The 69,983-nt window shown below is 42.3% G+C and overlaps 6 protein-coding genes across 7 annotated transcripts; 2 read left to right on the forward strand and 4 right to left on the reverse strand.

Annotated features, from left to right (window-relative positions):
* Positions 1-181: 181 nt before the first annotated feature.
* On the reverse strand, positions 182-2,979 carry LOC132709967 (proton-coupled zinc antiporter SLC30A1-like). The gene is made up of 2 exons (XM_060685076.2): positions 2,306-2,979; positions 182-976 (listed from the first exon to the last, which is right to left on the reverse strand). The coding sequence occupies exons 1-2, from the start codon at positions 2,838-2,840 to the stop codon at positions 258-260; spliced, it is 1,254 nt and encodes a 417-aa protein (XP_060541059.2). The 5' UTR covers positions 2,841-2,979; the 3' UTR covers positions 182-257.
* A 9,003-nt stretch (positions 2,980-11,982) lies between these two features.
* On the forward strand, positions 11,983-21,973 carry UBXN1 (UBX domain protein 1). The gene is made up of 10 exons (XM_087881090.1): positions 11,983-12,121; positions 13,056-13,148; positions 15,317-15,370; positions 15,486-15,607; positions 16,151-16,217; positions 17,362-17,553; positions 18,113-18,164; positions 19,118-19,237; positions 19,776-19,959; positions 21,650-21,973. Exons 2-10 carry the CDS (start codon positions 13,090-13,092, stop codon positions 21,697-21,699), a joined length of 900 nt encoding a protein of 299 aa, XP_087737216.1. The 5' UTR covers positions 11,983-12,121; positions 13,056-13,089; the 3' UTR covers positions 21,700-21,973.
* Positions 21,974-22,701: 728 nt separating this feature from the next.
* Positions 22,702-25,388, reverse strand: DMAC1 (distal membrane arm assembly component 1). Its single transcript, XM_060685047.2, has 2 exons — positions 25,109-25,388; positions 22,702-23,132 (listed from the first exon to the last, which is right to left on the reverse strand). The coding sequence occupies exons 1-2, from the start codon at positions 25,320-25,322 to the stop codon at positions 23,080-23,082; spliced, it is 267 nt and encodes an 88-aa protein (XP_060541030.2). The 5' UTR covers positions 25,323-25,388; the 3' UTR covers positions 22,702-23,079.
* Positions 25,389-26,834: 1,446 nt separating this feature from the next.
* Positions 26,835-29,245, reverse strand: LOC148111519 (uncharacterized). Its single transcript, XM_087881094.1, has 2 exons — positions 28,892-29,245; positions 26,835-27,121 (listed from the first exon to the last, which is right to left on the reverse strand). The coding sequence occupies exons 1-2, from the start codon at positions 29,228-29,230 to the stop codon at positions 26,993-26,995; spliced, it is 468 nt and encodes a 155-aa protein (XP_087737220.1). The 5' UTR covers positions 29,231-29,245; the 3' UTR covers positions 26,835-26,992.
* Positions 29,246-30,532: 1,287 nt separating this feature from the next.
* Positions 30,533-35,652, forward strand: LOC148111520 (uncharacterized). The gene is made up of 4 exons (XM_087881093.1): positions 30,533-30,675; positions 32,571-32,767; positions 33,464-33,809; positions 35,467-35,652. The coding sequence occupies exons 2-4, from the start codon at positions 32,579-32,581 to the stop codon at positions 35,508-35,510; spliced, it is 579 nt and encodes a 192-aa protein (XP_087737219.1). The 5' UTR covers positions 30,533-30,675; positions 32,571-32,578; the 3' UTR covers positions 35,511-35,652.
* A 442-nt stretch (positions 35,653-36,094) lies between these two features.
* On the reverse strand, positions 36,095-40,247 carry CSKMT (citrate synthase lysine methyltransferase). 2 transcript variants are annotated; one of them, XM_060689575.2, is made up of 2 exons: positions 39,988-40,247; positions 36,095-37,734 (listed from the first exon to the last, which is right to left on the reverse strand). In XM_060689575.2, exons 1-2 carry the CDS (start codon positions 40,100-40,102, stop codon positions 37,082-37,084), a joined length of 768 nt encoding a protein of 255 aa, XP_060545558.2. In that variant the 5' UTR covers positions 40,103-40,247; the 3' UTR covers positions 36,095-37,081. The 2 variants fall into 2 exon arrangements, with proteins under 2 accessions (XP_060545558.2, XP_060545559.2); XM_060689576.2 differs by having other exon boundaries at positions 36,095-37,731; positions 39,988-40,178.
* Positions 40,248-69,983: the final 29,736 nt, after the last annotated feature.

A 69,983-nucleotide genomic window follows, 5' to 3' on the forward strand; every position in this document is an offset into this window, starting at 1 on the left:
TGAATCTCAGTTAACACAATTGTGAGTCTGAAAGTACAACTCTCTCGCTAAGAAATTAGGGAAGATCCCATCTGGGCTTTTTTCATTTTTCATTCATTCATTTATTCATTCATTCATTCGACTTCTTAACTGTTTATCTACGGTAGTAGACGGTTGTACACGATTCTCTTCTCTTCTCTTCTCTTCTCTTCTCTTCTCTTCTCTTCTCTCCTCTCCTCTCCTCTCCTCTCCTCTCCTCTCCTCTCCCCTCCCCTCTTTCATACACAGGTCTCAAACTCCAGCATCTCTGCAGGATTTGGACACAGCTGCCTCTTATGCGGTCCCTGGCCGGACTCTTCCCGCCGTTCCTTATTTGGGCCCATCCCCAAGTTCGGTTCCACCGTGACGGCGTGGATGCCGTGTTCACAGAACACTTGCTTGACCCTCTGAATCACCGGCTCAAAAGACGCCATGTCGAGACAGACCACATGGGCCGTGGCCACCAAACGGCTACAGCCATCCAGCTGCCAGACCCGGAGCTCCCGCACGGCGGCCACCCCTTCCGTGGCGTGGAGGTGTCTCTCCAGGAGCCACAGATCCAGATCTTCCGGCATGGCTTGGAGGAGGACCAGGGCTGAGGCCCGCAAGGTAGGCCAGATCAAACCCAGGAAGGCCACGGCGACCAGCATAGCCAGCCCGGGATCCAAGTAGAGCAGCCAACAATCCACAGACAGCGGTGGCAGGACGTCAGACGTTCCCCAGGATTGACAGGGGTTCTTTGGGCAGGGATCGAGACACGTCGCGTCGTGTCCCAGGCATGGAGTCCACCAGAGGTGGATCGTGAGAGAATGCAGGAAAACCGCCACAGGTCCAAAACAAGCCACCATCCATCCGAGATAAAGAGTCCGCCACGGTCCTGCAGCCGACGCAGTATTTCCCTCCTTCTCTTTGACCAACCAAGGTTGACTGTTGGTTGACGATCCGTGGCCCAGAAGATCTATTTGAGGAAGAGAATCAAGATTGAAGCCAGCCTGGGAGAATTTCATGCAGGGCCAAGATGATAAAATCCTGAATTTAAGTCCCCGATCGCACACGTCCTGGGCCACGATCCCCTCTCAGGCTGGTGAACGCGACAGGCCGTCCTCGACTTACAACTACAATTGATCCCAGCGTTTCTGTTGCTAAGCGAGACGGTTGTCGAGGGAGTTTTGCCTCGTTTTACGACCTTCCTTGACACGTGGCTTAAATTAAGCCACGCGGTTGCGTAACGAGTTGGGATTCCCCGCTGACTTCGCTTGTCGGAAGGTCACAAAAAGGGGATCATGCGACCATCACGAATCTGAGTCGCCTGCCAAGGATCTGAATTCGGATCCCCTGACCACGGGGACGCTGCTTACGACGATCCATTTAGTGACCGTTCGGTGTTACAACGGCAGAACAAAAGGGAATTACGACCGTGCTTCTCACTGAACAACCGTCGGCCCACATGGGAAGAGTCACCGAACAGCCGTGTTCCTGCAGTGACTCCCTTAACAACGGTGGCCAGGACGGTCGTAACATGGGGTAAAACCAGGGGTGAAATCCAGCAGGTTCTGGAGAACCGGTAGCGGAAATTTTGAGTAGTTCAGAAAACTGGCAAATGCCACCTCAGGCTGGCCCCAGGAGTGGGGAGGGAATGGGAATTTTGTAATATCCTTCCCCCAGGAGTGGGGAGGGAATGGGGATTTTGCAGTATCCTTCCCCTGCCACGCCCACCAAGCCACACCCACAGAACCAGTAGTAAAAAAAAATTGAATTTCACCACTGGGCAAAACTCACTTAGCACCACAAAGAAGCCTTGGCAGTACAGTGGTCTAAAGCACCCTGTTATTAAGACCAGCTGCCTGCAATTACTGCAGGTTCGAATCTCGCCAGGCTCAAGGTTGACTCAGCCTTCCATCCTTTCTAAGGTAGGTAAATTGAGGACCCGGATTGTGGGGGCAATAAGATGACTTTGTATAAAATATACAAAAGTATGAAGGCTATTGCTTAACGCATTGTAAGCCGCCCCGAGTCTCCGGAGAAGGGCGGCATATAAATCAAATTTAAAAAAAAAAAAAAAAAATTGGGGCTCAACTGTGCCTGTAAAATCTGGAATTAAATGCAATTTTTCCACTGAGCCAAAAAAGAGTTAATCCTTCTACCGCCAATCCCCCCAATTTAAAATTAAACTTTTAGTCTTCGCAGGGCATCTGTTAAGAGCATCACAATTTAGTATTTTTAAAAAAAAAAACATTAAAGACACATCTGGGCATACTTCGTCTCTTGCACACCGATGCCAACTTACCTTCCGTTTCCTGCTTTGCCGTTGGCACCGGCCTGTGTCTGCTACAGCAGGGACCGACGTCCATCTTAGCGGGCGCTTTCCAGGGCAAACCTTCCCTAGCCAGATGGATGGGGATGGCCAGCGCCCCCATGCCCATCAGCGCCAGCGGGTGCTGGGTAAGCTGGGGCTCTGCCAATCTCCGAAGACCCTCGGCCACCAGAGCCACGCACAACGCGCTGAGCAACACGCCGCTGACCAGAGTCCCGGCGACGGGGGCTCGCGACCACCCGAAGGTATTCTTCCAGCTGGCGTAAGTGCCTTCCGTGCCAAGCCGGGCATCCATCACGCGGACCGCCAAGGCCAGGGCGCCTTCCAAGGTGTGGAAAGCACAGGTCTGCAGAAGAAGCGAGGCCGTCACGCGGCTACCCACCATCTCCGCCAGGAAGAGAGCGACCAACAGGTAGAGCTGACCCATCGGGAAGTCTGGGCTGCCCACCAGCCACGAAGGCAGGAAGGCGAGCGGCGTCCCCGATGCCTTTCTCAAGAGGGGTGCCATCTGCAAACTTCGGCCAGGCCAATTTCGCGCCCCGCCAGCCTAGCTCTTGTCTCTCCACAGCAATGCCAGGTTTTCAACCTTGATGCCCAGCCATTGAGTTCCTCCTGGGCCTTTCCTGCCCCCTTCTTATCAACGCCTGTGGGCCTCTTGGCTCTGCTGTGGGTCTCTCCCCCACCGCCCCCCCACCCCCGGCGGCTGATTCCCAGGAGGATTTCATCGGCAGCTGTCGGGGGAGTTTGGCAGAAGCCGTGAGCCATGGCACGCCGCCTGGGCCTTCCAAAGAGGCCATTCTTTTCGATTTCCCCCTCTTTTTCTTGGACCCATGCCCGGTCGTCCACCAGCTGCAGAAGGACAGCCAAGGTTATAAGTATGCATGGGAGTCTTGCTAGGAAAGGAACGGGGAGCTCCAACGCGATGGGGCGGGGAGGGGGGGCAGTTGCTAGTCGATTACGGCATCCAGTTTTTGGGTGTATAGCATCTACACATTTCAGGCGGTCGCCGAGACACCAACGTTAACAACAGGAAAAACAAGAGCTGGAAGGGACCTTGGAGGTCATCTAGTCCGGCCCCCTGCTTAGGCAGGAAACCCTACACCACTTCAGACAAAGGATTATCCAACATCTTCTTAAAAACTTCCAGTGTTGGAGCATTTCACAACTCCTGGAGGCAAGTTGTTCCGCCGGTGAATTGTTCTCACTGTCAGGAATTTTTCTCCTTAGTTCCAGGTTGCTTCTCTCCTTGATTAGTTTCCATCCGTTGCTTCTTGTCTTCTGGTAAATAGGTGGACCCCCCCGCCCACTTTGTGGCAGTTCCTTAGATACCGGATATCTAATATGTAATAAAACTCATTATACTCAGGTTACCGGTGGCACAGTACTGGAAGAAGGACGATCCACCCGCCATTGAGGAATGGACATTGAAAGTTGTGCATCTGGCTGAGATGGCAAAAATTTCATCGTATCTTAAAGATCATTCGAATGGAAGATGCATATCAGAATGGAGAAGATGGATTGACGATATGCAAAAAAAATGTATCCAAACAAGAAGATTCATATAGCTTATGAATGAAATATTTTTAAGTAGTTTATGTTTATAGCTCTTGAGTTATAAGGAGTTAAAGATTTAGGGAGAATATGAAGGCAATAATTTGTTAGCATATCTTTTTTTATATATATATAATTTTTATTAATATATTCTATACACTAATACACAAATAAAATATACAATCCTGCCACCATGGTATAATATGATTACATTGTCCATAAGTATAAAATCATTCCTTTATACATACATATTTGCCACCATATATATATATACATCATCATATATCTATTCTATCCCAGCTTTTCTGGACCCAATCGTACCATACTTTCCAACTGTTATAAAATTCTGAATCTTTTTTACCATTGATCAATCTATCTGATTCCGCACACTCATTAATTTTATATATTATTTTCAAATCTATCGGTAAGTATGCAAAAAAAGTATCCGAACAAGAAGATTCATATAGCTTATGAATGAAATATTTTTAAGTAGTTTATGTTTATAGCTCTTGAGTTATAAGGAGTTAAAGATTTAGGGAGAATATGAAGGCAATAATTTGTTAGCATATCTTTTTTTTTTTTAATATATATAATTTTTATTAATATATTCTATACACTAATACACAAATAAAATATACAATCCTGCCACCATGGTATAATATGATTACATTGTCCATAAGTATAAAATCATTCCTTTATACATACATATTTGCCACCATATATATATATACATCATCATATATCTATTCTATCCCAGCTTTTCTGGACCCAATCGTACCATACTTTCCAACTGTTATAAAATTCTGCATCTTTTTTTACCATTGATCAATCTATCTGATTCCGCACACTCATTAATTTTATATATTATTTTCAAATCTATCGGTAAGTATGCAAAAAAAGTATCCGAACAAGAAGATTCATATAGCTTATGAATGAAATATTTTTAAGTAGTTTATGTTTATAGCTCTTGAGTTATAAGGAGTTAAAGATTTAGGGAGAATATGAAGGCAATAATTTGTTAGCATATCTTAGCTTTTATGTTTGTGAATGCTATACCCTGTGCCTGTTCTGGGAAGTCTAGGGAGGGGGGGGGAAAGGGGGGGAGGGGGAAAGGGTGGGGTGGGGAAAATGTTTGTATTTCTTATAAAACTTTTTAATTCAAAAAAAAAAAACCACATTATACGTAAAAAAACACATATACATTTCAATAAAACGTCTGTCTGTCTATATCAGGGGACGGCAACCTTAAGCACTCAAAGAGCCGCAAAAGTTCTAACCGGAAGCTCCCCCCGTTCAATTCTGGAGCTGAGAGGAAGTCCAGTTCCCCCACCATAAGAGTCTCCTCCTAGCGTGGCATCCTTTTTCCTCTACCTGTCCTAACCAAAAGCCCTATCAACTGTGGAGCTGACCAGCGACAGGGAACTGCAGCAGAGGGATGAAAGAGCCACATGCGGCTCCAGAGCTGCGGGTTGCCGACTCCTTGTCTATATCTACCTATCTCTCTCCATCCATCCATCCCAGTGGTAGGATTCAACGGGTGTAATAACCGGTTTGCTGATCAACGGCACTGACCAAAGGGAATTATGACCGTGTTTCTCACTGAACGACCGTTTTTATTTATTTATTTATTTATTTTTTAATTTGATTTATATGCCGCCCTTCTCCGGAGACTCAGGGCGGCTTACAATGCGCTCAGCAATAGCCTTCATCCTTTTGTATATTTATACAAAGTCAGCTTATTGCCCCCCACAAACCGGGTCCTCAATTTACCTACCTTAGAAAGGATGGAAGGCTGAGTCAACCTTGAGCCTTGGCGAGATTCGAACCCTGCAGTAATTGCAGGCAGCTGGTCTTAATAACCAGCTTAATAACAGGGTGCCTTAGACCACTGTACTACCAAGGCAGAGTCGTCGACCAACTATGTTTCTGCAGTGACTCCCTTAACAACGGTGGCCAGGAGGGTCGTAAAACGGAGCGCGGTCCATTAGAAGCAGTGTTAAAAGCATTAAAAACTGCGGAGGCGCGGCAATCCGCTCTGCCGCGCCTATCGGCTGGGCTTTAAATGAACGAAATAAAGGTAGATAAAGCTCAGAGGCGGGCGGGCCAGCCCAGCAGGCAGTTGCAGCGAACCGGTTCGTTCGAACTGGACCGAATAGGCTGAATCCCATCCCTGATCCATCCATCCGTCTATGTATCTATCTAATCTATCATCTACCTATCTTTCTATCGACATCTCTCTCTCTTTATCTCTCTCTCTCTCTCTCTTTCTCTCCCCCGTTTTCCTCAAAATAAGACATCCCCTGATAAGAAGCCCAATCAGGCTTTTGAGCACACGTACTAAAATAAGCTTCCCCCTCTGAAAATAAGCCCTCCCCGAAAATATTTAAATGCAGAGCTGGAAATCGGGTAAGACGGCAAGAGAAGCCCCATCTTGCTCCACGCACCCCAAAATAATAAGACCTCCCCGAAAATAAGGCTGAGCGCTTCTTTCGGGGTTCAAAAAAATATAAGACAGGGTCTTATTTTCGGGGAAACACGGTATCTATCTATCTATCTACCTATCTATCTGTCAATCTATCATCTAATCTAATCTATCTAACTATCTATCTATCTATCTATCACCTAATCTAATCTATCTATCTATCTCTCTCTCTATCTATCTATCTACATCTACATCTGTCTTCTGTGTATGTCTGTCTGTCTGTCTATCTATCTATCATCTATTAAGTATGTTGACTATACAATATCTATCTATCTATCTATCTATCTATCTATCTATCTATCTACATCTACATCTGTCTCCTGTGTGTGTCTGTCTATGTCTGTTTGTCTGTTTATCTATCATCTATTAAGTATGTTGACTATACAATATCTATCTTTCTATCTACATCTACATCTGTCTTCTGTTTGTGTCTGGCTGTCTATCTATCTATCATCTATTAAGTATGTTGACTATACAATATCTATCTTATCTATTCTTTCTATCTATCTATGTATCTATGTATCTATCTACATCTACAACTGTCTTCTGTGTGTGTCTGTCTATGTCTGTTTGTCTGTCTATCTATCATCTATTAAGTATGTTGACTATACAATATCTATCTTTCTATGTATCTATCTTTCTATCTATCTACATCTGTCTTCTGTGTGTGTGTGTCTGTCTGTCTATGTCTGTTTGTCTGTCTAGCTATCATCTATTAAGTATGTTGACTATACAATATCTATCTATCTATCTATCTATCTATCTATCTATCTATCTATCTATCTACATCTACATCTGTCTCCTGTGTGTGTCTGTCTATGTCTGTTTGTCTGTTTATCTATCTATCATCTATTAAGTATGTTGACTATACAATATCTATCTTTCTATCTACATCTACATCTGTCTTCTGTTTGTGTCTGGCTGTCTATCTATCTATCATCTATTAAGTATGTTGACTATACAATATCTATCTTATCTATTCTTTCTATCTATCTATGTATCTATGTATCTATCTACATCTACATCTGTCTTCTGTGTATGTCTGTCTGTCTGTCTATCTATCTATCATCTATTAAGTATGTTGACTATACAATATCTATCTATCTATCTATCTATCTATCTATCTATCTATCTATCTATCTACATCTACATCTGTCTCCTGTGTGTGTCTGTCTATGTCTGTTTGTCTGTTTATCTATCATCTATTAAGTATGTTGACTATACAATATCTATCTTTCTATCTACATCTACATCTGTCTTCTGTTTGTGTCTGGCTGTCTATCTATCTATCATCTATTAAGTATGTTGACTATACAATATCTATCTTATCTATTCTTTCTATCTATCTATGTATCTATGTATCTATCTACATCTACATCTGTCTTCTGTGTATGTCTGTCTGTCTGTCTATCTATCTATCATCTATTAAGTATGTTGACTATACAATATCTATCTATCTATCTATCTATCTATCTATCTATCTATCTATCTATCTATCTACATCTACATCTGTCTCCTGTGTGTGTCTGTCTATGTCTGTTTGTCTGTTTATCTATCATCTATTAAGTATGTTGACTATACAATATCTATCTTTCTATCTACATCTACATCTGTCTTCTGTTTGTGTCTGGCTGTCTATCTATCTATCATCTATTAAGTATGTTGACTATACAATATCTATCTTATCTATTCTTTCTATCTATCTATGTATCTATGTATCTATCTACATCTACAACTGTCTTCTGTGTGTGTCTGTCTATGTCTGTTTGTCTGTCTATCTATCATCTATTAAGTATGTTGACTATACAATATCTATCTTTCTATGTATCTATCTTTCTATCTATCTACATCTGTCTTCTGTGTGTGTGTGTCTGTCTGTCTATGTCTGTTTGTCTGTCTAGCTATCATCTATTAAGTATGTTGACTATACAATATCTATCTATCTATCTATCTATCTATCTATCTATCTATCTATCTACATCTACATCTGTCTCCTGTGTGTGTCTGTCTATGTCTGTTTGTCTGTTTATCTATCTATCATCTATTAAGTATGTTGACTATACAATATCTATCTTTCTATCTACATCTACATCTGTCTTCTGTGTGTGTGTGTCTGTCTGTCTATGTCTGTTTGTCTGTCTAGCTATCATCTATTAAGTATGTTGACTATACAATATCTATCTATCTATCTATCTATCTATCTATCTATCTATCTATCTATCTACATCTACATCTGTCTCCTGTGTGTGTCTGTCTATGTCTGTTTGTCTGTTTATCTATCTATCATCTATTAAGTATGTTGACTATACAATATCTATCTTTCTATCTACATCTACATCTGTCTTCTGTTTGTGTCTGGCTGTCTATCTATCTATCATCTATTAAGTATGTTGACTATACAATATCTATCTTATCTATTCTTTCTATCTATCTATGTATCTATGTATCTATCTACATCTACAACTGTCTTCTGTGTGTGTCTGTCTATGTCTGTTTGTCTGTTTGTCTGTCTATCTATCATCTATTAAGTATGTTGACTATACAATATCTATCTTTCTATGTATCTATCTATCTTTCTATCTATCTACATCTGTCTTCTGTGTGTGTGTGTCTGTCTGTCTATGTCTGTTTGTCTGTCTATCTATCATCTATTAAGTATGTTGACTATACAATATCTATCTATCTATCTATCTATCTATCTCTATCTTTCTTTCTATGTATTTATCTATCTTTCTATCTACATTACATCTGTCTCCTGTGTGTGTCTTGTCTATGTCTGTTTGTCTGTCTGTCTATCTATCATCTATTAAGTATGTTGACTATACAATATCTATCTTTCTATGTATCTATCTATCTTTCTATCTATCTACATCTGTCTTCTGTGTGTGTGTGTCTGTCTGTCTATGTCTGTTTGTCTGTCTAGCTATCATCTATTAAGTATGTTGACTATACAATATCTATCTATCTATCTATCTCTATCTTTCTTTCTATGTATTTATCTATCTTTCTATCTACATTACATCTGTCTCCTGTGTGTGTCTTGTCTATGTCTGTTTGTCTGTCTGTCTGTCTATCTATCATCTATTAAGTATGTTGACTATACAATATCTATCTATCTATCTATCTATCTATCTATCTATCTATCTATCTATCTATCTATCTTTCTATCTACACCTACATCTGTCTTCTGTGTGTGTGTGTCTGTCTGTCTATCTATCTATCAATCATCTATTAAGTATGTTGACTATATAATATACGTGTATCGTGGTGGTAATCCGGACAGACAATAAACCAGATAAAATTTAAAATAAGAGTTCAAATACATTTACAAAACAAGCTCCAATCTGTGAGTGAGATCCAAGGTTCAGCCTGTCATAAATGATCGGGCCGACACGCTAAAATCCCACTAAATAAGACAACCTCCGAAAGCCAACGCATCTAAGACTATTAAGATGTAGAGTTAAGGGATAAGTGGCCCATCAGGATTCATGGATCTTCTTTGGACCAGACCAGTCCGTGTCAAAAGGCAGCCTGTGTGGGGGGTTTTGTGTGTGTGTGTGTATGTTGTGTATGTGTTTGTGTGTGCCAGGCCAGGGAGGAGGAGCTGGGCAAAGGGCCAGGGGGGCCCTAAAGAGCTGGGAAAGGCTGGAGCAGCTGAACTGGAAGGGATTTGCTGGCCCCGAATTCACCTTTTCACAATCAAAGACTCCAATTGTTTATTTGGATGAGTCAGACATGTACCAGGGCTGGACAGAGAACAGCTGAGCAACCTCCATTCAAGGACACGGAAAAATTTAACTCTTTGCTGGGGCGACACCACAAGTAGCAATTGAACAGCATTTGCCAAAAAGGCATTAAGAGTTGTTAACCTAATCTTGCGAAGCTTCTTCTCGGGTAACGTTGTCCTGCAAACGAGGGCCTGCAAAACCTTTGCCAGACCAATTCTTGAATACAGCGCGTCTGTACGATTGAGCGAGCCCAGAGGTATTTCACGAGAAGAGTCCTCCACTCCTCTGCTTACAACAGAATACCTAAGGCCACCAGGCTTGAAATTTTGCCAGATTCTATTCTATTCTATTCTATTCTATTCTATTCTATTCTATTCTATTCTATTCTATTCTATTCTATTCTATTCTATTCTATTCTATTCTTCCTCTCCTCCTCCTCCTCCTTCTTCTTCTCCTCCTCCTCCTCGTCCTCCCTTCTTCCCCTTCCCCGCCCCCAGAAGTGGTCCCACTGGGAAAAATTTGTCACACCCAACACAAGGGGATGAACTCAGCAGTGCTGCAACTGAGAAGGGGAATAGTGTAAGGTTTTTGGTTCCACGGGCAGCTTCTTTTTGAGCCATAATTATTATTATTGCTGTTGTTGTTGTTTCTTCTTCTTCTTCTTCTTCTTCTTCTTCTTCTTCTTCTTCTTCTTCTTCTTCTTCTTCTTCTTCTTCTTCTTCTTCTTCTTCTTCTTCTCCTCCTCCTCCTCCTCCTCCTCCTCCTCCTCCTCCTCCTCCTCCTCCTCCTGATTCTTATTCCTCCTCCTCCTCTTCTTCTTGTTTTTCTTGTCCTCTTCCTCCTCCCCTTCTTCTTCTTCTTCTCCTCCTCCTGATTATTTCTCTTCCTCCTCCTTTTTTCTTCTTCTTGTCCTCCTCCTCTTCCTGATTCTTATTCCTCCTCCTCCCACCTTCTTCTTCTTCTTCTCCTCCTGATTCTTATTCCTCCTCCTCCTCCTCCTTCTTCTTCTTCTTGTCCTCCTCCTGATTCTTATTCCTCCTCCTCCTCCTGATTCTTATTCCTCCTCCTCCTCCCCCTTATTCTTCTTCTCCTCCTCCTGATTATTTCTCTTCCTCCTCCTCTTCTTCTTCTTGTCCTCCTCCTGATTCTTATTCCTCCTCCTCCTCCTGATTCTTATTCCTCCTCCCCCCTTCTTCTTCTTCTTCTTGTACTCCTCCTCCTGATTCTTCTTCCTCCTCCTCCTGATTATTTCTCTTCCTCTTCCTCCTCCTCCTCTTCTTCTTCTTCTTGTACTCCTCCTCCTGATTCTTCTTCATCCTCCTCCTGATTATTTCTCCTCCTCCTCCTCCTCCTCCTCCTCCTCCTCCTCCTCCTCCTCCTCCTCTTCTTCTTCTTCTTCTTCTTCTCCTCCTCCTGATTCTTCTTCCTCCTCCTCCTGATTATTTCTCCTCCTCCTCCTCCTCCTCCTCCTCCTCCTCCTCCTTTCTATTTCTATTATTATTATTATTAATTTCCAGAATCCCCCAGCCAGCCCGCTTTCACATGAGTGGACGTCAACTCCCCATCAGAATTCCCCTTCCTAGCTGGGGAATCCTGGCAGTCGAAGAGCTCCAACCCATCTTTACCATGGCTGAAGATGAGAAAACAAACCCCAAATCTAGGGCGTGCTGCTGCTGCGCTCCCACAAATCCCCCCCCCAATTCAGCCAATCGTAGCTTGTTGCGCGTCGTGCAAAAAAAAAAAATAAAAGTTTCCTTTAAACTTTAAAGGCGAAAAGCGAGCGACCTCCAGCAGCCACGAGGGGGCAGCAAAGAGACCGCGAAAGCTCGGAGGGCGGGGCGGGGCGGAGCGAGGAGGAAGAAAGAAACACTCCCCCGCCCTCCTTTGGCCCTCCGCGGCCACCGTCCGCTCTTCCGGCATCCGGCCCACGTGACCCAAACAGCGGCCTCGCGCTTCCGGTTTTGCCCGCCTGCCTTTCCTCCCTCTTTTCCTCGCCCGCCGCTTCCCGCTTCTTCGCCGGAGCCGCCGGTGAGGGCTCCCCTTCCGCCTGGGGGGGTGGCAGGCTGGGCTCGCGTGGGCCCCGGGTGTGGGTGTTGGTGTTTGCGGGGGGGGGCTCTCCTCGAAGGCCCGGACTACAAGGCCCATCATCCCCCGCCGCGGCTCTGTGTGGGGTTTTTTTGGTCCATTCCCGACCCATAATCCCCCGCCCAGCTCTCCTTCCACGTGGGGTGGGACGACGGTCTTTGCCTTCCCTCTCCCCCCTCCATCCTTCAAACATTGGGATGGACTACAAAGCCCATCACCCCCAATCTGCAGCCCCCACCCCCATCCCTGGGCTGGATAAACCCCACCACCACCCCTCCCAGGCGTCTTGGTTTTCACACCCCCACCCTCCTCTCCCATTGGGCTGTGGATCACAAGGCCCATCCTCCCCCGCCGCGGCTGGGGGGGGTGCCTGACCAGACCCATAATCCCCTGCCCAGGCGGGCTCATCCCACCTCCCTCCTTCCACGTGGGGTGGGACGACGGTCTTGCCTTCCCCACCCCCACAATCCTCCAAAAATTGGGATGGACTACAAAGCCCATCACCCCCAATCTGCAGCCCCCACCCCTTCCTATCTATTATCCCCCATTGGGCTGGATAAACTCCCCCCCCACACCCCTCCCAGGCGTCTTGGTTCTCCCCCCCATCCCATTGGGCTGTGGATCACAAGGCCCATCCTCCCCCGCCGCACCTGGGGGCCAACCCATAATCCCCTGCCCAGGCGGGTTCATCCCACCTCCCTCCTTCCACGTGGGGTGGGACGACGGTCTTGCCTTCCCTCCCCCCCTCCTTCAAAAATCGGACTACAAAGCCCATCACCCCCAATTATTATTATTATTATTATTATTATTATTATTAAATACAATCCGAAGGATAAACATCCGCTAAAGGCCGGCTAATCTCTCTCTTATTTTGCAGAATTTGCTGGCCGCGACGGTGCGAAAAAGGCAGCATGATGGAAAACACGGCCCTGGAAAGTTTGATCGAGATGGGCTTCCCGCAGAACCGAGCGTAGGTCTCCATCCCGGGAAAAATGTGGGGTTTCTGTGGGAGGGGACAACCCCGCCTTAACGGGTTCCGAAAATGCGCGCCTGTCGCGTGGGAGGTTTTTTTATTTATGAATTATTTCATTTTATTAAATTTCTATACCGCCCTTCTCCCGAAGGACTCAGGGCGGTGAACAGCCGGAAGCTAAAACACAGGAAATGCAAAATCTAAAATAAATTAAAACAAATCGAATAATTTAGGCTGAATTTTAAAATACCCCCATGATTAAACAGATTAAAAATTTATGTTTAAAATTTAAATTTAAAAGAGGTTTTGGGTTTACAAGGGAAGGAACACAGCTGCATTTTAACCGAAGCTTTTCTGGGCTGTGAGACGTGGAGGAAACGTGGGGAAAAAACAACAACGGAGCAGTGCTTCTCTCTCAGCTTGGCGGTTTTCCTGCAGACGTCTCATGACCCAGCTGGGTAACATCATCAGCGCTGTAGAAGGGAGAAGGGTTTGCTCCCTAGTCGGGGTTGACTCGGGTGTTCTTGGTGCTTGGTTAGACTGTTGTTTCTTGAGTTGTCAACTGACAACACTAAAGGCGAGCTACTCGTGGGTAAATAAAAAGTAAACCTCCCCATCCTTGCAGCACGGATGACGTTCCCTAGTTGGGTCATGAGACGTCTGCAAGAAAACCACCAAGCTCAGAGAGCACCAAGGACCCCACAGTAGTCCTCCTCCTCCTCCTCCCTTTTAGCACTGATGATGCTCCCTAGTTGGGTCAAGAAACGTCTCCAACCAAGCTCAGAGAGCACCAAGGGCCACAGTTCTCCTCCTCCTCCTCCCTTCTAGCACTGATGATGTTAGGCAGCTGGGTCATGAAACGTCTCCAAGAAAAAAACCAAGCTCAGAGAGCACCAAGGGCCCCACAGTTTTTCTCCTCCTCCTCCTCCTCCCTTCTAGCACTGATGATGTTCTCTAGTTGGGTCATGAAACGTCTCCGAGAATACCACCAAGCTCAGAGAGCACCAAGGGCCCCACAGTTTTTCTCCTCCTCCTCCCTTCTAGCACTGACGACGTTACCCAGTCGGGTCCTGAAACGTCCAAGAACCCCCCCCCACAGCTCAAGAGAGCACCGAGGACCCCCCCTCCCCAGTTCAACCCCGAGCTACGATACTAAGTCACTTCCGTCCTCTTAAACTCCCATCGCGGCGTGAATTCTCCTCGTCCGTTTCTCTGTTCCTCCAGAAGGTGTCAGAGCAGTAGAATCGTCGTAATTCGGGAGAGGGCCGGAAAACGGGAGGGGAGGGGCGAAAACCCTTGGGTTTCCCCCCGGCGGGGGAGGGGGGCTCCTTACACACGGTCACTCATGCCCTCGTCACCTCCCGCCTGGACTATTGTAACGCTCTCTACATGGGGCTCCCCTTGAGGAGCACCCGGAGGCTCCAGCTGGCGCAGAGTGCGGCCGCACGGGTGGTGACGGGAGCGACATGGCGCTCCCATGTAACGCCCCTCCTGCGCGAGCTGCACTGGCTCCCGGTGGTCTTCCGGGTGCGCTTCAAGGTCTTGGTTACCACCTTTAAAGCGCTCCATGGCTCAGGACCTGGGTACTTGCGGGACCGCCTACTACCACCAATAGCCCCCCACCGGCCGGTACGCTCTCATAGAGAGGGGCTCCTCCGGGTGCCGTCGGCCAAACAATGTCGACCGGCAGCCCCTAGGGGGAGAGCCTTCTCTATGGGGGCACCCACTATCTGGAACGAGCTCCCCCCGGAGATACGGATCTGCACACCTTCCGTCGCGTGCTTAAGACATTTTTATTTGGCCTAACTTTCTCCCTCTTTTTAAACAATTTTAATAATTTTAATATTTTTAATCCTCAAAGTTTCAATTTGTTTTAAATTGATTGGGGTTTTCATCTGTCTGGGCCAAAACTATTGAATTCGATTTTATTTCTGCTTTTTAAAATTTTTGTATGTATGTATTTTATTGTTGGCTGTTCACCGCCCTGAGTCCTTCGGGAGTAGGGCGGTATACAAATATGAAAAATAAATAAATAAATAAATAAATAAATAAATAAATAAATAAATAAATAAATAAATAAATAAATAAATAAATAAATAAATATCAAATAAAAGTAAAGTAAGTAAAAGAATGCCATGTTTTGCTTTCCTCCCCCCCCCCTCCAGAGAGAAGGCGCTCGCTCTGACCGGCAATCAGGGTATCGAACAAGCCATGGATTGGTAGGTATGCTCTCCTACCTTCCCCACTTCTTTACGAAATCCTCCCCCCTCCGTCTCCCTCCTCCCCTCCTCCCCTTCTGAATGGCCGTCGTTGTCGTCTCTCTTTTGGACCCAGGTTGGTGGAACATGAGAACGATCCCAATCTGGATGAACCCTTCGCCGCCCCTCAAGGCCCCGTTCCGGATGCCGAGGAATCCCCCAAAGGACCGACGCCGGATTCGGAGCAAGGGGGATCAGGTCAGAGAGCAGATCTTGGCGGGCGTGCCGGCGGAGTGCCCCACAGGTGGTCCTCGACTTAACGAACATTCCAAATTAACAACGGCGCTAAGGGGGAAAAAAAAAGCGACTTAGGAGCGTTTTTCACACTTAACGACCGTTGCGGCATCTCCGTTCACCCTTAACGACCGTTGCGGTCACGGGATCAGAATTCAGACGGTTGGCAGCTGACTCGCATGGATGACGGGGGTGGTGTGATCCCCCTTTTGCGAACCTTCGGACAAGCCGAGTCAACGGGGGAAGCCGAATTCACTTAACGACCGGGTGACTGATTTAACAAGTGCCATGGGTCACTTAACAACGGTGGCCAGAAAAGTCGCACAACGGGGCGAAATTCACTTTGACGGATGACTCGCTTAGCAACAAATCCCGGGCTCCGTGGTGGTCCTACGTTGAGGGCTACCTGTAGAGGGTTGCACATCCTTTGATCATGACTCGGCAGTGGATTATGGTTTTCATTTGCCCGGTCCCTTGAAAAGGTGTAAACAAAGTTTCTTCCCGTAGGAGAGGTGGCTGAAGGAGAGACACAGCGTCCCCTGACGGAAGAGGAAAAGCAGGAACAGACGAAAAGGTTAGGCCTACTCTTCATCCCTTCCCTACTCTCCTCCCTTCCCTACTCTCCTTCATCCCTCCCCTACTCTCCTCCCTTCCCTACTCTCCTTCATCCCTCCCTCCCCTACTCTTCTTCCTCCCTTCCCTACTCTCCTCCCTTCCCTACTCTCCTTCATCCCCTACCCTTCATCCCTCCCCTGCTCTCCTCCCTTCCCTACTCTCCTTCATCCCTCCCTCCCCTACTCTTCTTCCTCCCTTCCCTACTCTCCTTCATCCCCTACCCTTCATCCCTTCCCTACTCTCCTTCATCCCTCCCTCCCCTACTCTTCTTCCTCCCTTCCCTACTCTCCTTCATCCCTCCCTCCCCTACTCTTCTTCCTCCCTTCCCTACTCTCCTCCCTTCCCTACTCTCCTTCATCCCCTACCCTTCATCCCTTCCCTACTCTCCTCCCTTCCCTACTCTCCTTCATCCCTCCCTCCCCTACTCTTCTTCCTCCCTTCCCTACTCTCCTTCATCCCCTACCCTTCATCCCTTCCCTACTCTCCTTCATCCCTCCCTCCCCTACTCTTCTTCCTCCCTTCCCTACTCTCCTTCATCCCCTACCCTTCATCCCTTCCCTACTCTCCTTCATCCCTCCCTCCCCTACTCTTCTTCATCCCTCCCCTACTCTCCTTCATCCCCTACCCTTCATCCCTTCCCTACTCTCCTTCATCCCTCCCTCCCCTACTCTTCTTCATCCCTCCCCAACTCTCCTCCCTTCCCTACTCTCCTTCATCCCTTCCCTACTCCCCTCCCTCCCCTATTCTCCATCCCTTCCCTACTCTCCTTCATCCTCTACCCTTCATCCCTTCCCTACTCTCCTCCCTCCCCTATTCTTCATCCTCTACCCTTCATCTCTTCTCTTCCCTACTCCCTCCCCTACTCTTCATCCCTTCTCTGCTCTCCTTCATCCCTCCCTCCACTACTCTTCTTCATCCCTTCCCTACTCTCCTCCCTTCCCTACTCTCCTTCATCCCCTACCCTTCATCCCTTCCCTATTCTCCTTCATCCCTCCCTTCCCTGCTCCCCTACTCTCCTTCCTCCTTCCCTCCCCGGGCTGAGGGCCAGCTGTGCCTCCTAAGCGCCTCCAGCGGTTCCTTTCGCCCTCCCGTCCCCCCCCCAGGATGATGGAGCTGATCTACCAGAAGCAGAAGGAGCGCGAAGAGCGGGAGAAGCGGGAGACGATCGAGCGGGAGAAGCAGCGCCGGAAACAAGGCCAGGAGCTGCTGCTCATCCGCCAGAAGCTGCAGGAGGACGAGATGAAGAAGCTGGCCGAGGAGAGGCGGAGGGAGAAGCTGGAGGAGAAGCTGGCCAAGTGAGGGACCCTCTGTCTGTGTGTGTGTGTGTGTCTGTATGTGGTGTGTGTGTGAGAGAGAGAGTGTGAGTGTGTAAACCTGTAGGAATCCAGGGGGAAAATTGCATTTCCGGCTGGGGCGGAGCAGCCCGGATTCCCTCTAAACCTGCCTCCTTCCGCCTTTACGACTTCAAGATGGCTGGACTTTCACTCCCAGAATTCCCCAGCTAAAGGGGCGGGGACTTCCGCTCGCTGTCTTGAGGAATTCTGGGAGTGGAAGTCCAGCCTCCTCAAAAGTGTCCAAACCCTGCTTAAAACAGGAGGATCTTGGACTACATCTCCCAGCATCCCCCGGGAACGGGATCCCCTATTTGGCAGGGGATGCTGGGAAACTTCATTTCGGCTCCATCGAGGGCCTGTGGGGAGGGTGGAGGGGGGGCTGAAGCATTGCATTCTGGGTAAAGGGAGTCCGTCTGCTTTTGTCCGCCACCATGTTCGTCACCCCCCAAACTGGAGCGAGGAAGGGCATCCTTCCACCATTAACCCCCCCTCCCTCCCCCCCCCCGGTTCCTTTTTTCAGGCAGCGAGTGCGGGAGAAGATTGAACGCGACAAGGCCGAGCGAGCCAAGAAGGTGAGAAAGTAAAAAGGGGTTTAATTTTTATCATTTAGACTAAGGTTGCCCTTCGTGTTTTCTTTCTTCAGCCATCTTCTCTTCTCTTCTCTCTTTCCTTCCTTCCTTCCTCTGTCAGTCCTTCCTATCTCTCTTTTCTTCCCCCTTCCTTCCTTCTTCCTTCCTCCCCTCCCTCCCTCCCTCATCCTCTCCTCCTTTCTTCATTCCTCTCTCAATCCTTCCTTTTTTCCCCCCTTCCTTCCTTCCCTCATCCTCTCCTCCTTCCTTTCCTCTCCCTCCATCCTTCCCTCTTCCTTCCTTTCTCCCTCCCTCCCTTCTCCTCTTCCTTTCCTTTCTTCTATCTTCTTTTCCTTTCTTTCCTTTTCTTTCCTTTCTTCTTTCCTTTCCTTTCCTTTCTTCTTTCTTTCGCTTCCCTTCCTTCTATCTTCCTTTCCTTTCTTCTATCTTCTTTTCCTTTCTTTCCTTTTCTTTCCTTTTTTCTTTCCTTTCCTTTCTCCTTCCCTTCTTTCTGTCTTCCTTTCTTTTCTTCTATCTTCTTTTCCTTTCTTTCCTTTTCTTTCCTTTTTTCTTTCCTTTCCTTTCTCCTTTCCTTCCCTTCCCTTCCTCCTATCTTCCTTTCCTTTCTTCTATCTTCCGTTCCTTCTTTCCTTTTCTTTCTTTCCTTTCCTTTTTCCTTTCTTTCTTCTATCTTCCTTCCCTTCCCTTCCCTTCTTCTATCTTCCTTTCCTTCTTTCCTTTCCTTCCCTTCCCTTTCTTTTCCTTTCCTTCCCTTCCCTTCCCTTCTTTCCTATCCTATCTTATCCTATCCCTCCCTCCCTCATCCTAGCTGGGGAATTCTGGCAGTTGAAGTCCACCCATCTCAAAAGTTACCGAGCATGAGAAACGCTGGTTTAATACGCATTGCACAGCTTGGCGGGCGACTTTTGCTCACCTTCCTGGTTTTTGCCCCCTAGTTCGGCTGCAGTAGCGCCACCCAGGCCTCCCCCCTGCCCGACCAGATGGAGCCCGTGCTAATCTCCTCCCCCAGCCAGGAGTTCCCCGTCAAGCGAGAATACGACCAGTGCAAGATTCAGGTAAGGCGCTAGTAAGTTTGACGGCGTGAAAAACCTCCTGCGTTGAACTCCTTTGGGCAGACCAGCTCTTAGTTGCGATGCAGTAAAATCTGGAATGGAGAACAAGGAAAAGCTGGCTTTTGTAAGTCCTCAACTTACAACCGTTCGCTTAGTGACTGCTTGAAGCTACAACGGCACCGGAAAAAATATTAAATATGGCTTGTTTCTCACACGATGGTTGCAGCATCTCACAGTCACATGATCCAAAAATTCAGTCACTTGGCAACTGACTTGTATTTACGATAGTTGCAGTCTCTCTTTTGCGACCTTCTGACCAGCTAAGTTAATGGGGAAGCCGGATTCGCTTAACGGCCGCATGACTAACTTAACAACTGCGGTGATTCCCTTAACAACTGTCTGGCGAGGACGGTCGTAAAAAAAAAGGGGGCTCAAAACTCACTTAACCCCCCTCTCGCTTAGCAACAGAAACGTTTGCCTCAATTTTGGTCGTTAAGTCGAGGACCACCTGTCAATGAGGATTTGATTTTGCTCCGGGTAGGTGAGACTCCTGGATGGCACCTCTCTGACTCACACCTTCAAAGCCAAGGAGCAACTGGCAGCCGTGCGGCTGTACGTGGAGCTGAACCGCAAAGATGGCGGCGAAGATCCTTTTCACCTCCTGACGAGTTTCCCCCGGCGGGTTTTCACTGAGGAAGACATGGAAAAGCCCCTGCAGGAGTTGGGTGAGTTTGGGGGTCGAAGTGGAGCGGGGGGGGGCCTCCAATGCTTTTGCCTCGTTCCTAAATGCCAGGAATCTCAAAGCATAACGATGTTTTAAGAGAGGCGTTGTAACAAAGTGCATCCCTGTCTGGCTTGGTGGCAGCAGTGCCTCAGATAGAAAGTCCCTACAGAGAGTGGTGAGGACAGTGGAGATCATAGGAAGCTTGCTTCCCTTTATTCGGGATCCTGCTTATAAGAGCAATGTGCTTAGAGACTCCACACACCCCACTTTACGGCCTCGTTCTGTTGCTCCCCTCTGGGAGGAGATTTCAAAGTCTCTCTAGCACGACCACCCGATTCCGTAAGAGCTTTGTCCCCCTAGGCCAACCGTCTGGTAAACTCGCAAGATTCGTTTTTCTTGCCATAAACACGGATATACATCCGAACTAGACGGTTTCTCTGTCTCATATGATATATGTGGGTATATACATAATTTTGCATTTATTTATCTTGTCATGTTTATGTAGTGTAAAATTGGAGGTTGTGACCCTTTAAGAGCTGTATGCAACAAGCTGTGTGTCATTTTTAATATATGCCAATTAGTGTACATTCAAAGCAACAATAAAGTTATTATTCTATTCTCTGTTCTGTTCTAATTCTATAAATTCTTTCTATTCTTATTCTGTTCTATTTCTATTTTAATTCTATTTCTATTCTATTAATTCTATTTCTATTCTTATATTATTTATAATATTATAAGAATAGAATAAATACCGTGTTTCCCCAAAAATAAGACCCCGTCTTATATTTTTTTAATATTACTCTATTCCATTATTCTATTTCTATTCGTATTTTATTTCTGTTTCTTCTTCTATTCCTATTCTATTAATTCTTTCTATTCTTATTCTTCTCTTTCTATTTTAATTCTATTTTCTCCCTCTTTTATAAAATAATTTCTAATTTTTAATATTTTTTTAGTATTTTATATATTCAAATTTTAAAATTGGTTTTAAATTGATTGGGGTTTTAATTTGTCTGGGCCAAAACTATTTAATTTGATTTTAATTCTGCTTTTATGGATTTTATTGTTGGCTGTTCACCGCCCTGAGTCCTTCGGGAGTAGGGCGGTATAGAAATCAAATAAAATAAATAAAAAATAAATAAATTTCTCTTATTCTATTAATTCTATTTCTATTCTTATTTTATTTATAATATTATAAGAATGCAACGTTTTCCCAAAAATAAGACCCTCTTATATTTTTTTGAACCCCGAAATAAGCGCGTGGACTTTTTGCCATGCCCTCAAAAGCCCAATTGGGCTTATTATCAGGGGATAATGTCTTATTTTGGGGGGGAAACGGTATTAGTAATATTATTCTATTTCATTCTTTTTCTATTCGTATTTTATTTCTATTTCTTCTTCTATTCCTATTCTATTAATTCTTTCTATTCTTATTCTTCTATTCTATTTTAATTCTTATTCTATTAATTCTATTTCTATTCTTATATTCTTCTACTGTTATTCTATTCATTATTTATTCTATTCTGAGCAAACCTGGATTCGCAACCTCCTCAGCATTCCATCCGAGGAGGGGGATTCTGGGAATTAAAGTCCATCGAAACGTTGCCAAGATTGAGAAATTCTGCTTTCTTCCGTTCATTTTTTTTTCTCTCTCTCTCTCTCCACCCCCCCTTCCCCCCCTCTTTCTCCAGGCTTGGTGCCTTCCGCGGTGTTGATAGTGGCCAAGAAGGGGAACAGCTGAGTGGCGCTCTCTTCGCTTGTGGACGGTCGGTTGTGGCTTTCCCTCCTTCGCGCCGGTTGTTGGAGGCTGACCTAGCCCTGTAGTTACTGGGTGCCACCCTAGCGCACCAGCTCCCCCCTCCTTCCCTCCCCCCAGAGACTCTGAAACAGCAGCCCTTTAACCCAGGGGTACCAAAACAAGACATTATGTGGGTAGAAGAATTGGAGAGGAGCCAGCGTTCGCAACTGGATACCCCCCGAAGGCCAGCCCCGAATAAAACCTCTTCACCCTGGTGTGCCATTTGTGGTTTTATTTCTCGCCGGAGGAAACGAGCGCAGGATCTGGTCAGCCCAGCGGGACAGTCCCTCCCTCCAGCAATCCAGCATTGTGAGCAGGGTGGATAAAAATCAATGATTTTTTTTAAAAAAAATAAAAAAAATCAGATTTTTTTTTGATTTAAATCGGATTTTTTTGATTTAAATCGAATTTATTTTAATAAAAAACTTTTGGGGTAAAAATCTATCGTAAGATAGCTTTCTATTTAAGATACATAATTTAGTTTATTCAGCATGAAATTGAGCTTAGTTATGTAGCATGAGGCTGTCTATTCTGCAACACTAGGACTATTGGTGAGTCAACAGTGGGTCAAAGGAGTAGCAGAGATGACAGTTACTCTTTAAAAATTATGATTTAAATCGAGTTGATTTAAATCAAGCCTTTTTACTAGTCATTTAAATCATGATTTAAATCGTGATTTAAATCAACTCGATTTAAATCAAATCCACCCTGATTGTGAGGTAGACTGCCTCGGAAGGAGGAGACTGGATTGTAACTGAAAATGTGCAGAATCCGGATGTGCCCAAATGATGTTTTCCCGTAACACACAATATCCCCGGGGAGTTGAAATTGCAAATTATCCACGGAGGAAATTTGGGGTTCACAGCTAGCGACCGTGTTTTTTAAGTGAGGATCAGTTTTACGGGACCGAGCAAGGAGAGAAAAGAGACAGAAAACACACACAGCAAAATTAAGAGGGATTTTTTTTTCTCCCCCCTTCACCCAACAAGCATGATTTTAACTACAACGTAATTGGCAAGGTAGCTTATTCCGTTTACCAAACGCAATCAGGTCCACGTTCCTTACTTAAGAGACGATCGTCCCAAAGTGTCGTCATCGTAACTGACTTGTTTTGACACGGGGGGAAAAAACTCGCGCAACGACAGCAGCCATTTTGCGCGGAAGATCGAAAGCCTCAACGTTTCTGTCCTGTCTTAATGGATCGCAGGACATTCCCCCAATCTTCAAAATGAAAGATTTCATCCCCCCCATCCCTGCCGCACTCTGGGTTGCCTCCAGGTAGAACTTGGGAAGCCTCCGCCGATGAAGGATGTCTTCCTCGTCCTACTTCGGCTGGACGGGATCCAGGATGACTACGATCGCCCCCGAGTAAAGGCCTGGAAAGAGACAAAAAAAATCGTAGTTGGCAAAGGCACAACCAAGTTCTTCTGTGTGAGACTGCAGAAGGCAAAAAGAATCAAATGAATAAAATAGAAATAGAAGAATTAGAATTAGAATGACTTCTATACCGCTTCACAGTGCTTTTACAGCCCTCTCTAAGCAATTTACAGAGTCAGCCTCTTGCCCCCCCCCAACCGGGTCCTCATTTTAATGACCTCAGAAGGACGGAAGACTGAGTCAACCTTGAGCTGGTCAGGATCGAACTTCCTGGCTGTGGGCAGAGTTAGCTGGCAATGCTGCATTCTAACAGGAAGGAAGATAGCAAGAGACTTCACAGTACTTTACAGCCCTCTAAACGGTTTACAGAGTCAGCCTCTTGCCCTCCAACAATCTGGGTCCTCATTTTACCGACCTCGGAAGGCTGAGTTAACCTTGAGGCTGGTGAGATTCGAACCGCCAAATTGCAGGGAGCTGGCAGTCAGCAGAAATAGCCTGCAGGACTGCATTCTTAACCACTGCGCCACCGCAGCTCCTATAGAAATAATAAAGACTAGAATGGAATAGAATAGAAATAAAGACTAGAATGGAATAGAATAGAATTAATAGAATAATTTATTTATTTATTTATTATATTTCTATACCGCCTGTACAGTCAAGAAAAATATAGACACAAACATCATAAAATTGCTAATTAAAATTATTACTTAGTTTGGTCAATTAAATAAAACCCAGAATTAGATAACATTAAAAAAAAAGAATAGAATTCCAAAAATGGAGGATTATTAGGGCTGCCCAGAGTGGCTTGATAGTACAAATCCAATCCAATAATATATTAATAAATATAGATAATATATTTGAAACGATTAAAGGCCAGGTTGATTAGTGGCGAAGGTACCAAGCTGGAAATCAGAAAACCAGTTCTAGTCCCAGTTTAGGCATGAAAGCCAATTGGGTGACTGGGCCAGAGGTGAAATCCAGCTGGTTCTGACAGGTTCTGGAGAACCGGTAGCGGAAATTTTGAGTAGTTCGGAGAACCGGCAAATACCACCTCTGGCTGGTCCCAAAGTGGGGTGGGAATGGGGATTTTGCAGTATCCTTCCCCTGCCACGCCCACAGAACCGATAGTAAAAAAATTTGAATTTCACCACTGGACTGGGCCAATCACCAGGAGACGGTGAGTTCTAGTTCCACCTTAGCTTTGAAAGCCAGCTGCATGATTCTGCACCAAACACTAGGAGACGGCGAGTTCTAGTCCTGCACCTTGGTCCAGAAAGCCGGCTGGGTGACTTATGGACCGATCCCCCAGGAGCTGGTAAATTCTAGTGCCATTTTAGGCATGGAAAAAAACATCTGGGTGATTTGGGGAAAATCCTTCCCTCTCGGCCCAGCCCCACCTCGCAGGGTTGTTATGAAGGCCAAAGAGCAGGAGAAAAGAAGCGTGAAGTACGTTTGCCGCCTGGAGTCCCTTATAAAGTAATAAAGCAGGGATAAAAAAACAAAAAAACAAAATCAAAACCAATAAATAACAATAGCTTGGTATTTCTGAATGCAGTCTCATTTAAAGGCGCTAGTCCTCGTGATTCAGACACTTAGGCTCTCTGATAAGACGCATTTTCCTATTCACAGCACTAAGAAAATCGATATAAATCAATAAAATTATTTTTTTTTAAAAAAAACCATTAATTTTTTTTAAAAAAAACCATTAATTTTTTTTTAAAAAAAACCATTAATTTTTTTTTTAAAAAAAAAACCATTCTTTTAATACATTCTTGCTCAGGATTGGGAGGGGAAATGCTGCCCTCCGGTGGCCCAGCTGCGTCATTGCACCCCCCCGAAAAACTCCCCAGCGCGCGCGGGGGGAGGAAAAAATGACCTCCACTCTGCAAGGCACATGCAATACACGTGTCTAACCTTGCACGTCCGAATCTACACCCCTCCCCCCACTGGGAAATACCCCTCCCCCACCATTTACCGATGGCGAAAACTATCCGAAAGATGTCATAGAGGTTCCCGGGCCTGGAACCTCTCAAGGACTGGCGGGCTCCCAGGTGGACCCAGAGCCCGGCGGCCAACAGCCCGCTGCCGGCCACCATTCGGCAGCTGAAGCAGGACCAGAAGGAGGACTTTTTGGGGGGCGCCGCGGAAGACCCCGCCACCACGCCGCCTCCGGAGGGCTGGGTCGCCATCTTCCCGCCGAGAAAAGATGGCCGCCTCCGCGCCGGAAGCCGCTCTTGCCGGGCCGCCGGAAGCGCGGAAAGGTCGCCATAGAGAGGAAAAGGGAAGGGGAAAAAAAAAAGAGACGTCCGACTTCTATAAACGTCCGGCGGGGGCACCAAGGTTCCTTATGCTTAGGTTCCGCTTGGGGGGGAAATAAAAGAGGAAACAAAACGAGGCCGTTTTGCAATATTTTGTGTTATTTTCCTTGGATGATAAAAAAAAATAATCTTTAAATTCCTGCGTTTCTTTCCCACCGGTGATCAATGGCTGCATCTTCCAGATTTCATTGGTCTTTTGTTCTAAATCTACCTCCTAAAATATGGGCTTCTTAAAAGTTCCCCCGAGGTGAAATCATCTCTTTATTTTTTCATCTTTTGCTTCCTTTTCCCCATGTTCTTTCCTTCCTTCTCTCCCTTTTCCTTTTCTTCCTTCTCTCCCTTTCTCCCATGTTTTCCTTCCTGTCTTCCTCTCCCTTTTCCTCCTTGTTCCTTTCTTCTCTCCCTCTTTTCCTTTCCTTCCTTCTCTCCCTTTCTCCCATCTTTTCCTTCCTTTCTTCCTTTTTTCTTCCTTGCTCCTTCCTTCCTTCTCTTTTCCTCTCCTTCCTTCTCTCCCTTTCTCCCATCTTTTCCTTCCTTTTTTCTTTTCTTCCTTGCTCCTTCCTTCTCCCTTTTCCTTTCCTTCCTTCTCTCCCTCCTCTTCCTTTCCTTCTTTCTCTCCCTTTTCCCCATCTTTTCCTTCCTTTCTTCTCCCCTTCCCTTCCTCTCTTCTCCTTCCCCTTTCTCCCATCTCTTTTCCTTCCTTCCCTTCCCTCCTTTCCTTTCCTTTCCTCTCCTCTTGCCCTTTCTTCTCCTTTCCCTCTCCCTTCCTTCCTTCCTATCCACCTATCTAACCATCTTCCTTCCTTCCCATATATGTATATTAGCAGTGTTAGTTATTAAACTGCATTTAAAATAATTAACCAGCTAAGCCACATATCAATAACTATATATTTATAAATATATAAATAAGTTACTACAGCACAGCTTGTGACAATTAACTTGGTAAGTGCCTTACATAAAAACACGAGCCACTATATATTTATAAATACACAGTCAAACTGCAGCTAGCAAATGCCTTCCAAAGTTTTTCCACCATAAACTTCTTTTGCACTTTTGTTCTTGAGCATCTCTCTACCAGTTTCCAGGCCAACTGATGTTAATATTTAATATCTCTTCATATTTTATCTTGTTGCTTTTACTTGTTTTACTTAAGCTGTCTAGAGACACCTTCTAGGCGACATATAAATTTTAATAAAATAAAAATTTTCAGGACGAACCAGACACTTAAGCTAGCAGCAGGCAAACCGTTTTTTCTTGCGGCATGATGTGTGAATTCAAAGACAAACGCACAACGATGGCCACGTTGGGCTGCCCTAAGGACGTGCGTTTTTCTAAGGTCCGTTTTTAAATTTTGCCAGGTGTGAAACACACAGAACAACACTCCAAAGTGCCACTTTTTCATTTATGAAGACAGCTTACCAAGCAAGCCATAGACGGACCCTGAGGAATAAATGGGTCGAAGGGAAAAAACAAAAAGCGATTTTCATTACAGAGTCACGACACTTCTGCAGTCCAAGGCCTCTTTCGAGTCACAGCCGTTGCTACTTTTTGGAAGAGAAAGATTTCCGAGCCCAATTCTCATCTGTCGTGGCGGCCTCTTTAAGGACTTCCATTATCAAAGCGTTCTGTCGTTGTGAGTCCGAATAATTCTGACTGGATTCCCGGAATTCCTGCATGGAGAACAAAGACGTGAGGAAGGCAAAACAAGGTTTTCAGGCATCCCCGTTTTTGTGGATCTGAGTATCACCTGAGGTGGAAAAAAAACCTACTTGTCCTTTGTGATCTGAGCCACATCTCTTCTCCTAAGACCTAACCAGTCAGAAAAGATTCTAGTCCTCATGGGTCTGAAATATGATCTTCTTTGAGAGGCTAAGCCTTGTGGTTCTGCATGGGCTATGTTATTTAAGGTGTTTTGGAGTAGAATCCTATTTAAGATGCTAGTCCTTGTGATCTAAAATGACAAGTTTAGTGTAGTGGTGAAGGTACCGGCCTAGACTCTTGAATCCTAGTTTTGCCAGGATCATGAAAGATTCATTTAATCATGAAAGCCGTCTGGGTTACGTTGAGCTAGTCACCCGCTCAGTCCAACCCACCTCACAGGGTTGTCGTGGGGAAAACAGGAGGAAGGAGTAATCAGCTAGGCTTGCCATCTTGAGTTATATATATAACTCAAAAAACAGGAGGTTAAAAAAAATCTAAATTTCATTTATTACGCACACCGAGCATGAGACTTATACAAGCAAAGAGCTGGATACAAGATACGGATTTACTACATAAAAATCAAACAAACAAATGAAATCAGAATCTAATAATAAGCGAAGCAAACAAATCTTAACGAATGAAATAAAAAGTCTAATCAATACATAAACAAATAAAAGGCTGGTATTTCTGAGTGCGTATTTAAGGCACTGGTAGTCCTCATGATTCACAACTGGGCCTTACACAAGGCACTGATCTGCGTGATTCTGCACAGGGTCTATATGCAAGGTGCTAGTCCTCATTATTCAGGCTAATCTTTATGCAAGGCGCTAGTCCTCATGATTCATGTCTTATGTAAGGCGCTAATCCTCATAATTCAGAACAAGGTTTTATGCAAGGCGCTAGTCCTCATCATTCAGAACAAGGCCCTCATGATTCAGTGTAGTCTTTATGCAAGGCGCTAGTCCTCATGATTCAGGTCTTATGTAAGGCGCTAGTCCTCATGAGGACTTTATGCAAGGCGCTAGTCCTCATGAGGACTTTCTGCAAGGCGCTAGTCCTCATTATTCGGAGTAGGCTCTTTATGCAAGGCGCTAGTCCTCATGATTCATGTCTTATGTAAGGCGCTAATCCTCATAATTCAGAACAAGGTTTTATGTAAGGCGCTAGTCCTCATCATTCAGAACAAGGCCCTCATGATTCAGTGTAGTCTTTATGCAGGGCGCTAGTCCTCATGATTCAGGTCTTATGAAAGGCGCTAGTCCTCATGAGGACTTATGCAAGGCGCTAGTCCTCATGAGGACTTTATGCAAGGCGCTAGTCCTCATTATTCGGAGTAGGCTCTTTATGCAAGGCGCTAGTCCTCATGATTCATGTCTTATGTAAGGCGCTAATCCTCATAATTCAGAACAAGGTTTTATGCAAGGCGCTAGTCCTCATCATTCAGAACAAGGCCCTCATGATTCAGTGTAGTCTTTATGCAGGGCGCTAGTCCTCATGATTCAGGTCTTATGCAAGGCGCTAGTCCTCATGAGGACTTTCTGCAAGGCGCTAGTCCTCATTATTCGGAGTAGGCTCTTTATGCAAGGCGCTAGTCCTCATGATTCAGGTCTTATGCAAGGCGCTAGTCCTCATGAGGACTTTATGCAAGGCGCTAGTCCTCATGAGGACTTTATGCAAGGCGCTAGTCCTCATGTTTTAAAGCGGCAACGGCAGGAAGCGGCCTGGGGCTATTTCCTCACCTTGCTGATCTTCGCCGAGCGCATCTCGTCGGACGGCCAGACCTGGAAGACCAACAGCGCCCCGACGAAGATGCCCACCCCGGTGCCCACCGCCTTAGCGACGCGCCCCTGGATGGCCATGGCAGGCCGCGGCGCTTCTTCCCGGAAGCGGCGAGGGGGACAGGAATCGGCGCCGGACCACCATAGAGAGCACAAGGGCGCCCGGCCGGCGCGTCGGCAGCTTAAGCTAAGAGAAGCTTGTTTCTCGGGGTTTGAGCGCCCTCGTGTGGCGGCCTCAGGAAATCTTCCCTTTCCCCCCCCTTTTTTCAAGTGTCCAAGCTTCACGGTTAGAATTTGCATTCAGGTTGCTGCACATATGTGGGTCACTTCAACCTTGGCCATTTGGAAGGAGGTGGACTTCAACTCCCAGAATTCTCCAGGCAGCAGGTCCACCCATCTAGAAGCAGGCTGGCTGGGGAATTCTGGGAGTTGGAGTCCAACCATCTTCACCCAGCATCTCGCACAGACAATTTCCAAAGTGGCAACAAAGTCAAAATTCTCCTCCAAAGCTCAGCTCAACCCTCTTGCCTTCCCTGCAAACTAGAGATTTGACCAATGTTTGCCTCTTCCCAGACAGGACAAAAGCCCAGATTTTTTTAAAAACAAGAAATAAAAATGGAATTTATGTGTGCCTGCCTCTTCCTCTGCAAAACATCAGAAGCCCCGGTGTGCTTTAGAAAGCTGAGGGGGATGAGGAATTCTGGGAGTTGAAGTCCAGCCATGTTGACTGGGGAATTCTGGGAGTTGAAGTCCAGCCGTGATGACTGGGGAATTCTGGGAGTTGAAGTCCAACCGTGATGACTGGGGAATTCTGGGAGTTGAAGTCCAGCCGTGATGACTGGGGAATTCTGGGAGTTGAAGTCCAACCGTGATGACTGGGGAATTCTGGGAGTTGAAGTCCAACCGTGATGACTGGGGAATTCTGGGAGCTGAAGTCCAGCCATGTTGACTGGGGAATTCTGGGAGCTGAAGTCCAACTATGATGACTGGGGAATTCTGGGAGTTGAAGTCCAACTATGATGACTGGGGAATTCTGGGAGTTGAAGTCCAGCTATGATGACTGGGGAATTCTGGGAGTTGAAGTCCAGCCATGTTGCCTGGGGAATTCTGGGAGTTGAAGTCCAACTATGATGACTGGGGAATTCTGGGAGTTGAAGTCCAACTGTGATGACTGGGGAATTCTGGGAGCTGAAGTCCAACTATGATGACTGGGGAATTCTGGGAGCTGAAGTCCAACTGTGATGACTGGGGAATTCTGGGAGTTGAAGTCTTAAAGTGGCTGTGAGTTGACAAACCCTGCCTTAAGCAACATTGCTGAGCTCTGTCGAGTCCAGGATCGTCAATCGTGGCTCCGGCAATTGGCCATCTAACCAGGTTTCTCGGAAACAAGCTGGAGGAGGATCAAAACCTCCCAAATAATAGATATTATCCACAGCCCAGGGGGTCAAGACTCAAGACTTATCTCCTTTTCGCCCGCCCTCCGTGAGATTAGCTTATATTTCCCTGAGCTCCTTAGCTCTCACTGAAGTTTCCATGAGCTCAGAAGGAGATTACTAATCTGGACATCGTCCACTGGCCATTCGGCCGCACTTCAGATGGTGATTTTTCTCCAGCCTTCCTTCCTTCCTTCTGCTTTTTTTCCTCCCCTGGTTATCCAATCGAGGCCAAAGGATGAGCTGCCGTTAGTGACCGTGTCTCCTTCGGCGTCCAAAATTTAAACCGGAGCTGCTTGGATCCGAGAAAAGGTAAGCAATATGGGGAAATAAAACCAAGGAGGCGGGAAGCTTGGGATTAAAACCCAACTGCCTGCTCAAAGCAGCAGGAATCCGTCTCCCTTTCTCCCCTCTGGTTTCTCTGACTGGAAGATGGTCTGTTTGAACATCGACGAGGCTCTTGATCTTCTCCCTTAACCAGGCATGGGGTTCTTGGTGGCTTTTTCTTTCAGACGTTTCATTACCAAAGTAGGTAACGTCATCAGTGCTAGATCGCAGTGGGGTTTGTGGGGAGGAGAAGCAGGAGGAGGACTGTGGGATCCTCGGTGCTCTCTGAGCTTGGTGGTTTTCTTGCAAACGTTTCATGACTCAACTAGGTAACATCATCAGTGGAAGCACGGAGAGAGCTGTGCTCTCTGTTTATATCCAAGTGCCTCACCACCAGTGTTGTCATTTTACAACTCCGCTAAAAACAGCCTAACCAAGGAACCCCCGAGGGCCGCTCCCACTAACACTGACCCCCTAGTATCTTGGAGACCTGCCTGGGGGAAATCCTGGGAGTTGAAATCCAGACCTCTGAACGTTCCTTCCTTTGAAAAACACCGACTGAGCAGCTGCCCTCTACTTCTTGCGGTCCGCGCACGATAAATGCAGCTTAGATTTGCGTTTTGGCGTTGCGGCACCTACTCTCTGGCCAGCTGTCTCCTGTTAAAAGGTTGCACCACTCCACAAAGATCTTCTGGCTGACCTTCTCCTCTTCTCCCCTTGCACTACGATGACTTTGCCAAGCGGCCAAAAGCCTCCTGAGATATCATCAATCCAGACATTTATCTCTCGGCCGCTAATCCGCCTTCAAAAACATCCTTTGCTTAAGTGTTTGGGACGATGGTTTCCAGCGACAGAGCCAGGGAAGGCAGACTAAGTAAAATAAAATTATTTTATTTTAATACAAAGATTTCCTCTTTCGTCGTCTGGGTGCAGATATTTTGCGCGATAACCATTAAAAGGTTTACAACCAGGTTCATTGGTTATATCTATTCTTAGATGAATATCAATGCGTAACATACCTACTTATTTATATAACATTTGTCTTCTTAGCTTATTTAGCTCTGTCGTACGTTTTCCGTATTTCACTCCTCTGCTTTTATTTCGAGTGTTTGCGTTTATTCTCTCACCGTTGATAAAAATAACTCCCATAGACTATAATAGTCAGATTCTTCCTTTCCTTTAATTGCAAGTGTTAATCTGTTCATTTCTGCACATTTCTAATGTTTTCTTAATCACATTCTCCTCTGTGGGGATCTCTCCGCTTTTCCAATTTTGTGCAAATACGATTCTAGCCGCAGTTATTACATGAATAATCAAATGTACATTTTCTTTATTGTAAGTTTCTGGTAAAATCCCCAACAGGAATAATTCAGGTTGAAGCCCATCTTGATTACTGATGTAGCTTGAAACGAAATGGACTATAACTCCCATCCTCCCCAGCCAGCAGCGGGGTACGGTAGGAGGGGAGCCAGCCACGGAAGTGCAGCAAATCGCCTCCGACGGATTTTAAGACGGATTGCGAAATGATATTCTCTTCCTTTTTTGTTTGCTTGCATGGTATTTTTAACCTCTGCTTTTGATTTGCGAACCGCAAATCAAAATGCGAGATAGATGGCGTCCTCGCTTAACGACTGCCTCGTTTCACGACCGTGTGCAGTGACAAAGGTGCTGGAAAAAAATCACTTTGTGATCAGTCGTCCCGTAAACGACCTTCGCGGGCCTGTCGAGCCAAGGAAAAGCTGAACTCCAATCTTGTGCACACGGCTGCGGTTTCGCTTATTGACCGCTTTACTGAGTGACCAGTCTCGATTGTGGACGCTAAACGAGGACGGCTTGTGTTTCTTTCTTCTTTTTTTTTCTTTTTTTTGCTGCCTCTACAGATGCGAACATGATGGAAATGGTCCAGAAGTGTCAGAATCCCACGACTTCGGCCGAGGAACATGCTCCTTATCTGAAGCAGGCCCCGGTTTCGAATCCAATGCCGAGCGGCGAGTCGGATTTAAACTCCAACCAAGAAATGCAATGGAGCTTGACCAAAGAAGATTTCACCTGCTCCGATCCTTCCCTCAGCAGGCAGGTAAGGCTCAGGAAGCGTCTCCAGATCAATCACCTTTCTCTTTCCCAACTCATTCGTGGCCTCCTCAGCGGTTCAAGTCAGCACAGGTGTCGATTCCCACCCAAATCTTAGGCCAGGTACAGGCAGTTTGGCCTAGTGGTTAGGGCGCTAGGCTAGAAAGTGGGAGACTCTTGAGTTCTAGTCCCACCTTAGACACGAAAGCCAGATGGGTGAGTTTGGGCCAGTCACCAGGAGACGGTGAGTTCTAGTTCTGTCTTAGACATGAAATCCCTGGCTAGGTGACTTTGGGCCAATCACCAGGAGACGGTGAGTTCTAGTCCCACCTTAAGCATGAAAGCTGGCTAGGTGACTTTGGGCCAATCACCAGGAGACGGTGAGTTCTAGTCCCGCCTTAGGCTGGAAAGCCAGCTGGGTGACTTTGGACCAATCCCTCTTTCTCAGCCCAGCCCACCTCACAGGGTTGTCGTTGTGAGGAAAACAGGAGGACGAAGGCGGATATGTTCACTACTTTGAAATATTTGTAAAAATAATAAAGGCGGGATACAGATAATAAATAATAAAATAGAATAAAATAAAATAGAATGGAATAATAGAATGGGATACAATGATAATAATACGTGGGATCAAGTCCTGGAAAAAACCGACTCTGCTCTCAAGTTGATCCCTTTGGTGTTTTTTCCCCCCTCCTCCCTCAAGGCCTTTCTGACTCCACCGCAAGATCTGGGGTGGGACCTCTCGAAGAGTCCTCCCCTGGACACGGGCTTCCCCTGTGAAGAGATGGGCCATCCAGAGCTCCTGGGCCAGGCCGAAAGGCTTTCAGATGGCTTCAAGGAGGAGCTGGACCGGTGGCCTTGCGAGAGGACACCCCGCGAAGGTCTCATCTTCGAGAAGACCCGCCTGCCCTCCATCGTGGTGGAGCCCAGCGAAGGGAGCGACGGGGAGAGCGGGGAGCTCCTGTGGCCTCCGGAGGGCTTCCCATTGCTGGAAGGGGACGAGACAGATGAGTTCCTGGCTGACAAGGAGGAGGAGGAACTGGAGGCTGGTGAGCTCGGGGTTGGGAGAATGGTCAGCCTCGACGTCGTCTTGGATCCTTTGGGTAGCTGGTTGGCCACTGTTTTGCTAGGATCCGTTCCTGGAAAGCTCTTCCAGATATTCCTGGTGAAGCTTCTCCAGATGTTCCTGGGAAGCTCCAGGCGTTCTTTAGAAGCTCCTCTAGATGTTATAAATGCAACCATGAGCCAAATTCTAGGATCCTTAAGAATCTTCTCCAGGTGCTCCTGGGAACCTCCTCCAGATGTTCATGGGAATCTCCAGGTGTCCTTTAGAACCTTCTCCAGATGTTCCTGGGAACCTTCTCCAGATGTTCCTGGGAACCTTCTCCAGATGTTCCTGGGAACCTTCTCCAGATGTTCCTGGGAAGCTCAAGGTGTTCTTAGGAGCCCCTCTAGATGTCCCCAGGAAGCTCTTCCAGATGTTCCTGGGAAGCTCAAGGTGTTCTTAGGAGCCCTCTAGAGTCTAGATGTCCCCGGGAAGCTCTTCCAGATGTTCCTGGAAAAGCTCTTCCAGATGTTCCTGGAGAAGCTCTTTCAGATGTTACTAGGAAGCTCTTTCAGATGTTACTAGGAAGCTGCTGCAGATGTTCCTGGGAAGCTCCGGCTGTTCTTTAGGAGCTCCTCCAGATGTTCCTGGGAAGTGCCTCCAGATGTTATAAATGCAACCACGAGCCAAATTCCACTTTGATCAGCTTCACCATTGCTTGTTAAGGCCCCACAGATTCGACTTACGCCTGCTCGTTTCGAGATTTAACAACGGCATCGAAAAAAGTGAATTATGGCCATCCTTGCACCCCATGATTAAAATCGGGGCACTCAGCCGTTGTCACGTATTTATGATGGTTGCAAGAACCTGGGATTATACGATCGCTGTTCGCATCCGGCTTCTGACGAGCCAAGAAGTCAATTGGGGGGGTGTCAGATTCACTCAACGACCACAGGATTCACTTAACAGCGGCCACCGTGGCAAAAAAAAAAAAAAAGCTGATCGAATCAGGCCTGACTCACTGAATGAGTCAACATAAATTCTTATCCCAGCTGTGGTTGTAAATCAAGGACTACACTTTACTGCTCACCCAGGTCACGAGCAAGCACCCCAACTCTGAGGCCAGGCCTTAATAAATTTAACAAATGATGTATAAATAATGAACTTACTTCAGGAGGAACTAAGGTACCTTAAAATATATTTGTAATAAAATTCAGAATCGGATAGAGTTGAAAGGAACCTTGGAGGTCTTCCAGTCCAGCCCACTTCCCAAACGGGAGAACCTCTAAACCCGTGATGGCAAACCTATGGAGCCATATCTGAGGGCATGTGAGCGTTGCCTCAGCTCAGCTCCAGCGCGCATGCACGCGTCGGCCAGTTAATTTTCAGGCCTTCCCGGCCCACCGGAAGTCAGGAAACAGGTTGTTTCCGGCCTCCGGAGGGCCTCCGGGGGGATAGGGAAGGCTGTTTTTGCCCTCCCCAGATTCCAAGAAAGCCTCTGGAGCCTGGGGAGGGTGAAAAACGGGCCTACCGTGCCATCGCGTGCCAAAAGCTCTATACCATTTCAATAAAAAATAAATTCAATAAAATAATGCGGCATAATAATGCTCCTTAACTTCTGGCCTCCCGTTTTTACCTTTTTTTTTTGTTTTTTGTTTTAGAGTTTTCCTCTTTTGAAAACGACGTGGATGATGTCTTACTGTAAAACCGGAAGCCGGCTTTAATTGTTGATCGATGGGACGAGCCGATATTTTCCTAACCTCTTATAAACCAGATTCGGGATTGCAAACCTGGCTAATAGCACCGAGTCAACATGGAGTTTGTAAAGCCGGGTTTTTTCTTCTTCCCTATTTTGGCCTCCTCCTTATTCACCAACCTCCGACAGTAATCTTACGTCGTCAGTCCGAGAACTGCTTGGAAAGGAAAGATTGACATCCACGCGCAAATATTCCGACGCATTCGCTGCACATCGCATTCAGCAGCATTTCCGTCAAAACTGTCGGGGCTGAATTTAGAATTTCAAGGAATTTAGCTGATTGCGGAATAAAATCACGGGTTATCGTCGTGTTTTGTGAAACTTACTGTCGAAGCAGAAAGGATCTTGGGCTTCAACTTGAGAATTGGGTGGCTCGGCCCTAAGAAAATGTTGCGACAGTTAGGAAGTTAGAGACGTTACTGTACTCTAAATAATAATAATAATTTGTATTAATTGAATACGCTTGTAGGATGCCCAATTCTGAAGGACGCTCAGTGGCTTCCCAACAATCCAATAAATAAATTGCAACAAAGTCAAGAGATGGCAGGTTTTTTTTTTTAAATAAATCACATCACATTTTTAAAATAAATCACATCACACCGTCCTCAAGTCTAGAACTGTGGCCAATATTTGTCTTTGAAATTCCAGAATTCCGCTAACCGTCCTGTTGACTTGGTCGTTTCCTGCTGTCCGGAAACTAGCTTTTTACGGCTTCGTAGTCTGCCCGAAGCAAGCCAATCGTGGCTTGTTCCACGAAAGCTGAACGCATAAAATAAATAAAAGAATTGCTTGTGTTTGTGGCTTTGCTTCGCAAAAGGGGAAATCTGAGAGTCCAGATCGAGGAAATAAATAATAAAATTTAACCACCTCTAAACGACTGGAGTGTATGATATAAGATATATGGGCATTGTAGTTAACGTCTGTCTCCGATGGGTTTGTCGGAGACTTGGTGGGCTGCCCCACATCTGATGGGTCTGGCGGCCAGCAGAGCTGGCAGCAGAGTCGGACAATGAGGAGGTTGGAGAGGAACATGGGCCAGTCCTGGAGGAGCTGGGGAAAGCTCGGACGAGGGCTCTGCGTCGGAGGCAGAGAGAGAGAGAGATAGTAGCGAGGCACAGGAACAGCTGGAGCCTGTTCCCAGTGTGCGCATGCGCAGAGCTGCCAGAAGACAAGAACAACTCAGAAAGCAGGGCCGACTTGGGAGTAAAGCTACACCTCGGAGGTGATTGGCCTCTCCCATAGGAAACAAAAGGGGAGCAAACGGGGAGGGGGCTTTTGGAGGAAACAATTCACTCGTTCCGTGACTCTGAGAGACTCTGTGCCAAGTTTGGCCTTGTACTGCATTTGGAAACTAGTTATGTGGCAGCTTGCCAAACGAGATAAGGTCTGTGTTGATGAATATTTCTTTGAAAAACTGTTTCGACAGGCCTTGCTGACTGTGAATGAAAGGAATTCACAGTCGTGTAAATATAAGAGGTTTTGCCGGGACCAAGACTCTGCTTCCTGATTTTTAAGGGAGCCTAGGTCAGAACAGGATCTGAAGCTTTGGGGCGGAGTGTGTAAGCATAATACGAGATGCCGTTAACATTGGCGATTTCCCCAATGTTGATGTTGGCCCCACCGGCTGTTTCCAGGAATGGCACCCTGGCGTCTGGATCCTCGTCGGAGATCTGGATGAGACATCCCTCCGGCCTCAGGACCCGTAGACATTCGGACACTAAGCATCTCGCTCGCTGCGGGCATCCCCGCAGGACCGAATCGCAGGTCCCTTTGTCGAGAAGCAAGTGGAAAGACCCCAAAGTGAAGAGGCGGGACAGTTCGGTGGCGTCGCCCAGGTGGCACTCCAGCTTGGAGAGCGGGTGGCATGGCGGGGGGCTATCCTGCAGCATCCGAGTGAGACATTGGACGGCTGCGGATGAAAAGTCCAGACAAGAGACGTGAAGCTGAATGGGTGAGCGTTGGTAGAGCTCCAAGCCCAAGGATGAAGTACCGCAGCCGACATCTAAGACCCAGGCCCGGCCAGGGGGCAGCCCCCTAAGAACGGAGCTGAGAAGCGTTGAGATCTCTTTGTAGCCAAAGAACCAGTCGAATGGATGGGGAGATCCGTTTTTCTCCCTCCGGGCGTAGAAGCGGTCCCAAGCTTCGCGCTGGTCCATGTTTTGAAGGAGATCTTCTGCAAAGAAGGGGGTGGGATGGAGAGAAATTGAAGGTGGGCACCTCAGCCTGAGATGCGCGGTGATATTTTCCTTCCTTTTGGGAAGTCAAATGTGAACGCGGAGAAGAGCAACAAAGAGGATTAGGGGGCTGGAGGCTAAAATATATAAAGAACGGTTTATGCAGGAATTGGATTTGTCTAGTCGAGTGAAAAGAAGGCCTAGGAGTGACATGATAGCAGTGTTTTGATATTTGAGGGGCTGCCCCAAAGAAGATTTGGGGGGAGGGGGTGTCCAAGCTATTCTCCAAAGCACCAGAAGGCAGGACAAGAAGCAACGGATGGAAAATAACCAAGGAGAGAAACAGCCTAGAACTAAGGAGAAATTTCCTGACAGTGAGAACAATTAATCTGTGGAACAACTTGCCACCAGAAGTTGTAAATGCTCTAACACTGGAAGTTTTTAAGAAGAGAGTGGACAACAATTTGTCTGAAGTGGGGCAGGGTTTCCTGCCTGAGCAGGGGGTTGGACTAGAAGACCTCCAAGGGTACCTTCCAACTCTGTTATTCTGATTTTAAAAAGGAAATAAATTTGCATATAAATGGCTCTCTTTTCCAGTACTGTCCTGCCTTTGAAATGTAATTAAATACCCTTCAGCAATGACCTACAATTTTGCTTCCATCCCCTTGAGGATCAGTGCAATTTTCTGACCCCAAAACCCACTGAATGAACCCAAAGATTCAGTAGCTAAATAATTAAACGAATCAAACCGCTGACAATTTAAAAAGTTCAATGAGCAAAGCATGCAGGACAAGAAATGTCTAAAGATAATTTTTCCCAGTTGTCTTGTTCTTTCTTTGACCTGCCTCTGTCTAAAAACAGATTGCCCCCCTTTCTTTTGGAGGTACTTCCAACAAGGGGGGGGCGAAGGGGGGAGCGAGTGGAGTTTTGCATTAGAAAAGGACTAGCAACCAGAATCAGTCTTCACCCAAACTCAGAATGTCTTGAAAAAAACTTTGCCTCTGCTTTTAAGGGCTGGAGAGCTGGCTCAACACAGCATCCCATCAGAAAAATAATGAAAATAATGAAAATAAATATATAATATAATATAATATAATATAATATAATATAATATAATATAATATAATATAATATAATATAATATAATATAATATAATATAATATAATAATATAATAATAAACAAAATAATAAAGTAATAACAAAATAAAATAAAATAAAATAAAGTAAAATAATAATAATTACTTCATTACTTTATTAATAAAATAAAATTAATAATAAAATAAATAATAAAATAAAAAATTAAACTAAACTAAGCTAAAAAAATGAAATCTAAAACAAAATAAAATAATACAGGAATAATAAAATAAATAAAATAATAAAATAAAATAATTACTTTATTACTTTATTAAGAATAAAGTATTATTTTATTACTTTATAAATGATGAAATAAAGTAATAATAAAATAAATAATAAAATACTAACCTAAACTAAGCTAAAAAATAAACTATAAAACAAAATACAGAAATAATAAAATAAGATTGTTACTTGATTACTTGATTACTAAAATAAAATAATAAAATAAAGTAATAAAATAAATAATAAAAATTAAAATTAAAATTAAACTAAACTAAAAGATAAAACAAAATAAAATAAGAGTAAAGTAATAAAATAATAAAATAAGATTATTACTTTATTACTTTATGACTAAAATAAATAATAAAATAAAGTAATAATAAAATAAATAATAAAAATAAAAAAATAAAATAAAATATAAAACACAATAAAATAAGAGCAAAGTAATAAAATAATAAAATAAAATAATTACTTTGTTACTAAAATAAAATAATAAAACAAAGTAATAATAAAATAAATAATAAAATAATAAAATAAAAAACTAAACTAAACTAAACTAAAATATAAAACAAAATAAAATAAGAGTAAAGTAATAAAATAATAAAATAAGATTATTACTTTATTACTTTATGACTAAAATAAATAATAAAATAAAGTAATAATAAAATAAATAATAAAAAAATAAATAAAATATAAAACACAATAAAATAAGAGCAAAGTAATAAAATAATAAAATAAAATAATTACTTTATTATTACTAAAATAAAATAATAAAATAAAGTAATAATAAAATAAATAATAAAATAATAAAATAAAAAATTAAACTAAAATAAACAATTTAGATTAAACTAATCCACAACACAAACACTTATCAAGTAATCTCTTTAATCTCCTCCACCTGTCCATGCAGAAAAAGGAGCGAAGGACACAGGGATCGTCTGCCTGAGGATCTTCTGTCCAGCAGGAGATCTTTTCAGCAGGGGGATTTTTGCAAACGCCTTTGTGGCTGCCATTTTTCGGAGGAAAGAAGGAAGGAAGGAAGGAGGAAGGAGGGCCGAGGAGGAGCTAAGGAGGAAAAGCAGAAAGCAAAAAAAAAAAAAAAGAAAGAAAGAAAGAAAAAAAAAAATCCCAGCTCAGCAAATAGCCTCTCTCTCTCTCTTCCCTGCACTCTTTTTAAAAAATTTCCTCCCAAGCAATTAAAACAGGATCAAAGGTTTTTCTCTGCCTGTCAAGCTGGAGCAACAGCACTGACATCACAAGGATTTATGGCTCTAATGCCCACGATTACCTGAAACCTTTGCAAACCAAATTTCAAACATTTGCAAACCAAAGATAATACAATGTTTAGTTTTGTTTTTAAATTTTGGGAAGCTGGTTGAGATGGTGATTTGGGTCTTCAAAAGGAAGAGGGGAAAAAAAAAAAAAAGAAAACCAGAAACTTTAATTTCTTTATACAGAGAGTGAATTTGGCAGATCGAGGTTGGGTCTGACGTTCATAAGAAGAGGATTTTGTTAGTGGGTTTTCTAGGGCCGGTGAGGAAGAAAACGAGTGATGCCACGGTCAGAAAAAAAGCTGCCCAGGAGTAAAAAAATTTTTTTTGACACAAATGTAAAAAAAATATTTACCCAAGGCAGAGTTTTTTCTGTCCCCGGCATCAGGCGTTTTCTTCCTCGGGGGAGCAAAAACACTCAATTTTTAAAAACAGCTAATAATAACATTTTTAAGCATGGAATTCCACCCCGAACCACATTCTAGCATCCGTTGTTACATTTGAGTCAAAAAAATTTTTTTTGCTCCTGGGCAGTTTTTTTTCTGACCCCGGCATCACGCGTTTTCCTCCTCGGGCAGCAAAAACACTCAATTTTTAAAAACAGCTAATAATAACATTTTTAAGCATGGAATTCCACCCCGAACCACATTCTAGCATCCGTTGTTACATTTGAGTCAAAAAAAAATTTTTTGCTCTTGGGCAGATTTTTTTCTGACCCCGGCATCACGCGTTTTCTTCCTCGGGCAGCAAAAACACTCAATTTATAAAAACCACTAATAATAACATTTTTAAGCATGGAATTCCACCCCGAATCACATTCTAGCATCCGTTATTACATTTGAGTCAAAAAAAAATTTTTTGCTCTTGGGCAGATTTTTTTCTGACCCCGGCATCACGCGTTTTCTTCCTCGGGCAGCAAAAACACTCAATTTTTAAAAACCACTAATAATAACATTTTTAAGCATGGAATTCCACCCCGAATCACATTCTAGCATCCGTTGTTACATTTGAGTCAAAAAAAATTTTTTTGCTCCTGGGCAGTTTTTTTTCTGACCCCGGCATCACGAGTTTTCCTCCTCGGGCAGCAAAAACACTCAATTTTTAAAAACAGCTAATAATAACATTTTTAAGCATGGAATTCCACCCCGAACCACATTCTAGCATCCGTTGTTACATTTGAGTCAAAAAAATTTTTTTGCTCCTGGGCAGATTTTTTTCTGACCCCGGCATCACGCGTTTTCTTCCTCGGGCAGCAAAAACACTCGATTTTTAAAAACAGCTAATAATAACATTTTTAAGCATGGAATTCCACCCCGAATCACATTCTAGCATCCGTTATTACATTTGAGTCAAAAAAAAATTTTTTGCTCTTGGGCAGATTTTTTTCTGACCCCGGCATCACGCGTTTTCTTCCTCGGGCAGCAAAAACACTCAATTTTTAAAAACCACTAATAATAACATTTTTAAGCATGGAATTCCACCCCGAATCACATTCTAGCATCCGTTGTTACATTTGAGTCAAAAAAATTTTTTTTGCTCCTGGGCAGTTTTTTTTCTGACCCCGGCATCACGCGTTTTCCTCCTCGGGCAGCAAAAACACTCAATTTTTAAAAACAGCTAATAATAACATTTTTAAGCATGGAATTCCACCCCGAACCACATTCTAGCATCCGTTGTTACATTTGAGTCAAAAAAAAATTTTTTGCTCTTGGGCAGATTTTTTTCTGACCCCGGCATCACGCGTTTTCTTCCTCGGGCAGCAAAAACACTCAATTTTTAAAAACCACTAATAATAACATTTTTAAGCATGGAATTCCACCCCGAATCACATTCTAGCATCCGTTATTACATTTGAGTCAAAAAAAAATTTTTTGCTCTTGGGCAGATTTTTTTCTGACCCCGGCATCACGCGTTTTCTTCCTCGGGCAGCAAAAACACTCAATTTTTAAAAACCACTAATAATAACATTTTTAAGCATGGAATTCCACCCCGAATCACATTCTAGCATCCGTTGTTACATTTGAGTCAAAAAAAATTTTTTTGCTCCTGGGCAGTTTTTTTTCTGACCCCGGCATCACGAGTTTTCCTCCTCGGGCAGCAAAAACACTCAATTTTTAAAAACAGCTAATAATAACATTTTTAAGCATGGAATTCCACCCCGAACCACATTCTAGCATCCGTTGTTACATTTGAGTCAAAAAAATTTTTTTGCTCCTGGGCAGATTTTTTTCTGACCCCGGCATCACGCGTTTTCTTCCTCTGGGAGCAAAAACACTCGATTTTTAAAAACAGCAAATAATAACATTTTTAAGCATGGAATTCCACCCCGAATCACATTCTAGCATCCGTTGTTACATTTGAGTCAAAAAAAATTTTTTGCTCCTGGGCAGGTTTTTTTCTGACCCCGGCATCACGCGTTTTCTTCCTCTGGGAGCAAAAACACTCGATTTTTAAAAACAGCTAATAATAACATTTTTAAGCATGGAATTCCACCCCGAATCACATTCTAGCATCCGTTGTTACATTTGAGTCAAAAAAAATTTTTTGCTCCTGGGCAGGTTTTTTTCTGACCCCGGCATCACGCGTTTTCTTCCTCTGGGAGCAAAAACACTCGATTTTTAAAAACAGCAAATAATAACATTTTTAAGCATGGAATTCCACCCCGAATCACATTCTAGCATCCGTTGTTACATTTCAGTCAAAAAAAATTTTTTTGGTCCTGGGGAGGTTTTTTTCTGACCCCGGCATCACGTGTTTTCTTCCTCTGGGAGCAAAAACACTCGATTTTTAAAAACAGCTAATAATAACATTTTTAAGCATGGAATTCCACCCCGAACCACATTCTAGCATCCGTTGTTACATTTGAGTCAAAAAAATTTTTTTTGTGCCTGGGCAGATTTTTTTCTGACCCCGGCATCACGCGTTTTCTTCCTCTGGGAGCAAAAACACTCGATTTTCAAAAACACCTAATAACAACATTTTTAAGCATGGAATTCCACCCCGAACCACATTCTAGCATCCGTTGTTACATTTCAGTCAAAAAAAATTTTTTTTGCTCCTGGGCAGATTTTTTTCTGACCCCGGCATCACGCGTTTTCTTCCTCTGGGAGCAAAAACACTCGATTTTTAAAAACACCTAATAATAACATTTTTAAGCATGGAATTCCACCCCAAACCACATTCTAGCATCCGTTGTTACATTTGAGTCAAAAAAAATTTTTTTGCTCCTGGGCAGATTTTTTTCTGACCCCGGCATCACGCGTTTTCTTCCTCGGGAATCAAAAACACTAAATTTTTAAAAACACCTAATAATAACATTTTTAAGCATGGAATTCCACCCCGAACCACATTCTAGCATCCGTTGTTAGATTTGAGTCAAAAAAATTTTTTTCGGTCCTGGGCAGATTTTTTTCTGACCCCGGCATCACGCGTTTTCTTCCTCGGGCAGCAAAAACACTCGATTTTTAAAAAAAGCTAATAATAACATTTTTAAGCATGGAATTCCACCCCGAACCACATTCTAGCATCCGTTGTTACATTTGAGTCAAAAAAAATTTTTTTGCTCCTGGGCAGATTTTTTTCTGACCCCGGCATCACGCGTTTTCTTCCTCTGGGAGCAAAAACACTCGATTTTTAAAAACACCTAATAATAACATTTTTAAGCATGGAATTCCACCCCGAACCACATTCTAGCATCCGTTGTTACATTTGAGTCAAAAAAAATTTTTTTGCTCCTGGGCAGATTTTTTTCTGACCCCGGCATCACGCGTATTCTTCCTCGGGCAGCAAAAACACTCGATTTTTTAAAAAAGCTAATAATAACATTTTTAAGCATGGAATTCCACCCCGAACCACATTCTAGCATCCGTTGTTACATTTGAGTCAAAAAAAAATTTTTTGCTACTGGGCAGATTTTTTTCTGACCCCGGCATCACGCGTTTTCTTCCTCGGGAATCAAAAACACTAAATTTTTAAAAACACCTAATAATAACATTTTTAAGCATGGAATTCCACCCCGAACCACATTCTAGCATCCGTTGTTACATTTGAGTCAAAAAAAATTTTTTTGCTACTGGGCAGATTTTTTTCTGACCCCGGCATCACGCGTTTTCTTCCTCGGGCAGCAAAAACACTCGATTTTTAAAAAAAGCTAATAACAACATTTTTAAGCATGGAATTCCACCCCGAACCACATTCTAGCATCCGTTCTTACATTTGAGTCAAAAAAAATTTTTTTGCTCCTGGGCAGATTTTTTTCTGACCCCGGCATCACGCGTTTTCTTCCTCTGAGAGCAAAAACACTCGATTTTTAAAAACACCTAATAACAACATTTTTAAGCATGGAATTCCACCCCGAATCACATTCTAGCATCCGTTGTTACACTTGAGTCAAAAAAATTTTTTTTCCTCCTGGGCAGATTTTTTTCTGACCCCGGCATCACGCGTTTTCTTCCTCGGGCAGCAAAAACACTCGATTTTTAAAAAAAGCTAATAATAACATTTTTAAGCATGGAATTCCACCCCAAACCACATTCTAGCATCCGTTGTTACATTTGAGTCAAAAAAAATTTTTTTGCTACTGGGCAGATTTTTTTCTGACCCCGGCATCACGCGTTTTCTTCCTCGGGAATCAAAAACACTAAATTTTTAAAAACACCTAATAATAACATTTTTAAGCATGGAATTCCACCCCGAACCACATTCTAGCATCCGTTGTTACATTTGAGTCAAAAAAAATTTTTTTGCTACTGGGCAGATTTTTTTCTGACCCCGGCATCACGCGTTTTCTTCCTCGGGAATCAAAAACACTAAATTTTTAAAAACACCTAATAATAACATTTTTAAGCATGGAATTCCACCCCGAACCACATTCTAGCATCCGTTGTTACACTTGAGTCAAAAAATTTTTTTTTGCTCCTGGGCAGATTTTTTTCTGACCCCGGCATCACGCGTTTTCTTCCTCGGGCAGCAAAAACACTCGATTTTTAAAAACAGCTAATAACAACATTTTTAAGCATGGAATTCCACCCCGAACCACATTCTAGCATCCGTTGTTACATTTGAGTCAAAAAAAATTTTTTTGCTCCTGGGCAGATTTTTTTCTGACCCCGGCATCACACGTTTTCTTCCTCTGGGAGCAAAAACACTCGATTTTTAAAAACACCTAATAATAACATTTTTAAGCATGGAATTCCACCCCGAACCACATTCTAGCATCCGTTGTTACATTTGAGTCAAAAAAAATTTTTTTTGCTCCTGGGCAGATTTTTTTCTGACCCCGGCATCACGCGTTTTCTTCCTCGGGCAGCAAAAACACTCGATTTTTAAAAACACCTAATAATAACATTTTTAAGCATGGAATTCCACCCCGAACCACATTCTAGCATCCGTTGTTACATTTGAGTCAAAAAATTTTTTTTTGCTCCTGGGCAGGTTTTTTTCTGACCCCGGCATCACGCGTTTTCTTCCTCGGGCAGCAAAAACACTCGATTTTTAAAAACAGCTAATAATAACATTTTTAAGCATGGAATTCCACCCGGAACCACATTCTAGCATCCGTTGTTACATTTGAGTCAAAAAAATTTTTTTTGCTCCTGGGCAGGTTTTTTTCTGACCCCGGCATCACGCGTTTTCTTCCTCTGGGAGCAAAAACACTCGATTTTTAAAAACAGCTAATAATAACATTTTTAAGCATGGAATTCCACCCCGAACCACATTCAAGCATCCGTTGTTACATTTGAGTCAAAAAAAATTTTTTTGCTCTTGGGCAGATTTTTTTCTCACCCCGGCATCACGCGTTTTCTTCCTCTGGGAGCAAAAACACTCGATTTTTAAAAACAGCTAATAATAACATTTTTAAGCATGGAATTCCACCCCGAACCACATTCTAGCATCCGTTGTTACATTTGAGTCAAAAAAATTTTTTTGCTCCTGGGCAGATTTTTTTCTGACCCCGGCATCACGCGTTTTCTTCCTCGGGCAGCAAAAACACTCGATTTTTAAAAACAGCTAATAACAACATTTTTAAGCATGGAATTCCACCCCGAACCACATTCTAGCATCCGTTGTTACATTTGAGTCAAAAAAAATTTTTTTGCTCTTGGGCAGATTTTTTTCTGACCCCGGCATCACGCGTTTTCTTCCTCTGGGAGCAAAAACACTCGATTTTTAAAAACAGCTAATAATAACATTTTTAAGCATGGAATTCCACCCCGAACCACATTCTAGCATCCGTTGTTACATTTGAGTCAAAAAAATTTTTTTTGCTCCTGGGCAGATTTTTTTCTGACCCCGGCATCACGCGTTTTCTTCCTCGGGCAGCAAAAACACTCGATTTTTAAAAACAGCTAATAATAACATTTTTAAGCATGGAATTCCACCCCGAACCACATTCTAGCATCCGTTGTTACATTTGAGTCAAAAAATTTTTTTTTGCTCCTAGGCAGGTTTTTTTCTGACCCCGGCATCACGCGTTTTCTTCCTCTGGGAGCAAAAACACTCGATTTTTAAAAACACCTAATAATAACATTTTTAAGCATGGAATTCCACCCCGAACCACATTCTAGCATCCGTTCTTACATTTGAGTCAAAAAAATTTTTTTTGGTCCTGGGCAGATTTTTTTCTGACCCCGGCATCACGCGTTTTCTTTCTCTGGGAGCAAAAACACTCGATTTTTAAAAACACCTAATAATAACATTGTTAAGCATGGAATTCCACCCCGAACCACATTCTAGCATCCGTTGTTACATTTGAGTCAAAAAAATTTTTTTTACTCCTGGGCAGATTTTTTTCTGAGCCCGGCATCACGCGTTTTCTTCCTCGGGCAGCAAAAACACTCGATTTTTAAAAACAGCTAATAACAACATTTTTAAGCATGGAATTCCACCCCGAACCACATTCTAGCATCCGTTGTTACATTTGAGTCAAAAAATTTTTTTTTGCTCCTGGGCAGGTTTTTTTCTGACCCCGGCATCACGCGTTTTCTTCCTCGGGCAGCAAAAACACTCGATTTTTAAAAACAGCTATTAATAACATTTTTAAGCATGGAATTCCACCCGGAACCACATTCTAGCATCCGTTGTTACATTTGAGTCAAAAAAATTTTTTTTGCTCCTGGGCAGGTTTTTTTCTGACCCCGGCATCACGCGTTTTCTTCCTCTGGGAGCAAAAACACTCGATTTTTAAAAACAGCTAATAATAACATTTTTAAGCATGGAATTCCACCCCGAACCACATTCAAGCATCCGTTGTTACATTTGAGTCAAAAAAAATTTTTTTGCTCTTGGGCAGATTTTTTTCTCACCCCGGCATCACGCGTTTTCTTCCTCTGGGAGCAAAAACACTCGATTTTTAAAAACAGCTAATAATAACATTTTTAAGCATGGAATTCCACCCCGAACCACATTCTAGCATCCGTTGTTACATTTGAGTCAAAAAAATTTTTTTGCTCCTGGGCAGATTTTTTTCTGACCCCGGCATCACGCGTTTTCTTCCTCGGGCAGCAAAAACACTCGATTTTTAAAAACAGCTAATAACAACATTTTTAAGCATGGAATTCCACCCCGAACCACATTCTAGCATCCGTTGTTACATTTGAGTCAAAAAAAATTTTTTTGCTCTTGGGCAGATTTTTTTCTGACCCCGGCATCACGCGTTTTCTTCCTCTGGGAGCAAAAACACTCGATTTTTAAAAACAGCTAATAATAACATTTTTAAGCATGGAATTCCACCCCGAACCACATTCTAGCATCCGTTGTTACATTTGAGTCAAAAAAATTTTTTTTGCTCCTGGGCAGATTTTTTTCTGACCCCGGCATCACGCGTTTTCTTCCTCGGGCAGCAAAAACACTCGATTTTTAAAAACAGCTAATAATAACATTTTTAAGCATGGAATTCCACCCCGAATCACATTCTAGCATCCGTTATTACATTTGAGTCAAAAAAATTTTTTTTGCTCCTGGGCAGGTTTTTTTCTGACCCCGGCATCACGCGTTTTCTTCCTCGGGCAGCAAAAACACTCAATTTTTAAAAACCACTAATAATAACATTTTTAAGCATGGAATTCCACCCCGAATCACATTCTAGCATCCGTTATTACATTTGAGTCAAAAAAATTTTTTTTGCTCCTGGGCAGATTTTTTTCTGACCCCGGCATCACGCGTTTTCTTCCTCTGGGAGCAAAAACACTCGATTTTTAAAAACAGCTAATAATAACATTTTTAAGCATGGAATTCCACCCCGAACCACATTCTAGCATCCGTTGTTACATTTGAGTCAAAAAATTTTTTTTTGCTCCTAGGCAGGTTTTTTTCTGACCCCGGCATCACGCGTTTTCTTCCTCTGGGAGCAAAAACACTCGATTTTTAAAAACACCTAATAATAACATTTTTAAGCATGGAATTCCACCCCGAACCACATTCTAGCATCCGTTCTTACATTTGAGTCAAAAAAATTTTTTTTGGTCCTGGGCAGATTTTTTTCTGACCCCGGCATCACGCGTTTTCTTTCTCTGGGAGCAAAAACACTCGATTTTTAAAAACACCTAATAATAACATTGTTAAGCATGGAATTCCACCCCGAACCACATTCTAGCATCCGTTGTTACATTTGAGTCAAAAAAATTTTTTTTACTCCTGGGCAGATTTTTTTCTGAGCCCGGCATCACGCGTTTTCTTCCTCGGGCAGCAAAAACACTCGATTTTTAAAAACAGCTAATAACAACATTTTTAAGCATGGAATTCCACCCCGAACCACATTCTAGCATCCGTTGTTACATTTGAGTCAAAAAAAATTTTTTTGCTCTTGGGCAGATTTTTTTCTGACCCCGGCATCACGCGTTTTCTTCCTCTGGGAGCAAAAACACTCGATTTTTAAAAACAGCTAATAATAACATTTTTAAGCATGGAATTCCACCCCGAACCACATTCTAGCATCCGTTGTTACATTTGAGTCAAAAAAATTTTTTTTGCTCCTGGGCAGATTTTTTTCTGACCCCGGCATCACGCGTTTTCTTCCTCGGGCAGCAAAAACACTCGATTTTTAAAAACAGCTAATAAGAACATTTTTAAGCATGGAATTCCACCCCGAATCACATTCTAGCATCCGTTATTATATTTGAGTCAAAAAAATTTTTTTTGCTCCTGGGCAGGTTTTTTTCTGACCCCGGCATCACGCGTTTTCTTCCTCGGGCAGCAAAAACACTCAATTTTTAAAAACCACTAATAATAACATTTTTAAGCATGGAATTCCACCCCGAATCACATTCTAGCATCCGTTATTACATTTGAGTCAAAAAAATTTTTTTTGCTCCTGGGCAGATTTTTTTCTGACCCCGGCATCACGCGTTTTCTTCCTCTGGGAGCAAAAACACTCGATTTTTAAAAACAGCTAATAATAACATTTTTAAGCATGGAATTCCACCCCGAACCACATTCTAGCATCCGTTGTTACATTTGAGTCAAAAAATTTTTTTTTGCTCCTGGGCAGGTTTTTTTCTGACCCCGGCATCACGCGTTTTCTTCCTCTGGGAGCAAAAACACTCGATTTTTAAAAACACCTAATAATAACATTTTTAAGCATGGAATTCCACCCCGAACCACATTCTAGCATCCGTTCTTACATTTGAGTCAAAAAAATTTTTTTTGGTCCTGGGCAGATTTTTTTCTGACCCCGGCATCACGCGTTTTCTTTCTCTGGGAGCAAAAACACTCGATTTTTAAAAACACCTAATAATAACATTGTTAAGCATGGAATTCCACCCCGAACCACATTCTAGCATCCGTTGTTACATTTGAGTCAAAAAAAATTTTTTTACTCCTGGGCAGATTTTTTTCTGACCCCGGCATCACGCGTTTTCTTCCTCTGGGAGCAAAAACACTCGATTTTTAAAAACACCTAATAACAACATTTTTAAGCATGGAATTCCACCCCGAACCACATTCTAGCATCCGTTGTTACATTTGAGTCAAAAAAATTTTTTTGCTCCTGGGCAGATTTTTTTCTGACCCCGGCATCACGCGTTTTCTTCCTCTGGGAGCAAAAACACTCGATTTTTAAAAACACCTAATAACAACATTTTTAAGCATGGAATTCCACCCCGAACCACATTCTAGCATCCGTTGTTACATTTGAGTCAAAAAAATTTTTTTGCTCCTGGGCAGATTTTTTTCTGACCCCGGCATCACGCGTTTTCTTCCTCTGGGAGCAAAAACACTCGATTTTTAAAAACAGCTAATAATAACATTTTTAAGCATGGAATTCCACCCCGAACCACATTCTAGCATCCGTTGTTACATTTGAGTCAAAAAAATTTTTTTTGCTCTTGGGCAGTTTTTTTTCTGACCCCGGCATCACGCGTTTTCCTCCTCGGGCAGCAAAAACACTCAATTTTTAAAAACAGCTAATAATAACATTTTTAAGCATGGAATTCCACCCCGAACCACATTCTAGCATCTGTTGTTACATTTGAGTCAAAAAAAATTTTTTGCTCCTGGGCAGATTTTTTTCTGACCCCGGCATCACGCGTTTTCTTCCTCTGGGAGCAAAAACACTCGATTTTTAAAAACAGCTAATAATAACATTTTTAAGCAAGGAATTCCACCCCGAACCACATTCTAGCATCCGTTGTTGCATTTGAGTCAAAAAAAATTTTTTTGCTCTTGGGCAGATTTTTTTCTGACCCCGGCATCACGCGTTTTCTTCCTCTGGGAGCAAAAACACTCGATTTTTAAAAACCACTAATAATAACATTTTTAAGCAAGGAATTCCACCCCGAACCACATTCTAGCATCCGTTGTTACATTTGAGGCAAAAAAAATTTTTTTGCTCTTGGGCAGATTTTTTTCTGACCCCGGCATCACGCGTTTTCTTCCTCGGGCAGCAAAAACACTCAATTTTTAAAAACCACTAATAATAACATTTTTAAGCATGGAATTCCACCCCGAATCACATTCTAGCATCCGTTATTACATTTGAGTCAAAAAATTTTTTTTTGCTCCTGGGCAGGTTTTTTTCTGACCCCGGCATCACGCGTTTTCTTCCTCGGGCAGCAAAAACACTCGATTTTTAAAAACAGCTAATAATAACATTTTTAAGCATGGAATTCCACCCGGAACCACATTCTAGCATCCGTTGTTACATTTGAGTCAAAAAAATTTTTTTTGCTCCTGGGCAGGTTTTTTTCTGACCCCGGCATCACGCGTTTTCTTCCTCTGGGAGCAAAAACACTCGATTTTTAAAAACACCTAATAATAACATTTTTAAGCATGGAATTCCACCCCAAACCACATTCTAGCATCCGTTGTTACATTTGAGTCAAAAAAAATTTTTTTTGGTCCTGGGCAGTTTTTTTTCTGACCCCGGCATCACGCGTTTTCTTCCTCTGGGAGCAAAAACACTCGATTTTTAAAAACACCTAATAATAACATTTTTAAGCATGGAATTCCACCCCAAACCACATTCTAGCATCCGTTGTTACATTTGAGTCAAAAAAAATTTTTTTTGGTCCTGGGCAGTTTTTTTTCTGACCCCGGCATCACGCGTTTTCTTCCTCTGGGAGCAAAAACACTCGATTTTTAAAAACACCTAATAATAACATTTTTAAGCATGGAATTCCACCCCAAACCACATTCTAGCATCCGTTGTTACATTTGAGTCAAAAAAAATTTTTTTTGGTCCTGGGCAGTTTTTTTTCTGACCCCGGCATCACGCGTTTTCTTCCTCTGGGAGCAAAAACACTCGATTTTTAAAAACACCTAATAATAACATTTTTAAGCAAGGAATTCCACCCCGAACCACATTCTAGCATCCGTTGTTACATTTGAGTCAAAAAAAATTTTTTTGCTCTTGGGCAGATTTTTTTCTGACCCCGGCATCACGCGTTTTCTTCCTCGGGCAGCAAAAACACTCAATTTTTAAAAACCACTAATAATAACATTTTTAAGCATGGAATTCCACCCCGAATCACATTCTAGCATCCGTTATTACATTTGAGTCAAAAAATTTTTTTTTGCTCCTGGGCAGGTTTTTTTCTGACCCCGGCATCACGCGTTTTCTTCCTCGGGCAGCAAAAACACTCGATTTTTAAAAACAGCTAATAATAACATTTTTAAGCATGGAATTCCACCCGGAACCACATTCTAGCATCCGTTGTTACATTTGAGTCAAAAAAATTTTTTTTGCTCCTGGGCAGGTTTTTTTCTGACCCCGGCATCACGCGTTTTCTTCCTCTGGGAGCAAAAACACTCGATTTTTAAAAACACCTAATAATAACATTTTTAAGCATGGAATTCCACCCCAAACCACATTCTAGCATCCGTTGTTACATTTGAGTCAAAAAAAAATTTTTTTGCTCCTGGGCAGGTTTTTTTCTGACCCCGGCATCACGCGTTTTCTTCCTCTGGGAGCAAAAACACTCGATTTTTAAAAACACCTAATAATAACATTTTTAAGCATGGAATTCCACCCCAAACCACATTCTAGCATCCGTTGTTACATTTGAGTCAAAAAAAATTTTTTTTGGTCCTGGGCAGTTTTTTTTCTGACCCCGGCATCACGCGTTTTCTTCCTCTGGGAGCAAAAACACTCGATTTTTAAAAACACCTAATAATAACATTTTTAAGCATGGAATTCCACCCCAAACCACATTCTAGCATCCGTTGTTACATTTGAGTCAAAAAAAATTTTTTTTGGTCCTGGGCAGTTTTTTTTCTGACCCCGGCATCACGCGTTTTCTTCCTCTGGGAGCAAAAACACTCGATTTTTAAAAACACCTAATAATAACATTTTTAAGCATGGAATTCCACCCCAAACCACATTCTAGCATCCGTTGTTACATTTGAGTCAAAAAAATTTTTTTTGCTCCTGGGCAGGTTTTTTTCTGACCCCGGCATCACGCGTTTTCTTCCTCGGGCAGCAAAAACACTCGATTTTTAAAAAAAGCTAATAATAACATTTTTAAGCATGGAATTCCACCCCGAACCACATTCTAGCATCCGTTGTTACATTTGAGTCAAAAAAAATTTTTTTTGGTCCTGGGCAGTTTTTTTTCTGACCCCGGCATCACGCGTTTTCTTCCTCTGGGAGCAAAAACACTCGATTTTTAAAAACAGCTAATAATAACATTTTTAAGCATGGAATTCCACCCCAAACCACATTCTAGCATCCGTTGTTACATTTGAGTCAAAAAAATTTTTTTTGCTCTTGGGCAGATTTTTTTCTCACCCCGGCATCAGGCGTTTTCTTCCTCGGGCAGCAAAAACACTCGATTTTTAAAAACAGCTAATAATAACATTTTTAAGCATGGAATTCCACCCCAAACCACATTCTAGCATCCGTTGTTACATTTGAGTCAAAAAAAATTTTTTTTGGTCCTGGGCAGTTTTTTTTCTGACCCCGGCATCAGGCGTTTTCTTCCTCGGGCAGCAAAAACACTCGATTTTTAAAAACACCTAATAATAACATTTTTAAGCATGGAATTCCACCCGGAACCACATTCTAGCATCCGTTGTTACATTTGAGTCAAAAAAATTTTTTTTGCTCCTGGGCAGATTTTTTTCTGACCCCGGCATCACGCGTTTTCTTCCTCGGGCAGCAAAAACACTCGATTTTTAAAAACAGCTAATAACAACATTTTTAAGCATGGAATTCCACCCCGAACCACATTCTAGCATCCGTTGTTACATTTGAGTCAAAAAAAATTTTTTTGCTCTTGGGCAGATTTTTTTCTGACCCCGGCATCACGCGTTTTCTTCCTCTGGGAGCAAAACACTCGATTTTTAAAAACAGCTAATAATAACATTTTTAAGCATGGAATTCCACCCCGAACCACATTCTAGCATCCGTTGTTACATTTGAGTCAAAAAAATTTTTTTTGCTCCTGGGCAGATTTTTTTCTGACCCCGGCATCACGCGTTTTCTTCCTCGGGCAGCAAAAACACTCGATTTTTAAAAACAGCTAATAATAACATTTTTAAGCATGGAATTCCACCCCGAATCACATTCTAGCATCCGTTATTACATTTGAGTCAAAAAAATTTTTTTTGCTCCTGGGCAGGTTTTTTTCTGACCCCGGCATCACGCGTTTTCTTCCTCGGGCAGCAAAAACACTCAATTTTTAAAAACCACTAATAATAACATTTTTAAGCATGGAATTCCACCCCGAATCACATTCTAGCATCCGTTATTACATTTGAGTCAAAAAAATTTTTTTTGCTCCTGGGCAGATTTTTTTCTGACCCCGGCATCACGCGTTTTCTTCCTCTGGGAGCAAAAACACTCGATTTTTAAAAACAGCTAATAATAACATTTTTAAGCATGGAATTCCACCCCGAACCACATTCTAGCATCCGTTCTTACATTTGAGTCAAAAAAAATTTTTTTTGGTCCTGGGCAGTTTTTTTTCTGACCCCGGCATCAGGCGTTTTCTTCCTCTGGGAGCAAAAACACTCGATTTTTAAAAACACCTAATAATAACATTTTTAAGCATGGAATTCCACCCCGAACCACATTCTAGCATCCGTTCTTACATTTGAGTCAAAAAAAATTTTTTTTGGTCCTGGGCAGTTTTTTTTCTGACCCCGGCATCAGGCGTTTTCTTCCTCGGGCAGCAAAAACACTCGATTTTTAAAAACACCTAATAATAACATTTTTAAGCATGGAATTCCACCCCAAACCACATTCTAGCATCCGTTGTTACATTTGAGTCAAAAAAATTTTTTTTGCTCTTGGGCAGATTTTTTTCTCACCCCGGCATCACGCGTTTTCTTCCTCTGGGAGCAAAAACACTCGATTTTTAAAAACAGCTAATAATAACATTTTTAAGCATGGAATTCCACCCCGAACCACATTCTAGCATCCGTTGTTACATTTGAGTCAAAAAAAATTTTTTTGCTCTTGGGCAGATTTTTTTCTCACCCCGGCATCACGCGTTTTCTTCCTCTGGGAGCAAAAACACTCGATTTTTAAAAACAGCTAATAATAACATTTTTAAGCATGGAATTCCACCCCGAACCACATTCAAGCATCCGTTGTTACATTTGAGTCAAAAAAAATTTTTTTGCTCTTGGGCAGATTTTTTTCTCACCCCGGCATCACGCGTTTTCTTCCTCTGGGAGCAAAAACACTTGATTTTTAAAAACAGCTAATAATAACATTTTTAAGCATGGAATTCCACCCCGAACCACATTCTAGCATCCGTTGTTACATTTGAGTCAAAAAAATTTTTTTGCTCCTGGGCAGATTTTTTTCTGACCCCGGCATCACGCGTTTTCTTCCTCGGGCAGCAAAAACACTCGATTTTTAAAAACAGCTAATAACAACATTTTTAAGCATGGAATTCCACCCCGAACCACATTCTAGCATCCGTTGTTACATTTGAGTCAAAAAAAATTTTTTTGCTCTTGGGCAGATTTTTTTCTCACCCCGGCATCACGCGTTTTCTTCCTCTGGGAGCAAAAACACTCGATTTTTAAAAACAGCTAATAATAACATTTTTAAGCATGGAATTCCACCCCGAACCACATTCTAGCATCCGTTGTTACATTTGAGTCAAAAAAATTTTTTTTGCTCCTGGGCAGATTTTTTTCTGACCCCGGCATCACGCGTTTTCTTCCTCGGGCAGCAAAAACACTCGATTTTTAAAAACAGCTAATAATAACATTTTTAAGCATGGAATTCCACCCCGAATCACATTCTAGCATCCGTTATTACATTTGAGTCAAAAAAATTTTTTTTGCTCCTGGGCAGGTTTTTTTCTGACCCCGGCATCACGCGTTTTCTTCCTCGGGCAGCAAAAACACTCAATTTTTAAAAACCACTAATAATAACATTTTTAAGCATGGAATTCCACCCCGAATCACATTCTAGCATCCGTTATTACATTTGAGTCAAAAAAATTTTTTTTGCTCCTGGGCAGATTTTTTTCTGACCCCGGCATCACGCGTTTTCTTCCTCTGGGAGCAAAAACACTCGATTTTTAAAAACAGCTAATAATAACATTTTTAAGCATGGAATTCCACCCCGAACCACATTCTAGCATCCGTTCTTACATTTGAGTCAAAAAATTTTTTTTTGCTCCTGGGCAGGTTTTTTTCTGACCCCGGCATCACGCGTTTTCTTCCTCTGGGAGCAAAAACACTCGATTTTTAAAAACACCTAATAATAACATTGTTAAGCATGGAATTCCACCCCGAACCACATTCTAGCATCCGTTGTTACATTTGAGTCAAAAAATTTTTTTTTGCTCCTGGGCAGGTTTTTTTCTGACCCCGGCATCACGCGTTTTCTTCCTCTGGGAGCAAAAACACTCGATTTTTAAAAACACCTAATAATAACATTTTTAAGCATGGAATTCCACCCCGAACCACATTCTAGCATCCGTTCTTACATTTGAGTCAAAAAAATTTTTTTTGGTCCTGGGCAGGTTTTTTTCTGACCCCGGCATCACGCGTTTTCTTCCTCTGGGAGCAAAAACACTCGATTTTTAAAAACACCTAATAATAACATTGTTAAGCATGGAATTCCACCCCGAACCACATTCTAGCATCCGTTGTTACATTTGAGTCAAAAAAATTTTTTTTACTCCTGGGCAGATTTTTTTCTGAGCCCGGCATCACGCGTTTTCTTCCTCTGGGAGCAAAAACACTCGATTTTTAAAAACACCTAATAATAACATTTTTAAGCATGGAATTCCACCCCGAATCACATTCTAGCATCCGTTGTTACATTTGAGTCAAAAAAAATTTTTTGGTCCTGGGCAGATTTTTTTCTGACCCCGGCATCACGCGTTTTCTTCCTCTGGGAGCAAAAACACGCGATTTTTAAAAACACCTAATAATAACATTTTTAAGCATGGAATTCCACCCCGAACCACATTCTAGCATCCGTTGTTACATTTGAGTCAAAAAAATTTTTTTGGTCCTGGGCAGATTTTTTTCTGACCCCGGCATCACGCATTTTCTTCCTCGAGCATCAAAAACACTCAATTTTTAAAAACACCTAATAATAACATTTTTAAGCATGGAATTCCACCCCGAACCACATTCTAGCATCCGTTGTTACATTTGAGTCAAAAAAAAAATTTTTGCTCCTGGGCAGATTTTTTTCTGACCCCGGCATCACGCGTTTTCTTCCTCGGGCAGCAAAAACACTCGATTTTTAAAAACAGCTAATAATAACATTTTTAAGCATGGAATTCCACCCGGAACCACATTCTAGCATCCGTTGTTACATTTGAGTCAAAAAAAATTTTTTTGCTCCTGGGCAGGTTTTTTTCTGACCCCGGCATAACGCGTTTTCTTCCTCTGGGAGCAAAAACACTCGATTTTTAAAAACAGCTAATAATAACATTTTTAAGCATGGAATTCCACCCCGAATCACATTCTAGCATCCGTTGTTACATTTGAGTCAAAAAAAATTTTTTTGTGCCTGGGCAGATTTTTTTCTGACCCCGGCATCACGCGTTTTCTTCCTCTGGGAGCAAAAACACTCGATTTTTAAAAACACCTAATAACAACATTTTTAAGCATGGAATTCCACCCCGAACCACATTCTAGCATCCGTTGTTACATTTCAGTCAAAAAAAAATTTTTTTGCTCCTGGGCAGATTTTTTTCTGACCCCGGCATCACGCGTTTTCTTCTTCGGGCAGCAAAAACACTCGATTTTTAAAAACAGCTAATAATAACATTTTTAAGCATGGAATTCCACCCCGAACCACATTCTAGCATCCGTTGTTACATTTGAGTGAAAAAATTTTTTTGGTCCTGGGCAGATTTTTTTCTGACCCCGGCATCACGCGTTTTCTTCCTCTGGGAGCAAAAACACTCGATTTTTAAAAACAGCTAACAATAACATTTTTAAGCATGGAATTCCACCCCGAATCACATTCTAGCATCCGTTGTTACATTTGAGTCAAAAAAAATTTTTTGGTCCTGGGCAGATTTTTTTCTGACCCCGGCATCACGCATTTTCTTCCTCGAGCATCAAAAACACTCAATTTTTAAAAACACCTAATAATAAAATTTTTAAGCATGGAATTCCACCCCGAACCACATTCTAGCATCCGTTGTTACATTTGAGTCAAAAAAAATTTTTTCGGTCCTGGGCAGATTTTTTTCTGACCCCGGCATCACGCGTTTTCTTCCTCTGGGAGCAAAAACATTCGATTTTTAAAAACACCTAATAATAACATTTTTAAGCATGGAATTCCACCCCGAACCACATTCTAGCATCCGTTGTTACATTTGAGTCAAAAAAATTTTTTTTGCTCCTGGGCAGATTTTTTTCTGACCCCGGCATCACGCGTTTTCTTCCTCGGGAATCAAAAACACTAAATTTTTAAAAACACCTAATAATAACATTTTTAAGCATGGAATTCCACCCCGAACCACATTCTAGCATCCGTTGTTACATTTGAGTCAAAAAAATTTTTTTCGGTCCTGGGCAGATTTTTTTCTGACCCCGGCATCACGCGTTTTCTTCCTCTGGGAGCAAAAACACTCGATTTTTAAAAACACCTAATAACAACATTTTTAAGCATGGAATTCCACCCCGAACCACATTCTAGCATCCGTTGTTACATTTCAGTCAAAAAAAATTTTTTTTGCTCCTGGGCAGTTTTTTTTCTGACCCCGGCATCACGCGTTTTCTTCCTCTGGGAGCAAAAACACTCGATTTTTAAAAACAGCTAACAATAACATTTTTAAGCATGGAATTCCACCCCGAATCACATTCTAGCATCCGTTGTTACATTTGAGTCAAAAAAATTTTTTGGTCCTGGGCAGATTTTTTTCTGACCCCGGCATCACGCGTTTTCTTCCTCGGGCAGCAAAAACACTCGATTTTTAAAAACAGCTAATAATAACATTTTTAAGCATGGAATTCCACCCCGAACCACATTCTAGCATCCGTTGTTACATTTCAGTCAAAAAAATTTTTTTTTGCTCCTGGGCAGATTTTTTTCTGACCCCGGCATCACGCGTTTTCTTCCTCTGGGAGCATAAACACTCGATTTTTAAAAACAGCTAATAATAACATTTTTAAGCAGGGAATTCCACCCCGAACCACATTCTAGCATCCGTTGTTACATTTGAGTCAAAAAAATTTTTTGGTCCTGGGCAGATTTTTTTCTGACCCCGGCATCACGCGTTTTCTTCCTCTGGGAGCAAAAACACTCGATTTTTAAAAACAGCTAATAATAACATTTTTAAGCATGGAATTCCACCCCGAACCACATTCTAGCATCCGTTGTTACATTTCAGTCAAAAAAAATTTTTTTGGTCCTGGGCAGGTTTTTTTCTGACCCCGGCATCACGCGTTTTCTTCCTCGGGCAGCAAAAACACTCGATTTTTAAAAACAGCTAATAATAACATTTTTAAGCATGGAATTCCACCCCGAACCACATTCTAGCATCCGTTGTTACATTTCAGTCAAAAAAAATTTTTTTGGTCCTGGGCAGGTTTTTTTCTGACCCCGGCATCACGCGTTTTCTTCCTCGGGCAGCAAAAACACTCGATTTTTAAAAACAGCTAATAATAACATTTTTAAGCATGGAATTCCACCCCGAATCACATTCTAGCATCCCTTGTTACATTTGAGTCAAAAAAATTTTTTTTGCTCCTGGGCAGTTTTTTTTCTGACCCCGGCATCACGCGTTTTCTTCCTCTGGGAGCAAAAACACTCGATTTTTAAAAACAGCTAACAATAACATTTTTAAGCATGGAATTCCACCCCGAATCACATTCTAGCATCCGTTGTTACATTTGAGTCAAAAAAATTTTTTTGGTCCTGGGCAGATTTTTTTCTGACCCCGGCATCACGCGTTTTCTTCCTCTGGGAGCAAAAACACTCGATTTTTAAAAACACCTAATAATAACATTTTTAAGCATGGAATTCCACCCCGAACCACATTCTAGCATCCGTTGTTACATTTGAGTCAAAAAAAATTTTTTGGTCCTGGGCAGATTTTTTTCTGACCCCGGCATCACGCGTTTTCTTCCTCTGGGAGCAAAAACATTCGATTTTTAAAAACACCTAATAATAACATTTTTAAGCATGGAATTCCACCCCGAACCACATTCTAGCATCCGTTGTTACATTTGAGTCAAAAAAAATTTTTTTGGTCCTGGGCAGATTTTTTTCTGACCCCGGCATCACGCGTTTTCTTCCTCTGGGAGCAAAAACATTCGATTTTTAAAAACACCTAATAATAACATTTTTAAGCATGGAATTCCACCCCGAACCACATTCTAGCATCCGTTGTTACATTTGAGTCAAAAAAAATTTTTTTGCTCCCGGGCAGGTTTTTTTCTGACCCCGGCATCCCGCGTTTTCTTCCTCTCGGAGCAAAAACACTCGATTTTTAAAAACACCTAATAACAACATTTTTAAGCATGGAATTCCACCCCGAACCACATTCTAGCATCCGTTGTTACATTTGAGTCAAAAAAAATTTTTTTGCTCCTGGGCAGATTTTTTTCTGACCCCGGCATCACGCGTTTTCTTCCTCGGGAATCAAAAACACTAAATTTTTAAAAACACCTAATAATAACATTTTTAAGCATGGAATTCCACCCCGAATCACATTCTAGCATCCGTTCTTACATTTGAGTCAAAAAAATTTTTTTCGGTCCTGGGCAGATTTTTTTCTGACCCCGGCATCACGCGTTTTCTTCCTCGGGCAGCAAAAACACTCGATTTTTAAAAAAAGCTAATAATAACATTTTTAAGCATGGAATTCCACCCCGAACCACATTCTAGCATCCGTTGTTACATTTGAGTCAAAAAAAATTTTTTTTGGTCCTGGGCAGATTTTTTTCTGACCCCGGCATCACGCGTTTTCTTCCTCGGGCAGCAAAAACACTCGATTTTTAAAAACAGCTAATAATAACATTTTTAAGCATGGAATTCCACCCCGAACCACATTCTAGCATCCGTTGTTACATTTCAGTCAAAAAAATTTTTTTTTGCTCCTGGGCAGATTTTTTTCTGACCCCGGCATCACGCGTTTTCTTCCTCTGGGAGCATAAACACTCGATTTTTAAAAACAGCTAATAATAACATTTTTAAGCAGGGAATTCCACCCCGAACCACATTCTAGCATCCGTTGTTACATTTGAGTCAAAAAAATTTTTTGGTCCTGGGCAGATTTTTTTCTGACCCCGGCATCACGCGTTTTCTTCCTCTGGGAGCAAAAACACTCGATTTTTAAAAACAGCTAATAATAACATTTTTAAGCATGGAATTCCACCCCGAACCACATTCTAGCATCCGTTGTTACATTTCAGTCAAAAAAAATTTTTTTGGTCCTGGGCAGGTTTTTTTCTGACCCCGGCATCACGCGTTTTCTTCCTCGGGCAGCAAAAACACTCGATTTTTAAAAACAGCTAATAATAACATTTTTAAGCATGGAATTCCACCCCGAACCACATTCTAGCATCCGTTGTTACATTTCAGTCAAAAAAAATTTTTTTGGTCCTGGGCAGGTTTTTTTCTGACCCCGGCATCACGCGTTTTCTTCCTCGGGCAGCAAAAACACTCGATTTTTAAAAACAGCTAATAATAACATTTTTAAGCATGGAATTCCACCCCGAATCACATTCTAGCATCCCTTGTTACATTTGAGTCAAAAAAATTTTTTTTGCTCCTGGGCAGTTTTTTTTCTGACCCCGGCATCACGCGTTTTCTTCCTCTGGGAGCAAAAACACTCGATTTTTAAAAACAGCTAACAATAACATTTTTAAGCATGGAATTCCACCCCGAATCACATTCTAGCATCCGTTGTTACATTTGAGTCAAAAAAATTTTTTTGGTCCTGGGCAGATTTTTTTCTGACCCCGGCATCACGCGTTTTCTTCCTCTGGGAGCAAAAACACTCGATTTTTAAAAACACCTAATAATAACATTTTTAAGCATGGAATTCCACCCCGAACCACATTCTAGCATCCGTTGTTACATTTGAGTCAAAAAAATTTTTTTGGTCCTGGGCAGATTTTTTTCTGACCCCGGCATCACGCGTTTTCTTCCTCTGGGAGCAAAAACATTCGATTTTTAAAAACACCTAATAATAACATTTTTAAGCATGGAATTCCACCCCGAACCACATTCTAGCATCCGTTGTTACATTTGAGTCAAAAAAAATTTTTTTGGTCCCGGGCAGATTTTTTTCTGACCCCGGCATCACGCGTTTTCTTCCTCTGGGAGCAAAAACATTCGATTTTTAAAAACACCTAATAATAACATTTTTAAGCATGGAATTCCACCCCGAACCACATTCTAGCATCCGTTCTTACATTTGAGTCAAAAAAATTTTTTTCGGTCCTGGGCAGATTTTTTTCTGACCCCGGCATCACGCGTTTTCTTCCTCGGGCAGCAAAAACACTCGATTTTTAAAAACAGCTAATAATAACATTTTTAAGCATGGAATTCCACCCCAAACCACATTCTAGCATCCGTTGTTACATTTGAGACAAAAAAAATTTTTTTGGTCCTTGGCAGATTTTTTTCTGACCCCGGCATCACGCGTTTTCTTCCTCGGGAATCAAAAACACTAAATTTTTAAAAACACCTAATAATAACATTTTTAAGCATGGAATTCCACCCCGAACCACATTCTAGCATCCGTTGTTACATTTGAGTCAAAAAAAATTTTTTCGGTCCTGGGCAGATTTTTTTCTGACCCCGGCATCACGCGTTTTCTTCCTCGGGCAGCAAAAACACTCGATTTTTAAAAAAAGCTAATAATAACATTTTTAAGCATGGAATTCCACCCCGAACCACATTCTAGCATCCGTTGTTACATTTGAGTCAAAAAAAATTTTTTTTGGTCCTGGGCAGTTTTTTTTCTGACCCCGGCATCACGCGTTTTCTTCCTCGGGCAGCAAAAACACTCGATTTTTAAAAACACCTAATAATAACATTTTTAAGCATGGAATTCCACACCAAACCACATTCTAGCATCCGTTGTTACATTTGAGTCAAAAAAAATTTTTTTGCTCCTGGGCAGATTTTTTTCTGACCCCGGCATCACGCGTTTTCTTCCTTGGGCAGCAAAAACACTCGATTTTTAAAAAAAGCTAATAATAACATTTTTAAGCATGGAATTCCACCCCGAACCACATTCTAGCATCCGTTGTTACATTTGAGTCAAAAAAAATTTTTTTGCTCCTGGGCAGATTTTTTTCTGACCCCGGCATCACGCGTTTTCTTCCTCTGGGAGCAAAAACACTCGATTTTTAAAAACACCTAATAACAACATTTTTAAGCATGGAATTCCACCCCGAACCACATTCTAGCATCCGTTGTTACATTTGAGTCAAAAAAATTTTTTTGCTCCTGGGCAGATTTTTTTCTGACCCCGGCATCACGCGATTTCTTCCTCGGGCAGCAAAAACACTCGATTTTTAAAAACAGCTAATAACAACATTTTTAAGCATGGAATTCCACCCCGAACCACATTCTAGCATCCGTTGTTACATTTGAGTCAAAAAAAATTTTTTTGCTCCTGGGCAGATTTTTTTCTCACCCCGGCATCACGCGTTTTCTTCCTCTGGGAGCAAAAACACTCGATTTTTAAAAACAGCTAATAATAACATTTTTAAGCATGGAATTCCACCCCGAATCACATTCTAGCATCCGTTGTTACATTTGAGTCAAAAAAAATTTTTTTGCTCTTGGGCAGATTTTTTTCTGACCCCGGCATCACGCGTTTTCTTCCTCGGGCAGCAAAAACACTCAATTTTTAAAAACCACTAATAATAACATTTTTAAGCATGGAATTCCACCCCGAATCACATTCTAGCATCCGTTGTTACATTTGAGTCAAAAAAAATTTTTTTTGCTCCTGGGCAGGTTTTTTTCTGACCCCGGCATCACGCGTTTTCTTCCTCTGGGAGCAAAAACACTCGATTTTTAAAAACCACTAATAATAACATTTTTAAGCATGGAATTCCACCCGGAACCACATTCTAGCATCCGTTGTTACATTTGAGTCAAAAAAAATTTTTTTGCTCCTGGGCAGATTTTTTTCTGACCCCGGCATCACGCGTTTTCTTCCTCGGGAATCAAAAACACTAAATTTTTAAAAACACCTAATAATAACATTTTTAAGCATGGAATTCCACCCCGAACCACATTCTAGCATCCGTTGTTACATTTGAGTCAAAAAAAATTTTTTCGGTCCTGGGCAGATTTTTTTCTGACCCCGGCATCACGCGTTTTCTTCCTCGGGCAGCAAAAACACTCGATTTTTAAAAAAAGCTAATAATAACATTTTTAAGCATGGAATTCCACCCCGAACCACATTCTAGCATCCGTTGTTACATTTGAGTCAAAAAAAAATTTTTTGCTCCTGGGCAGTTTTTTTTCTGACCCCGGCATCACGCGTTTTCCTCCTCGGGCAGCAAAAACACTCAATTTTTAAAAACAGCTAATAATAACATTTTTAAGCATGGAATTCCACCCCGAACCACATTCTAGCATCCGTTGTTACATTTGAGTCAAAAAAATTTTTTTGCTCCTGGGCAGATTTTTTTCTGACCCCGGCATCACGCGATTTCTTCCTCTGGAAGCAAAAACACTCGATTTTTAAAAACAGCTAATAACAACATTTTTAAGCATGGAATTCCACCCCGAACCACATTCTAGCATCCGTTGTTACATTTGAGTCAAAAAAATTTTTTTTGCTCCTGGGCAGATTTTTTTCTCACCCCGGCATCACGCGTTTTCTTCCTCTGGGAGCAAAAACACTCGATTTTTAAAAACAGCTAATAATAACATTTTTAAGCATGGAATTCCACCCCGAATCACATTCTAGCATCCATTGTTACATTTGAGTCAAAAAAAAATTTTTGCTCTTGGGCAGATTTTTTTCTGACCCCGGCATCACGCGTTTTCTTCCTCGGGCAGCAAAAACACTCGATTTTTAAAAACACCTAATAATAACATTTTTAAGCATGGAATTCCACCCCGAATCACATTCTAGCATCCGTTATTACATTTGAGTCAAAAAAATTTTTTTTGCTCCTGGGCAGGTTTTTTTCTGACCCCGGCATCACGCGTTTTCTTCCTCTGGGAGCAAAAACACTCGATTTTTAAAAACACCTAATAATAACATTTTTAAGCATGGAATTCCACCCCGAATCACATTCTAGCATCCGTTGTTACATTTGAGTCAAAAAAAATTTTTTGGTCCTGGGCAGGTTTTTTTCTGACCCCGGCATCACACGTTTTCTTCCTCGGGCAGCAAAAACACTCAATTTTTAAAAACCACTAATAATAACATTTTTAAGCATGGAATTCCACCCGGAACCACATTCTAGAATCCGTTGTTACATTTGAGTCAAAAAAATTTTTTTTGCTCCTGGGCAGGTTTTTTTCTGACCCCGGCATCACGCGTTTTCTTCCTCTGGGAGCAAAAACACTCGATTTTTAAAAACACCTAATAATAACATTTTTAAGCATGGAATTCCACCCCGAATCACATTCTAGCATCCGTTGTTACATTTGAGTCAAAAAAATTTTTTTGGTCCTGGGCAGGTTTTTTTCTGGCCCCGGCATCACACGTTTTCTTCCTCGGGCAGCAAAAACACTCAATTTTTAAAAACAGCAAATAATAACATTTTTAAGGATGGAATTCCACCCCGAATCACATTCTAGCATCCGTTGTTACATTTCAGTCAAAAAAAATTTTTTTGGTCCTGGGGAGGTTTTTTTCTGACCCCGGCATCACGCGTTTTCTTCCTCTGGGAGCAAAAACACTCGATTTTTAAAAACAGCTAATAATAACATTTTTAAGCATGGAATTCCACCCCGAACCACATTCTAGCATCCGTTGTTACATTTGAGTCAAAAAATTTTTTTTTGCTCCTGGGCAGGTTTTTTTCTGACCCCGGCATCACGCGTTTTCTTCCTCGGGCAGCAAAAACACTCGATTTTTAAAAACAGCTAATAATAACATTTTTAAGCATGGAATTCCACCCGGAACCACATTCTAGCATCCGTTGTTACATTTGAGTCAAAAAAATTTTTTTTGCTCCTGGGCAGGTTTTTTTCTGACCCCGGCATCACGCGTTTTCTTCCTCTGGGAGCAAAAACACTCGATTTTTAAAAACACCTAATAATAACATTTTTAAGCATGGAATTCCACCCCGAACCACATTCTAGCATCCCTTGTTACATTTGAGTCAAAAAAAATTTTTTTGCTCCTGGGCAGATTTTTTTCTGACCCCGGCATCACGCGTATTCTTCCTCGGGCAGCAAAAACACTCGATTTTTAAAAAAAGCTAATAATAACATTTTTAAGCATGGAATTCCACCCCGAACCACATTCTACCATCCGTTGTTACATTTGAGTCAAAAAAAATTTTTTTTGGTCCTGGGCAGTTTTTTTTCTGACCCCGGCATCACGCGTTTTCTTCCTCTGGGAGCAAAAACACTCGATTTTTAAAAACACCTAATAATAACATTTTTAAGCATGGAATTCCACCCCAAACCACATTCTAGCATCCGTTGTTACATTTGAGTCAAAAAAATTTTTTTTGCTCTTGGGCAGATTTTTTTCTCACCCCGGCATCACGCGTTTTCTTCCTCTGGGAGCAAAAACACTCGATTTTTAAAAACAGCTAATAATAACATTTTTAAGCATGGAATTCCACCCCAAACCACATTCTAGCATCCGTTGTTACATTTGAGTCAAAAAAAATTTTTTTGCTCTTGGGCAGATTTTTTTCTGACCCCGGCATCAGGCGTTTTCTTCCTCGGGCAGCAAAAACACTCGATTTTTAAAAACAGCTAATAATAACATTTTTAAGCATGGAATTCCACCCCGAATCACATTCTAGCATCCGTTGTTACATTTGAGTCAAAAAAAATTTTTTGGTCCTGGGCAGGTTTTTTTCTGACCCCGGCATCACACGTTTTCTTCCTCGGGCAGCAAAAACACTCAATTTTTAAAAACCACTAATAATAACATTTTTAAGCATGGAATTCCACCCGGAACCACATTCTAGAATCCGTTGTTACATTTGAGTCAAAAAAATTTTTTTTGCTCCTGGGCAGGTTTTTTTCTGACCCCGGCATCACGCGTTTTCTTCCTCTGGGAGCAAAAACACTCGATTTTTAAAAACACCTAATAATAACATTTTTAAGCATGGAATTCCACCCCGAATCACATTCTAGCATCCGTTGTTACATTTGAGTCAAAAAAATTTTTTTGGTCCTGGGCAGGTTTTTTTCTGGCCCCGGCATCACACGTTTTCTTCCTCGGGCAGCAAAAACACTCAATTTTTAAAAACAGCAAATAATAACATTTTTAAGGATGGAATTCCACCCCGAATCACATTCTAGCATCCGTTGTTACATTTCAGTCAAAAAAAATTTTTTTGGTCCTGGGGAGGTTTTTTTCTGACCCCGGCATCACGCGTTTTCTTCCTCTGGGAGCAAAAACACTCGATTTTTAAAAACAGCTAATAATAACATTTTTAAGCATGGAATTCCACCCCGAACCACATTCTAGCATCCGTTGTTACATTTGAGTCAAAAAATTTTTTTTTGCTCCTGGGCAGGTTTTTTTCTGACCCCGGCATCACGCGTTTTCTTCCTCGGGCAGCAAAAACACTCGATTTTTAAAAACAGCTAATAATAACATTTTTAAGCATGGAATTCCACCCGGAACCACATTCTAGCATCCGTTGTTACATTTGAGTCAAAAAAATTTTTTTTGCTCCTGGGCAGGTTTTTTTCTGACCCCGGCATCACGCGTTTTCTTCCTCTGGGAGCAAAAACACTCGATTTTTAAAAACACCTAATAATAACATTTTTAAGCATGGAATTCCACCCCGAACCACATTCTAGCATCCCTTGTTACATTTGAGTCAAAAAAAATTTTTTTGCTCCTGGGCAGATTTTTTTCTGACCCCGGCATCACGCGTATTCTTCCTCGGGCAGCAAAAACACTCGATTTTTAAAAAAAGCTAATAATAACATTTTTAAGCATGGAATTCCACCCCGAACCACATTCTACCATCCGTTGTTACATTTGAGTCAAAAAAAATTTTTTTTGGTCCTGGGCAGTTTTTTTTCTGACCCCGGCATCACGCGTTTTCTTCCTCTGGGAGCAAAAACACTCGATTTTTAAAAACACCTAATAATAACATTTTTAAGCATGGAATTCCACCCCAAACCACATTCTAGCATCCGTTGTTACATTTGAGTCAAAAAAATTTTTTTTGCTCTTGGGCAGATTTTTTTCTCACCCCGGCATCACGCGTTTTCTTCCTCTGGGAGCAAAAACACTCGATTTTTAAAAACAGCTAATAATAACATTTTTAAGCATGGAATTCCACCCCAAACCACATTCTAGCATCCGTTGTTACATTTGAGTCAAAAAAAATTTTTTTGCTCTTGGGCAGATTTTTTTCTGACCCCGGCATCAGGCGTTTTCTTCCTCGGGCAGCAAAAACACTCGATTTTTAAAAACAGCTAATAATAACATTTTTAAGCATGGAATTCCACCCCAAACCACATTCTAGCATCCGTTGTTACATTTGAGTCAAAAAAAATTTTTTTTGGTCCTGGGCAGTTTTTTTTCTGACCCCGGCATCAGGCGTTTTCTTCCTCGGGCAGCAAAAACACTCGATTTTTAAAAACACCTAATAATAACATTTTTAAGCATGGAATTCCACCCGGAACCACATTCTAGCATCCGTTGTTACATTTGAGTCAAAAAAATTTTTTTTGCTCCTGGGCAGATTTTTTTCTGACCCCGGCATCACGCGTTTTCTTCCTCGGGCAGCAAAAACACTCGATTTTTAAAAACAGCTAATAACAACATTTTTAAGCATGGAATTCCACCCCGAACCACATTCTAGCATCCGTTGTTACATTTGAGTCAAAAAAAATTTTTTTGCTCTTGGGCAGATTTTTTTCTGACCCCGGCATCACGCGTTTTCTTCCTCTGGGAGCAAAACACTCGATTTTTAAAAACAGCTAATAATAACATTTTTAAGCATGGAATTCCACCCCGAACCACATTCTAGCATCCGTTGTTACATTTGAGTCAAAAAAATTTTTTTTGCTCCTGGGCAGATTTTTTTCTGACCCCGGCATCACGCGTTTTCTTCCTCGGGCAGCAAAAACACTCGATTTTTAAAAACAGCTAATAATAACATTTTTAAGCATGGAATTCCACCCCGAATCACATTCTAGCATCCGTTATTACATTTGAGTCAAAAAAATTTTTTTTGCTCCTGGGCAGGTTTTTTTCTGACCCCGGCATCACGCCTTTTCTTCCTCGGGCAGCAAAAACACTCAATTTTTAAAAACCACTAATAATAACATTTTTAAGCATGGAATTCCACCCCGAATCACATTCTAGCATCCGTTATTACATTTGAGTCAAAAAAATTTTTTTTGCTCCTGGGCAGATTTTTTTCTGACCCCGGCATCACGCGTTTTCTTCCTCTGGGAGCAAAAACACTCGATTTTTAAAAACAGCTAATAATAACATTTTTAAGCATGGAATTCCACCCCGAACCACATTCTAGCATCCGTTGTTACATTTGAGTCAAAAAATTTTTTTTTGCTCCTGGGCAGGTTTTTTTCTGACCCCGGCATCACGCGTTTTCT

The sequence above is a fragment of the Pantherophis guttatus genome, chromosome 18 (assembly GCF_059756535.1).
Source record: "Pantherophis guttatus breed Tessera chromosome 18, ASM5975653v1, whole genome shotgun sequence".
NCBI classification, from domain to species: Eukaryota; Metazoa; Chordata; class Lepidosauria; order Squamata; family Colubridae; genus Pantherophis; species Pantherophis guttatus.

Coding starts and splice junctions, on each gene's coding strand:
- LOC132709967 (XM_060685076.2), bottom strand. CDS start 2,840: ATGGCACCCCTCTTGAGAAAGGCATCGGGGACGCCGCTCGCCTTCCTG. Junction 977..2,305: donor GGCAAAGCAGGAAACGGAAG/GTAAGTTGGCAT, acceptor TTCCTCAAATAG/ATCTTCTGGGCCACGGATCG.
- UBXN1 (XM_087881090.1), top strand. CDS start 13,090: ATGATGGAAAACACGGCCCTGGAAAGTTTGATCGAGATGGGCTTCCCG. Junction 13,149..15,316: donor GGCTTCCCGCAGAACCGAGC/GTAGGTCTCCAT, acceptor CCCCCCCTCCAG/AGAGAAGGCGCTCGCTCTGA. Junction 17,554..18,112: donor CTGGAGGAGAAGCTGGCCAA/GTGAGGGACCCT, acceptor TCCTTTTTTCAG/GCAGCGAGTGCGGGAGAAGA.
- DMAC1 (XM_060685047.2), bottom strand. CDS start 25,322: ATGGCGACCCAGCCCTCCGGAGGCGGCGTGGTGGCGGGGTCTTCCGCG. Junction 23,133..25,108: donor TCGGATAGTTTTCGCCATCG/GTAAATGGTGGG, acceptor GTCTCTTTCCAG/GCCTTTACTCGGGGGCGATC.
- LOC148111519 (XM_087881094.1), bottom strand. CDS start 29,230: ATGCAAATTCTAACCGTGAAGCTTGGACACTTGAAAAAAGGGGGGGGA. Junction 27,122..28,891: donor GCTCGGCGAAGATCAGCAAG/GTGAGGAAATAG, acceptor TTCTCCATGCAG/GAATTCCGGGAATCCAGTCA.
- LOC148111520 (XM_087881093.1), top strand. CDS start 32,579: ATGATGGAAATGGTCCAGAAGTGTCAGAATCCCACGACTTCGGCCGAG. Junction 32,768..33,463: donor ATCCTTCCCTCAGCAGGCAG/GTAAGGCTCAGG, acceptor TCCTCCCTCAAG/GCCTTTCTGACTCCACCGCA. Junction 33,810..35,466: donor GGAGGAGGAACTGGAGGCTG/GTGAGCTCGGGG, acceptor TTTTTGTTTTAG/AGTTTTCCTCTTTTGAAAAC.
- CSKMT (XM_060689575.2), bottom strand. CDS start 40,102: ATGGCAGCCACAAAGGCGTTTGCAAAAATCCCCCTGCTGAAAAGATCT. Junction 37,735..39,987: donor TCCTTTTTCTGCATGGACAG/GTGGAGGAGATT, acceptor CCTTCTTTGCAG/AAGATCTCCTTCAAAACATG.